Source organism: Triticum urartu, chromosome 4A (assembly GCF_056163025.1).
Source record: "Triticum urartu cultivar PI428250 chromosome 4A, HENAU_Tu73, whole genome shotgun sequence".
Classification (NCBI taxonomy): Eukaryota; Viridiplantae; Streptophyta; class Magnoliopsida; order Poales; family Poaceae; genus Triticum; species Triticum urartu.
The window spans coordinates 350,514,255-350,586,343 of NC_141876.1; the positions used below are offsets into that span (position 1 = coordinate 350,514,255).

General features: G+C 47.0%; 1 protein-coding gene across 1 annotated transcript; it reads right to left on the bottom strand.

The window, feature by feature from the left end:
- Nucleotides 1–17,907: 17,907 nt before the first annotated feature.
- LOC147975835 (protein FAR1-RELATED SEQUENCE 5-like) lies at nt 17,908–36,902 on the bottom strand. The gene is made up of 5 exons (XM_087520599.1): nt 36,807–36,902; nt 22,092–22,156; nt 19,165–19,545; nt 18,874–19,060; nt 17,908–18,129 (listed from the first exon to the last, which is right to left on the bottom strand). Exons 1-5 carry the CDS (start codon nt 36,900–36,902, stop codon nt 17,908–17,910), a joined length of 951 nt encoding a protein of 316 aa, XP_087376725.1.
- Between the last annotated feature and the right edge of the window lie 35,187 nt (nt 36,903–72,089).

Below are 72,089 nucleotides of genomic sequence, written 5' to 3' on the forward strand. Positions count from 1 at the left end.
TTTAAATTCAAACAAGCGTTGCATAGCGCATATGAACAAGTTTCCATAATACAGGATCACACGAGCAAGTTCATTCAAAAATTACATCCTTCGCACGCTCGTCCGCCACAAGACGGGCACCCTTCAGGACACCCTCATAATACATCTCAGGGTGGCGATGCTCCTTGCCCTACGGCGGCCCCTCCTTCACCAGCTTCTCGGCATCCATCTTGGCCCAGTGCACCTTCGCACGAGCAAAGGCCCAGCGTGCACCTTCCATGCAGACGGACCGCTTTATGACCTCCAGCCATGGGCAGGCATCTACAAGCCGCCTCACCAGGCCGAAGTAGCTGTTGGGAAGGGAGTCGCCAGGCCACATCCGAACTATAAGGCCCCTCATGGCCTGTTCGGCCGCCTTGTGCAGCTCGACCAGTTGCTTCAACTGGTCGCTCATAGTCATCGGGTGTTCGGTCCCAGTATACTGAGACCAGAACAACTTCTCCGTCGAGCTTCCCTCCTCGTCCTGGTAATATTTCGCAGCACCCGACACGCTGCGGGGCAAATCTGCGAATGCTCCTGGAGATCTCCAGACTCGGGTAAGTAACAAGTAATTTACTTTCACATGCTTGCTTTACATATTGAATGCCTTACCCGCCGCTATCTTCCTCATCGCCTCAATTTCCTGGAGGGCCTTTTAGGCTTCAGCCTTGGCATGCTTTGTGCTCTCGAGGGCCGCGGCAAGCTCGGACTCTCGCGTCTTCGAGTCAAGCTCCAAAGCCTCGTGCTTCTTCACGAGAGCCTAGAGCTCTTGCCGCACCTCGCCCACCCGTGCCTCTTGTTTTTCCCGCTCGGTGCGCTCCGTGGCCGCTTTGTTTTCGGCCTCGGACAGCGCTTCCTTCAGGGTCGCCACTTCGGTCATGGCCCCTGGCACATCCATGATGATCCTGTCATTTCGCAACCGCATCTTATATATATATATACATACATACATACATAAACACTATTCTGATCACGGGATCAGAATAATATTCTGATCACAACCTAAACTTCCTGAGTAACGCGCCTGAACTTCCCTCTGTACAAACCCGAACTTCGGGCTATCTTCGCAACCGTGGCTTCCCCCGCGAATTATTCCGGTCGGTAGTGTTGTGTGGGATGTGACTGTAATCCAGATACTCATACCTGCATCTAAATGCTCGTTTTTTGATTCATAATTTTGCATTTTGGCGGATTCACTCTCGGGGCAGATGAACTCGTGTCTGTTTATAAGTTTAATGCATTCAGTGGATGTTCTAGAACCTCTAACATGATGGTAATTTTGTTTAAGTACGAGTTTCATGGGAAATTTGTCTTTAATTTCAACGGATTTGATTTGAGGCTCTGTGTTCTTCGTCTGCGGGAGTGGTTCCGCCGCTTCTGTAGATTTGTTATTTTTATTTGAGTATAGAGGGCGGATTTGATTGCAGTAGTGAGATTGGACCGTTCATGCGTTGTTAATTCCATCGGGAAGGCGAATACACCGCTGAAATCGGGCGATTGGATCTCGTGTCCGCCCGTGTTGGTTCTCGGTTCTTCAATGAGAAAGCTTGGTTTGATTTATTGTTTTGATGTCAGGGCGCAATATGATATCGTTCGAGGTCACGGCCTGAGAAGGTGTAGTCACCCAAGTGATTAAATGTGAAAAGCAAATTCGATAATGCGTTTTTTTAGTGATTCTACTGTCTGTGTTACAGAGTTGGACTTCTGCACCTTTTGTGGTTGAACTTCCCTCGTTTTAATGCATGTTTTTTGGTTGATGCTGCAATACGATCTGTTCCGTTGGTGTTCTTATAAAAATTTTGTGTACGTTTTTTTGTTTTTCAGAGTACTCATATACATAAAAGTGGAGGTGGTCCATAGATACACAAATTATCCTTTTTATATTTATTCTGTCTTCGGGGCTAGTTTTTTGGATTATCCACATTCTGTGGTAGTAATTGGACTTCTATGCTATCAGTGATTGAACTTCCTAATTTCCACATTGCAAGGTGGTGCAACATCGCGCTCTATTTTTTGTTTTTTGTTTTTTTGTAATTTTCAATTTTCTAATTTGGGTTTTAGTTTGTTCCGTGGCAACTATGGGATTATTCCCAAATACGCATGCACACCTTACTTATTTTTTTGTAACACGTTTGCATACTTCAAAAAGTGGTAGAACTTCAGTTTGTGTTTAACGTGAACTTACAAGATTTTTGCTTGTGTGTAATTTGTCTTTTCTACGTGTTCATTTGATGTTTTTTCCAAACGCCGAACTTCTGTGTTTTTACAACTTGAACTTACCTTTATTTAGAAACATTTTATTAGTTAACTTACGCCTTGTGCATTTTGTTTCTTCGACACTAAACATTATTATTCCTCAGGTGCTTCTTTCTTGGTTTTTTATGTCACAACAAAATTTTTCTTGAATGCAGTTCTTTTTGACATTGATATTCCAGGACAGATTACATTCCAGAAATCAAAAACCCTTAGTAGATTTCTTCTGCAATTTGTTGTAACTAGTGTGTAAGTGTGGAGCTGGATCACAAGCACTATCTTCAGTAGGATCTGGACTTCTTTTTTATTAATGGTTGAACTTCTGGTTTTGGAGATTTGCACTCCACATTGGAAGGCGAAGGTGCATGATGCTCTATATTTTGTTTGTTTGGTTTTCTTTGTAATTTTTAATTCTCAAATCCTAGCGCGTAGCAACATGGTAGCGCGAGGCCGAGCAGGGGGGGGGGGTCGGGACCCCCCCTCCCTTCCCCCTGCGAGGCCGAGACAGGAACGAGCTGGAGTAGGCGACGACACGGCGTGCCGCGTCGTCGCATGTAGAGGCGAGTCCATCACATCCGTGACCCCACTATCTATCTTAGGGTTTTTAGGGTTTAGGGTGCGTGCGGTGGGGATGGAAACAGAATAACCGCATTGCGTCCTGTCAAATCCTAGCGCGCAGCAATGCGGTAGCGCGAGGCCGAGCAGGGGGGGAGGGGGGGAGGGACCCCCCTCCCCTCCCCCTGCGAGGCTAAGACAGGAACGAGCCGGAGCAGGCGACGACGCGGCGTGCCGCGTCGTCGCATGCGGAGGCGAGTCCGTCACATCCGTGACCCCACTATCTATCTGAGGGCTTTTAGGGTTTAGGCTACGTGCGGTGGGGGTGGAAACGGAATAACCACATTGCGTCCTGTCAAATCCTAGCGCGCAGCAATGCGGTAGCGCGAGGCCGAGCAGGGGGGAGGGGGTAGGGACCCCCTCCCCTCCCCCTGCGAGGCCGAGACAGGAACGAGCCGGAGCAGGCGACGACGCGGTGTGCCGCGTCGTCGCATGCGGAGGCGAGTCTGTCACATCTGTGACCCCACTATTTATCTTAGGGTTTTTAGGGTTTAGGGTGTGTGCGGTGGGGGTGGAAACAGAATAACCGCATTGCGTCCTGTCAAATCCTAGCGCGCAGCAATGCGGTAGCGCGGGGCCGAGAAAGGGGGAGGGGGGGTCGGGACCCCCCCTCCCCTCCCCCTGCGAGGCCGAGACAGGAACAAGCCGGAGCAGGCGACGACGCGGCGTGCCGCGTCGTCGCATGCGGAGGCGAGTCCGTCACATCCGTGACCCCACTATCTATCTTAGGGTTTTTAGGGTTTAGGGTGCGTGCGGTGGGGGTGGAAACAGAATAACCGCATTGCGTCCTGTCAAATCCTAGCGCGCAGCAATGCGGTAGCATGAGGACGAGCAGGGGGGAGGGAGGGTCGGGACCCCCCTCCCTTCCCCTGCGAGGCCAAGACAGGAACGAGCCGGAGCAGGCGAGATGGGGCCTGCCGCGTCGTCGCATGCGGAGGTGAGTCCGTCACATCCGTGACCCCACTATCTATCTTAGGGTTTTTAGGGTATAGGGTGCGTGCGGTGGGGGTGGAAACAGAATAACTGCATTGCGTCGTGTCAAATCCTAGCGCGTAAAAACATGGTAGCGCGAGGCCGAGCAGGGGGGAGGGGGGGGTCGGGACACCCCCTCCCCTCCCCCTGCGAGGCCGAGACAGGAACGAGCCGGAGCAGGCGGCGACGCGGCGTGCCGCGTCTACGCATGCGGAGGGAGTCCGTCCTATCCATGACCCCACTATCTATCTTAGGGTTTTTAGGGTTTAGGGTGAACTTCATCTGTTTTTGTAGTTGAACTTCTTCTTTTTGTTTCTTTATTGTTTATTATTCTTATTCCTTTACTTCTTTTATTAGGGTACTTGAACTTCTGTTCTTTATTTTTTGAACTTCTTTTCTCTTGTTTTTTTAGGGGCATATTTATGTATGTATGTTTCTTCCTTTAGTACTGTATTTGCCATCTATTTTTGGTTTTGAGGATATCAGTTGTGCTGTTTTGTGATCTTATCTCATTATAATAGATGCATTCAAATGGTGCATTTATTTATCTACACATGTATTTACTATTTTATCTGTTGGGGGGTAAAATTGTAAATTCAGTGGCGCTGCAAGTCCCACGATAGAGAGGCATTAAGTGAGCATCTGCCTCGCGACCACCTGTCAGAAAACTCCTATCCCCTTGTCGCTCGCTCTCCCCCCCTCTCCGTCGCTCTGCTGCCTTCCTCTCCTCCAACTCCCCCGATTTCTCCGTCCCTGTCCCCTGCCCTCGTGCTGGAGTAACCGGCGCACGCCCCCGCTCCTATTTCTCCCCCACGCCCCACTCTCTCTCACCCAGCCCGCTCTCTTATGCTCTGAAGCGAGGGTGGCAACTGCCTGCGCGGTTGCAAGGTGCGCGTGGCATCATGGGGAGTGGAAGAACCGATGCGGATTCGTGCGTGCGGGAGTCATCTGGAGAGGTACAAGTGCTGCCCCCCTCCTAATGCTTGCTTCTAGTTTCGCCAGATCTGTCGAGGCTTGCCTGTTTCTTCTGTGTGCTCTCGCGTCCTCCTCCCTCCCCCTTCTTCTGATGGTTTGGTGGTAGATTAGGTAGGGTTCTTGTGCGTGTAGTGGTTGGATTTCAATTCCTCGTGGTCAGATTTGTTTGTGAGATGCTTGTGTGTGCTATTTGTCCCTTCATACTTGTCTGGATTTCATTTCCCCTTTGTTGATTTTAGCTGTCAGATGAATGCAAGAGAGGGTGTGGTGTGATGGATGGTTGATGCTGGATCTGATGTATTTAATTGCATTAGTGCTGTGGATTTCGAAGTCTAGATTATGTCTGTGACATTGTATTTAGTTTATGGATACATTTTTTTGTTGTGCTTGCCTAGATGTGCTACTGTTCATCCTTTGTTGGTATGTTCTGGTTGTTTCATCCTAGGGTTTGATTCAATTTCTTTTTGTATTTTGTTGTATGATTTTGTACTTGCTAACTATATGCAATCAATCCCCTGTTTTTAGCAGGTTGTTCTAGTGTTTGGAGTTGCATTCATCAGGGCGGTTGTGTTGTCTTGGCTTCAAAACCTTCTCTAGGTATCTTAATGCAGTTGTATCTTGTATTTTAAATAGCATTATTCTCATATATGTCTGCCCATATCTTCACTTAGTATTCATGTTGGACTGCCATTCTTAATAGTGTGAACTTCTAGTAATGGTTATGTGTATGCCTTTTACCATTAGTTTGAGTTAGTAGAGTGTTTGCTTACTTTGTAGTTGATGATTTTGCAGGTGAAACTTTGTCACCAAGTTTTGTTGGACTTCCCAGATGTTTCATTTTTGTAGTTTATATCTTTGTTTTTTTTGTTATCATGTTGATGGCATTGATATTTAGTTTGCCTGTGAAATACTGTTTGTGGTCATGCTACATCTTTTTTATGTGCTACTTGCTTGGGTCACATAGTTGAACTTCTTGTTTTAATTATTGTTTGATTGTAATAAAATTTTGTTGAACTTCTGTTATGCACATTTTATTTTACTACTTTGTTATGTATCGTTGAACTTCTGGACATTCATGATATATGTAGTAGCCCCTCTGTTGTAGATTGTTTTTATATTTAGTTTGTAGATTTTTAGTTTTTTTGTGTGTTTACTGCTTTGTTAGGTATTGTTGAACTTCTGGGTATTGGACATTGTTGTAAAAGTAGAATTCCCATTGGTGTAGGATTACGGATTAGAACTCAGCTGCCTTTTCTACATGCATTTTTTGTAGTTGGTGATGAGTTGAATAGTTCTGAAAAAAATGCCTGCGATCAAGATGGAGCTTCAGAGGTTAATACTGATGCTCCAATATCTGATGCGGCTAAATCACCCATTATCCCTTTGACTGTGATTGCCGAGGTTGCTTCGAGCCTTGAGAATTTTTCAAGCCTTGAGGATCTTGCTTCTGCAGCTCTTGCTTCACCTAGTATGTGAAACCCTTTTTCTTTTCATTTTAAAGTTTTGAGCCATGTTTTTTTAGCTTGTTCTTGTCATTTTTTTTGTTTTTGTTCCTGACTTTTTTTATTTTTTGCTTCGATTTTTTGTGTTCTTTGCAGATGTGTCCACAAAGGAGGAAGCTGTGAACACCATCAACGATGTTTTATCTGAGTTGGGTTTATCAGAAACCCCTGCTGCTGCTGAGGAGGTGGCTCCGTCAGTCAAAGTTTGCGATTCCGTTCCAGATCCTTTGTGCTCTCTTCAGATGTCAGAGATGCAGTCGCAGTCTGTTGATGGCACTGAACCTGTCATGCAACCCGAGGATGTGCCTTTTCAGCTTCTCCTGGAGGACCAACGTAAGAGGAAGAAGCAAGAAAATTTTGACAAGAGGGCGGCCCGCCTTGAGAAAGGTTCTGATGTTCCTGGATCTGTTCATGCGGCTAAGCTCGCTGTTGAGGAAGACATGCCGTGTGGTAGTGATGGCACGGTTGTGCCTGTTAAGAAGAAAATCAAGAAGACTACTGCGAGGAAGCTAGTAGTTGGTGCAGTTACTCCTCGAAGGAGCCCACGTGTTTCAAGGCCTGCAGAAGTTGTTGAAGATGAAGGGTCAGGCCTTGGTGGTATGGCACGCCGTAGTCCTCGTGTGCTTGCTACTGCCGCGCCTACACCTTCTCTACTTGGTGCTGGTGAAGCGCAGGGTTCCACCTGCAAAGGTCAACAAGGGTGTGAAGAAGCGTTCTCGTGTTAATCCAGAGGACAAGGATGATGCTGATTTTAATGCTGATGACGAGGACGACGTCGATGATGATGCTGCCGCTAATAAGGTATGAATGTCTCATGTTTACTGTTTTTAGAGCATTTGTCGCTGTTGCTGTAGTTTTATTGTTTTTAGCACTGCCTTGGCGTACATAGCTAACCTTCTGCTCCATCTCAATATAGACGAATAAATTAGCCGACGTGCTTTGCTTTTATGGTATTACTGCCTTTGTGTACATAGTTGGACTTCTGGGTATATACATGAAGAAATTAGCTCAACTTGTTTGTATACATGTTTGATTACTGCCTTAGTGTATATGCTTGAACTTCTGCTTTTTAAATTTCCAACATTTTTGAGATCATGTTGACTAGTGTTCATACATGGTTGTACTGCCTATGTAGACATAGTTGGACTTGTGAGATACATGTTTGATTACTGCCTTGGTATACATGGTTGAACTTCTGCTTTTGTAAATTTCCAACATTTTTGAAAGCATGTTAACTTCTGATCATACATGGTTGTACTGCCTACGTAGACATAGTTGGACTTCTGAGATACATGTTTGATTACTGCCTTGGTATACATGGTTGAACTTCTGCTTTTGTAAATTTCCAACATTTTTGAAAGCATGTTAACTTCTGGTCATACATGGTTGTACTGCATATGTAGACATAGTTGGACTTCTGAGATGTGGTGCGTATGTAGGCATTAGTGGAATTTTCGATGAAGCTTGTGTGTCTCATTGTTCTGGCTTTTTCCCTTGTCAATGTATTTTTTTCAGTATCAGCTTGTGCAGCGGCCTGAGAGGAGGAAGAGAGGAGGCAAAGCGCCCGAAGAAGGTGGCGAAGGAGGAGGTGAGGCAAAACATTTTAACAAGACGGTTCGCTGCTCACTAGGAGAGGTCAAGACGTGTGCGAAAATGCTACAAGCTAGGCACAAGGCGAGGGTTATCAAGGCTGGTTTTGGTTGTGTGTTTGACTTGAAGGTTGATTCCAACATTTATCGTCCTTTGATGGGCAACATCTACACGAGGATTGACCCTTCAACCATGATTTTGGACATGGGTGAGGCGAACAAGGTTATACGTATTACAAGTGATGCTATTCACCATCTCTTTGGGTTCCCTCAAGGTTACCCCCCTAGGCCCTCGAATGATGGTTTCGATGATGCTGTTATGAGGTTGAAGGGCAAGCTTGGGTATGCTAGGAGTGAGGACATCAAGACAAAGGATTTTCGGAATATCCTCGGTGAACTTGTGAAGGATGAGACGAAGGATGATCTTGCTCTGCAGGTGTTTTACCTTATTGTTTTCATGAAGGTGGTTATCCCTGGAACGTCTACACGAGTATCCAGGGAGGCAGAAATGGCCAAGAACCTTGTGTTTGAGGACATGGCAGACATGGACTACTGCCAGTTGGTTGTTGACGATATTCGGAGTGCTGTTGTTAGGTATCAGCAAGGTAGTAACAGAGGAAAAGCTGTCATAGGTTGTGCCATCGTGCCGCTGCTTATGTATCTGGACTGCCTTATCATTGGCAAGACGCCTAATATTGACTTGAGGACCCCTCGCATCAATTTCATGGATCAGACCAAGCTTCTTGAGCTTGCTGCGGCTGATTTGGTCACGAAGGGTGATGATGACCCAGCCAACTGGGTGCTTGGGAGACTGCCTGTGAGTGTTTCTATGCATTATTCTTTCCTGTGTAGTTTAACTTGAACTTCTGGTATTGTCTTGTATATTTTTTGTCCCCATGTTCCTTCATTTGTTTTCTGACGCGTTGACTTTTGTTTTTGTATGCAGTGGAAGACACAGGCTGAGGTTGTGTTCTTTAGGGTCATTGAACGTCCTGTTCTAACTATGCCTCGTTCTGCCGGCCTAGGGAGTGGAACTTCCCCAAGATTTGAATTCTCCCGGGATGTTAATACTGGTGCCCCCCTGTAGATCCAGGAGGTTCTTCTGCTCGTGTGAGTGCTGCAGGTGGCGTTTCTTCCGAGAATTTGTTTGAAGCTGCCAATGTTTCTCTGGTTAGGATTGACAGTCTTCTTGAAACTGTTTGTGGGGAGTTGGCTCATGTTCCTTCAACTGCTGAGCGTCTTAGTCGCAATGATGGGATTCTTCCTCCCGGACACGGATTTGATGCTGAGTCTTCGAAGGGGGTCTTATCTATTGAAGCTAAATTTCTTGAAGAGCTTCGTCAGAGCACTTCCCACCTCCGGACTAGCGTTGAGCTGTTCAAGGAAATGCAGGATGCTCGTTGCAAGCCTTTTGAAGATGAGGCAAGTGTTGTTGTGAGACAGATTCAGAGGCAGGATTCTGTTTGTTCGGGTCGTGAAGGAGGCCATGTGGAGCGTACCAAAGAGGTTTGTTTATGTTGGCTTTTGATATTTCTTTGCAATAATGTTCAATGTTAGCTTTCAGTTATTACTGTTTGTAGTCATAGGCGACCGTTATTGATTTCATGTGTCGTAAACCGTTTTTTAGCACAAGTGTTCCTATGTGACCTTCTCTGCTTATATAACTTGAACTTCAACTGCTACAGCACCTGAACTTCCATGACTCGCCCTTTTTTGTTCCCTTTTGTATCTTAGAGTAGTTTGATATCTGACCTGCTATGTTTACTGTATTTGTACTTCCATTATATGTCAGTTGTGATAGCTGACCTTCACTGATTATGCAATCTGAACTTCTGCTGATTAGGTATTTTGTTTTCTACATGATTTCTTTTTGTAGGCTGTTGATGATGATGCTAGGGTTGAGGAGGATGTTTTACCTGCGCATGAAGCTGCTCCTGTGCATGAGGCTGCCCCTGTGCATGAACCTGCTCCCGCTAGTGGCCTAATACTTGATGAGGTTCATGGCAGTGAAAATAAGGTACCATTCTTCTTGTCCATTTTCTTGTTTGCCCCTAAGACGGACTTGCTGCCCCTGTGCATGAGGTTCAGTCAGCCCTTTGTAATGACTTTTTGTTTCTTTTTTGCAGCAGCAGAATGATGATGTTAGTGTTCCTCCAAAGAAGGTTGCAGACATGTCCATCTCAGGCACTGGCTGCTCCGACGGGGTGGTCCTGACTGAACCTTTTTCGTCCATTGGCGCTGAGGTTTCTGATGCTGAGCAGGGCAAGACAAATGGAGACACCATTTTGGAGAAAGATCATGTTGAGTCTGCTGTACAAACTGGTGGTAGTGCTGCTGTAAGCCTGGAGAAGTCTCCTGCAGCAGAGCCATCAGTTGATGTTGATGCTGTACAGGCACAACCAAATGTTTTTCTTGTTTCAGATTCTCCAGCTGCTCCAGCTGCTGCTGGTGTCCTTCCCGACGACGCTGCAACATCTACTAGAGACGATGATGAAGATACCGAAAGCGATAGCTATGGAGAGGAGGTTGATCATTCCAGTGCTGCCACTGGTCTAGGCAAGGATCCATGAAGAGAGCAGCATGCTTCTCTCTTCTTTCCCCATCCCCTTCCCTCTTTATTGTTTGGTTTAGTCCATGATATCCCCTGTGAACTGCCTGTGTGGTCTAAGTTGAACTTCTGGTTTTGTTGTTTGTCGTGTGGGTTGTAAAGAATGTTAAGTGAACCTGTTTTCTATGTGGGTGGAGATTTGTAATGCATGGGTTGTGATGTCTATGATGCTGTGGTTTTATCTTTTTTCTGATGTAGCAGCTGAGATGTGCTTATGTTTTGAATGTTTGTGCTTGAATGTTGGTCTTAATTGAAACTGTCGTGAATCTATGTGCTTTGATTGTTGCTGTTAATTGATATTTTCGTTTTGGTGAGCAGATAGCGACCTTGCTGTCGTCCGAAAGAAGGTTGATGACTTTTATTACAGTGTAAATTGGCTTAGGAATGATCGTTCCAAGAGGTGAGTGCAGCTACTCAATATTTACATCATCCATGTACCCCCTGTGAACTGCTTGTGGTTTCTTACCTGAACTTCCCAACTCTATGTACCTAAACTTCTTGTTTTTTTGTTTCTCTGGTGCTGAACTTCTGGCCTATTTTGTACTGCACTGCCTGTTGTGATATAGCTGACTTCTGTGCCTACTCAATATTTACATCATCCATGTACCCCCTGTGAACTACCTGTGGTTTCTTACCTGAACTTCCCAACTCTATGTACCAGAACTTCTTTTTTTTTTGCCTCTCTGGTGCTGAACTTCTGGCCTCTTTTAGCGCTCTACTTCCTGTTGTGATATAGCTGAACTTCTGTGCTAACATGTGTTATGAACTTCCTGAGTTCTTGCTGCTGAACTTGTTTTACTTTCTATTCGCTTGTTTTAGAGAAATGATTATGTTCTGAAACAAGCAGTGTGAAGCTTCTGTTCAAGAAGTCGCAATATCTTTTGGTCCTCGCGGAATGCTTACATCTAATGTGGCTGAGTGTACACTCTACTGTCTACGTGCGAAGTACCAGGGATTGGATAAACTCATCCTACCGTATTGGGTTTGTGTAAGTCAACCATACAGTGATTTCTTTTCTGTTTTGTTCCTTACCATTTTAGTTAAAACTTGTTCGTCTCATTTTTGTATTTTTACATATGTTGGTGTTGTCTGCATTATTTCAGGACAAGATTTTCAGAGGTCAATTTGATTCCCGTGTGAGGAAGTACTTCATGGCGAGTGGTCCAGATAGCATGGATGCACATGATTCGGTATGCAATATCTTGTTCTTTGCCTCTGTATTAGTTTTGTAGTGCGATCCACTATGTTAATATTTGTTTTATTTTTCTTTTGTACTGTTCTGATATTAATTCTCATTTTTTAATGATTTGTGTGTTTTATGATGCTTCAGGTTGTTTTCCCTACTTTTGACCCGCCTGAGCTTCCTGCTTCCATGGGTGGTGTCGGTCATTGGGTGTCGGTATTCCTTGACCTGAAGAATTCAAGGATCCAGCTTCTCGATTCCTACTATGGACCAAAAGGTGAATGTGCGGTACGCCTATTTCGGCGGATGACTGACAACATCAAGAGGCTTTGGAAGGATGCCAGCAACCACAGGGAGACACCCTTCAGTCCTCTTAGCATCGACAATTTCCCTCTGGATTGGATTGATGTCGCTCAGCAGCAAAACAAGTATGAGTTCGACTTTTTCTCTTTATCACATCTGTTTAACTATAGTTGTACTTAAGCTGCGACGTGTTTAATTCGTTGGCTTTCTTTTTTTGTCCTAACACTATTTCTTTTACTTCGTTTGATGGCAGTATCGACTGCGGATTCTTCATGCTTACGAATGTTAATTCGTATCATGATGGGGTTCTTGCAAATTATTCCCATGAGAATATCGGGGATATCAGGAAGACGTGGCTGTACTCAATCGCTTCTGCCAACCTGTTTGAGACAGACTTCCAAGCTCTGTTTGGCTACTACACATGTAAGTATTTTGGAACTTGTACTGCTTACCTGCACTGCATCTTTTATTCTACCTGAACTTCATATTTTTCTCTGAAACTTGGACTTCTGGTTTCGGAAGGAGAGGAGCATTTTCTTTGTACATGAACTTCATTTCTATCTTTTTTAATTTTTCTTGTGTGTTTTGTTTTGCTTAAATGGACATGAGCATTTTCTTTTCTAATTGAACTTCAGAGATGATGCCTTTCTATGGTTTTCTTAGCTGTAGTTGAATGATTTACAGTTCATCGGTTTTATCTTGAATTGTGCCTCTGGTTGTGCCTAAACTTCATTTAGTTTTTTACTGCAACTAATTTTTTAGGTCAGCTTGAGTAGTAACCATGTCATCTTTATTAGTTGGACTACACATTGTGATGTTCCTGAACTTCAGTTGTATTTAATGGTGATGTTTTCTCTTCCTTTTTTCTTTGACAGTGGAACCGTTGGAGCTGACCGATTACCACTACTCATTCCTCGGGTCACAGGAATACCAGCCTAGGGAGGAACCGATGAGTACAGCTCCGATAGGAGATGATAGACCTCGGACCCTTAGTCCTTCCAAGTTGGGGAAGCAGGCTGGTGGTATTCGTGGTACTCCAAAAACCCCTTCCTACAGAAAGGCTGATGCAGTCGAAGCAGCCGAAGTAGAAGTGATTTCGTCCGATGATGATTTTGAGAAGATTGCTTACCCGAAGAATGCTAAATGTGCTGCTGGTACTGTTGCTGGTAGAGGTGGGAAGAATGTTGTGATCACCAGGAGGAAACCGGCAGTTGAGTCTGGGAACATAACTTCCTCCAAGAGAGCATCAAGATTGCCTTTGAAGTGGCGTTCTCCTGTCGCTCCCCTGAAAAAATACAGTTACCCTTATCTATCCGAGGCCCGGAAGTTGAAACAGTATGTGTTGAGTAAAGACGGTCTGGAGAAGTATTCTGAGTGAGTTACCCTCATCTGTCGCTCCCTTGCCTTGGAGTTGTAGTGTCTGAACTTCTGTTGTTGTATTGTCTGAACTGCCATTATTGTAGTATCTAAACTTCTGTTTTATGTCTCCTCTTGCCTTTTGAGTTATAGTGTCTGAACTTCTGTTTGTTGTTGTATTTGAACTTCTAATATTTTTTTACCATCCTTTTGTATTTTGCAGGACAAGCTACTACATGTTTACCATCCCTGCGAATGTGATTGACCTCACAGGACGTGTCCTTTATACGCTTTTCGGTGAAGGGCAGCAGATGGAAGGATACATAATGGATTATCTCATAAATTTGTGGAAGGATAAGCTGGAGACCTCTGAGATATTCACTAGTGCTGACAGGGTTGTACTTAGTCCCTACTTCATACAGGTTTTAGTTCTTTGCACCCCTATCTCCTTCTTTTTGCCTTAGTTTTGTTGTAGTAGCATTTGGGAGGTGTTTTAATTGTGTTTTTGTGAATGCACAGTACTGCCTGGAGTATGATTTCTTCGGTGCAGCAGTTCCAAAGTTTGATGCAAAAAAATCTGCTGGTCTCCTCCCAATGTTTGTTCGCAAGGAAGAAGACCTTCTTAATGCAAAGCTGGTTAGGTTTTCATAACTCTTGCTTTTTTAATTTCATGTGCATCCTTTTGCTGAGTTTGTTAAGAAGTTTTTGTTCATGCCGGTTCTTCAGTACATATGCTTTTATAGTTTGTGTTCACCGGTCCTTTCATTCTTGGCAGGTTTTCTTGATTCTATTCAAGCCAATTGGCATAATGGCGCACTACAGTGTGTACGTGGTGAATAGATATTGTGGGAGCATTGACATCCTTGATTCACTTTCTTACGCTAATATGGAAACGTCACGAACGAGTTTCCACGGGGACTGCCAAAATATCGTGAGTGTTTCTTAGCCTGAACCTCCTTTCACATTCTCTTGTTTGACACGAAGTTTATTATGCCTTGTGTGGACAAAATATGTTGCTGTCTTTGTTTTGGTAATACTGCCTGAACTGACTGTCATTTAGAAGTTGAACTTCTGCTATTTTGTTTAGGTGGATCTTATGCAAGTGTCGCTTTTTTATGTACCTGAACTGTTAACATGTCTTTGACTTCATCTAATTTTGTTATTTCCGGCAGATGAAGAGATTTTGTTGGGTTGCTCGAGGAGGTGTACGACAAGGCTGCATACAAGGCAAGCAAGCAGCCTAACTGGGTGACTATTGCAAAGAGGCCGACTTTCATCGACATTCCGAAGCAGAAGAGTAATGATTGTGGTTTCTTTGCCATGAAGTTCAGCTCTTCGTATGATGGCGATGAGATTGTTGAAGATTTTGGTGATGTGGAAGTATGTTCTGTCTTTGTTCTTGTCTCATCATCCTTTGATTATTCTTGCGTGTTTTTGCTGATACGCTCCTGCTGTGGTTTTAGATATCCATTACTAAACCATCGTTTTCACCTTTCTTTGTTTGCAGGCTGCTGCAGATGACTGGAAGGCTGAGTTCATGCACACTCTGATTTTTAGCGAGAAGAATGAAGTCGTGCGTTCAGAGCTCCCTAAAGAGATCCAGTCCTTTGGCCCGTGAATTCGAAGCATTAGTTTCATTGTAGATTTGATTTCGTACAGATTTTTAGGTTTGCTAATGATTGGAACAATTCCATAAAGATTTGGTTGTAAGAATGTTTTTAGTGATTTGTGTATCTATAGGTGCAGCACTGTTACTTATGATATTGTGGACAAATGCATTTGGTGTGAAGAATGATCTTTGTGAATTTCAATGTACTGCATCGTTTTTTAGTATCCATGTGTTGAATGTTTTTGCCCCAACAGATGTACCTGAACTTCTGCCTCGGTTTTGGTTGAACTGCTTGATTTTTGTTGTTGTTTATTTTTGGGCTTCCAACATATGATCGTAGACTTGAACTTCTGCTTTGAGATGTGGCTGGGCTACTGGTTTCAGATGAAGAGGATATTTTGTGTTGTGTAATGTATTGGTAATGTTCAACCCAACCAATATGTATGCTTTTGCGTAGAATCTATATTTGTTTTTTTGTGTTTTTTCAAGTATTAATATGTAATAATCATACGTTTCTTTATCTTTGTTGCATTGTACATGAACTTCTGCACGTATCCAAGTAGAACTTCACATTTCAACGTGTTGTCTTAGGCTTGGTAACCTTAGTTTATGCGGCGAAACTTTATTTTTTAAGCATATTCTTTTCCTACATCGATTTTACATACCAGAACTTCTTCTGTAAGCTGACATGAACTTCAAAACTGTATGATTATTTGATGCTTGCTCTTTCATGCAATACAACACCAGCACATCACTTCCTGCCATAACATACAAGGACTTCTGCAGTAATATTACTTGAACTTCACGGTGTATGTTTTTCAATTTATTACTGCTTGCTCTTTCATGCAATACAACACCAACACATCACTTCCTGCCATAACATACCAGGACTTCTGCAGTAATATTACTTGAACTTCACAGCGTATGTTTTTCAATTTATTACTACTCGCTCTTTCATGCAATACAACACCAACACATCACTTCCTGCCATAACATACCAGGACTTCTGCAGTAATATTACTTGAACTTCACAGTGTATGTTACCAGGGGATGACATAATGTTCTGCACATTGACATGACACAAGTTTGCATTATGTTAATTGACCTATTCTAATTGTTCATGAGCCTCGCGCTCCTCCTAGGATTTGGTGGTAGAGGTTTTTTGCTTGACATGTACCTCTTCCTCTTCATCGTCCTCTTCATCTTCATCGTCGTCTTCCTTTTCATCGTCGCATTCCACTTCCTCTTCCTCTTCTTCGACGGTGTGTTCATCTTCGTCTTCCTCTTCATCTTCCTCTTCATCTTCCACCAATTTCTTGTTGTTGGCTCTAGGTCTTGCTTTCTGTTTCTTCTCTGGCATTTTGCTTGTCTTTTCAGCCTCTGCGTGCTTCGGGCATGTTCTTGCATTATGTGGTTCATACTCCTTGCATATGCTACAAAGTCTGCTGCTTGCTTTCTTTGGGTGTGATCCCTTCTTTTGTTCCACAACTTTGGGCTGCTGTTTTTGAGATTTGGTTTGCTTGATCTCCTCAGCATTGTTTCTTTCCAATAGTGTTGGACAGGTCAGCTTGTTGTGTCCCGCAACCTGGTTGCACACACTGCATTTCCTGTGTCCAAGTGGCACTCCGTTCTCATCGTGCACGACAACTCTTCCTGCAGGTGGTGCCTTCATTTGAGCTCTCTTGTCACTTTTCTTTGCTGTAGTAATTTTCTTCCTTCCATTTGTTTTAGAATACAACGGCAATTTCATCGTCTCTTGTTGTCGCTGCTCCATTGATTGGCCATCACCCTGCTTGCATTGGTTGGCTTCAGTGGTAGTGTTGAGCATTTCAGCTGCATAATAATGAAGGTCATCTTCAATTTCAGTGTCCTGTTCAGCCATCCTTTCGTCAGCATCCGCTTGATTTGCTGAATGTATTGCATCAAGCTCTTCCACAAGCCTCTTGAGAACATAGTAGGCTCTGTCATATTGCTGGTCACATCTCATCGCTTTCTTGTTAACCATCAAATTCAGCTGCAGCAAGATGTCTTGCTTCGATAGCCTTGAGCTTCCATCCGATGCGGTTGTGTTGTAGTCCCTTGTATCAAAGGTTGGTTGTGATCTTGCAGTCTTTGTGTACCGTTTGAGGATATACTTGTTTGGAAATTTGTCAGGCTTGATGTAGTCCAATATGTTCATGATGTGAAGGCAGAATAGACCTGCATTTTTGTGATGAATGCAGAATACATAGTTTGTGAGCCAGCAATGAGTTTCATAAATTTTTATATGATACTACTAGTCTAGCTATTTAATGATCTTGTTTTTTCGCTCACCTGTGTGTGTCCAGAGCTTGCATTCACACTCGTATATTTCCTTCTCTAGGTTAGCTACAACCTGGAATTCATGCTTTGACCAGGAAAATCTTTCTTCATCATCATGGCCAGGCTTGTTGTGGTAGTACACAAGGTACTTAGTGGGCTCTGCTATACGCTTTGCGTGAAATAGCGTGGCCTTTCTCATCCTATTCCTCATCTCAATGCACACGGCTCTCGTGTACTTCATAGACATGTCTTCCTCGTAGCCGTAAGTTGTTTTTGTCATAGGATTGGTCTGCACATGTCAAAAAGTGAGATATTAGTCGAAGCAGAGTCATGGGTTTCATTTTTTTTAAATTCAAAGTGCACATGTTGAAGGTAAAACAGAACATGATGGGGGTGTTTTGTACTTGTCATCATACCATGCTGGTCATTGTTTGCTCGTTCTCCTTCTGCATCTGAGTTTGTATGCAAGCATTGACCCACCTAGCAAACTTGTGTAGGTTCTGGGTCCCCTTGACAAACCCTTTCTTTAGCACGTGGTTCATGCTCTCGCTTCGTTGTGTGGAAGTCATTCTAGCACAGAAAATGTTCTTGTAATATGCTGAAATCCACATCTTCCAATCACTCTAGAGCTGCATCATCATCTGGTCGTTCTCCAGGTTGTATTTGTGCATGATTTTAGCCCAGGCATCTTCAAACTCCGTTGGCATCAGTGGCCAGTTTAATATAGCTGTGAACTCCTCTTTTAATGTTTTATACTTTTTGTACAGCAACGCGAGGTATTCCCTGTACTTCTTCATGATGTGCCAACGACATAGCTTGTGGACGGTGTTTCGAAATGATAGTGGCTGCATGAATTAAAAAAAATGAAACTTGATTCTTTTTTTGTACTGATGGTGAACTTATGTTGTACAAGTACTTGAACTACACATCTTGGCAGTATTGTATCTAAGAATGTCACATGTATTTTTTCTTTACAGCAGCGTTGCTGAACTTCTTTGGTATCAGTGCTTGAACTTCACAATTAGTAGTAGGACAAACTAGTAGTGTTGCAATCAAATTTTTTCTTAAAGCATTGTTGTTGAACTTCTGTGGTTGCAGTGCTTGAACTTCACGTAAATAACTATATTTTTCTGAACATGCTACATATATTTATCTTACAGATTTGTCCTTGAACTTCTATGATTCATGTATTTGAACTTCACATTCATAACTAATTTTTTTGTAAACATGTGAGAGATAATTTTGCTTTCTTGTACTGCTAGTTGGACTTCTGTGCTTACACTAGTTGAACTGCATTCTTTACATTATTTTCAGACAAAACCAATGTACCCAACCAACACAGACCCATAGACTGAAAAGATGATGAAACTTGAGGAGTTTTTTTTGAACTCACCTGTTAGAATGCAAGTTGGGTGCTTGTTGTTCATGCACCGTAGAAAGATATCGAACAGCCACTTGAATGACTTTGCATCTTCGTCTCTTATCAGGGCAACAGCAAATATCGTTGACTGCAAGTGATGGTTTGTTCCAACAAACACTCCTAGGGGCATATGAAATATGTTGGTCTTGTAAGTCGTGTCAAATGTTACGCAATCGCTGAAGTCTTGATAGGCTCCTCGGCAGCTTGCATTGGACCAGAAAATGTTTTTAATTGACTTGTCCTTGTCCACTTGGATGTCATAGAAAAACTCATCATTTATTGCCTTCATGTCTTTGAAGAATGAAACAAGTTTCAATACATCATCCAAATCATCTTTCCTTGCATTCATGGCTTTCCTGCAAATCACATGCAAACATGCATTTGTTTATTTTTTGCTAGCAAAGGGTTGTGAGCAAGGATGCCATTTTACATTGCAGTATGTGGGTGTTTGAATACTTACTGGTTTAGCAGGTCTCGTCCGGTCATGCTTAGGAAGTAGCTTCCATCTTCATTTTCAGATACCATGCACATGATTGTTGTGTGCTTGACATCATGGTACTGCAGGAGCTTTACGTACTCCAAAATAGTGGGGTCATAATTCTTGTGTGAGTGCAAAAATACCAGCATGTCATCAGTTTGCATGAGCTCGTGATTATGATTGTACTCAATGTCCACTGCCACGCATGTGCCATCCTCCTGCACCTTCACCCTCATTCTTGCATTGCAGCCCGTCCTCTGTGATGTTTTGTTTCGCTTCCTATTGGCCTCTGGAACAGAAGATGTGTGTATCCCTTGGAAGGCGCAAACAAAATACTTGTGGTTGTCATTTCCACCCGTCTTCCTGATTCCAAAACTAGCGTGTCTGGCGTATCTGTTATAAAATTCCCTTGCTTTCTCTACATCTTTGAATCACATTTTTAGTCTTGGTATTAGATAAGCCGGTAGATCTGGCGTCTGCAGAAAAAGAAAAAAATTAATCCAAACAGCACCTTAAAATGCAGTTTATGAACTTGTTATCCTGGAGGGAGCAAAAAATGTGCAGATAATACAAGATGCGTATATAAATATTTTTTGTTTCACTTACGTGCATGTATGATCGCAACTCCGGCGGTGTTGGCTCCTGTCCCTCTGGGATGGGGCATGGCGGAGTAATCATAGCAGGATGCAGCAGTGGATCACGAGGAGGAAGGAGGGCTGAAGATGGCCTCTCTCTTGTTTGCGTCATTTTTGCTTGAGGTGGTTGTGGAGGTATTGCGATCCTGGTCTTGGTTTGCTCTTTTGTTTTATGAAGCAATCCATCTACCTTATGCCCCGTAGAATTCTGACTTGTAGCAGCAGCAGCAGGATCAAACCGTGGTAGTGTGCAGATCACTCTCCTCCATGTGTGTGTTGCTGTTGGATTTGTCCTGGGATCCGGTTTAGTTGCTTCGCTTTAGCATTGATGAGGCACACTAGGATAACCTCCAGAGTTACACGCAGGACTTGAGCTAACCCCCTCCTCCATCGGCGTGCTTGGGAGTCTGCTGGTGGATACAAAGAATCCACGGGGGATTTCCGGCGTCACCCAATTAGGTGGAGGCGCAAACCTGTGCGGATAGGGCTGTGACCCAGCATCTTGGAAGTATTCGTGTGTTTCGGGTGTCATCCATTTTTGGTCTGGAGTAGGTTGGTAATGCTATTTGTGTGTTTGAGGTGTGACCCATTGAGGGGGTGGTGCAACGCGTACAGGCTTTGGATTGTGTACTTGCTGCTGGGAACTTCTAAGCTTCTTCATGCGTCTCTCGTCTTGCTGACATAAAAGAAAAAAAATGCCTATTAGCACACAAGTTATATCTGCATATACCTTTGTAACTGAACTTAGCATTATTCACAGCCTGAACTTCTCATATAAAAGTGGTGAGAGCCATCACACTATGCACTGAGCTGAGCATCTGCCGATGCCTTTGTACCTGAACTGAGCACCCTTCATAGAATGAACTTCACACCATGTTTTTTTAATTCTACAATATTTGATTACTTATATGTACCTGAACTTAGCACTCTCCACAACCTGAACTTCTTGTTTTGCAAAGGGGAAATACTGTCTACAGTTAAAAAACCTGAACCTCCATGAAGTTTCTGAATGGTTGGACTGCTAGTGCATACAAACCTGACCTTCATGTCATATCACATGCATGTTCTATTTTCCTTTTATTTTTTTGCACAGAACCAGACACATACCAACCTGAACTCTAGCACACTTACTAGTTGAACTTCACATGGCTTTTCCACATGTGAATGTGAATGCAGGAAAATTTTATAGTGGTTGTAGCCTGGACTGAGGCTCACATACTACCTGAACTTCACATGCCTGTAAGTAGGCAGGCAAATTTTACAATGCTATTTTGTAGCTTGGACTGAGGCTCATACACTACCAGAACTTCACATGGTTGTAAGGAGGCAGATTTTAAAAAGCTTTCGTAGCCTGGACTGATGCTCACACACCACCTGAACTTCACATAGCTATAAGCAAATAACAAACTGAAGGAAGGAAGAAGTTCAACCATACCCTGGCTCGAAGTTCGGCCAACCTTTTTCCAGCAGCTGATAGGCCACCTTGAGAACAATTCGTTGTGGAGGTATGAGTGGAATTCCATGGCAATCCATGTCTTGCAGAGGGCGCGAAGTTCATTTGTACGAAGCAAGAAGGTCAGAGAAGGCAAGATTGAAGAAGAAGGCAAAATCGGGAGGAAGTTCATGTGTTGTTGCCGCTGAATTTGAGGGCACGACAGATGCCGCCTCCGTGGAGGAGTTGCTCCGTTGGTCGCGCCGCTCGCCGTAGCTTGCATCGGGCCCGTCATCTGGTTTGCCAAGGCTTCGGGCGGTGGCGATGGGACGAGGATGCGGCTTCCTGAAGTCCATGGCGGCTTCGCCGCGTCCAGGTGACGCAGGATCCCTCGCGCCAATGTCCGCCGTCGCTCGCTCGCCTGCGCCGGTGGCCGGCCAGGAGCTGGAGATGGAGGGGAGGCGGCGGACCCGGCCGGCCAGGAGCTGGGGAAGGAGGGGAGGCGGCGGATCTGGCGAAGATCGGCGACCAGGAGGGGAGGATCGGCAGGAGGGGGGCTGGGGCGGCTCGGGATCGAGGGGATCAGGTGGATCCTGTCGAGGCATCTCGGATCGGGTGGGATCCTGTCGGGGCGACTCGGGTCGGGCCGGGCAGTTCAGGGAAGTTCGGGAGGGCCCTGTCGGGCCTTATATAGGGGCTGCTGTGATCCAAATAACTATTCGAATCCTGGGATTAGAATAGTGCTGCCATATATATATATATATATATATATATGGACAAGGCATTACTTACCTTTGTTCTCCTCGAGCTGCCTCTTGGCAAGGCCGAGCTCTTTCTCGGACCGCTCGAGGTTCTGCTTCAGTGCAGCGTCCTCTGTAGTTAGTGCAACAGAGGTCAGCAGCGAAGCCTGCATACACATACAGACATACTTATATTAGACTCCTGCAGATATTATTTGATCCTCTATTCGGCTTTTCTTTGTGACCACCAAACAGAGCATCAGGGGCTACTGTCTATGCGGTAATATTTTTCCTATATTTTAAATACTTACCTCAAAGCCTGTTACAAGGCTGGCACAGGCTTCAGTCAGTCCGCTCTTGGTGGACTGAACCTTCTTGATCACCGCACTCATAATAGTGCGGTGCTCTTCATCGATGGAAGCACCGCGAAGCGCTCCCAGCAGGTCATCCGGTGCCTCTGGATGGACAGAGGTCACCGGCATGGATGGCTTGCCCCTTTTGGAAGGGGGCCGCCTGCTCGAGTCCGGAACCACTGGAGGTTTCGGCGCGGTGTTTGGCTGGGGGCCGAACTTGGAGCCCCTGGGAGCCTTGCTCCCTTTGCTCCTAGAGTCCGGAAGGTCGCCTTGAGGTGCCTCCGGGACTATCTCCCCCCGGCTCGGTGCCCCTTGAGACATTGGCATTGTCCGTAGGGCAAGGGGAGGAGGCGGTTGGAAGTGTATCACTATTCATGTCCGACGAGTCCAAGGAACCGTCCGACGAGGATATGTCGATACGGGCTCGGGGCGGACTGCATAATCATACTCGACGTTAGGAGAAGCAGTGCAACAAAGGTATGCTATGAGTTACTCTGGTATCCGAATACTTACGACTTCGCCAAGGGCTTGGCCCTGAGCAGCCACTCGTCTTCACCGTCGGCGGCGATGGTGGAGCAGTCCGGGAGGAGATTCCTTCCCTTCTTGGACCCTTCGGCCTCCCCGGTTGGGGCGGCCTTCCTTTTCTTGTCTCCCCTAGCTGGAGGGGGAGAATCTTCATCTTCCTTCTCCTCGTTTTCACGGGAGGAGTGCATCTCGAAGTTATCGGACGATGTGTCCGATACCACCTGGCACCGGGAACTCTTTCGGGTTCCCGTGGCCTTCTTCTTGGTCTTCTCCGGCACCTCATAAGGAGCCGGAGTCCGCATCTCCATCAGGAGAGCGTCTGCAGGGTCTTCGGGCAGAGGGACCGGATAGTTAATTTGCTCTGATGTCTCCACCCAGTCCTGTCAAAGGCATGGGAGCTCAGACCACACAGATGGTTAAGCTATGGGAAATAAATACCCTACCAGATGTACAGAACTTACCGGATTCACAGGGCGCTTCGCGCTTAGCCCGCGGTCCTTGGTAAGAGAAGGGGGGACCTCGGCGCCCTTGAACAGCACCTTCTAGACGTCCTTATGTGTCGTGTCGAAGAGCTCGTGTAGAGTCTGGTGCTGGGCTGGGTCGAACTCCCATAAGTTGAAAGCCCGTTGTTGACACGGGAGGATCCGGTGGAAGAGAATAACCTGGACTATGTTGACAAGCTTAAGTTTCTTGTTTATCATGTTCCGGATACACTTCTAGAGTCCGTCCAGCTCCACCGATGAGCCCCAGGACAAGCCCTTCTCCTTCCAGGAAGTGAGCCACGTGGGGATTCCGGATCGAAACTCGGGGGCCGCCACCTAATTGGTGTCGCGCAGCTCGGTGATGTAGAACCACCCCGATTGCCACCCCTTTATGGTCTCCACGAAGGAGCCCTCGAGCCATGTAACGTTGGGCATTTTGCCCACCATGGCTCCGCCGCATTCCGCTTGTTGGCCGCCTACTACCTTCGGCTTGATATTGAAGGTCTTCAGCCATAGGCCGAAGTGGGGCCGGATGCGGAGGAAAGCCTCGCACACGACGATGAGCACCGAGATGTTGAGGATGAAATTCGGGGCCAGATCATGAAAGTCCAGCCCATAATAGAACATAAGGCCGCGGACGAATGGATGGAGGGGAAACCCCAGTCCGCGGACGAAGTGGGGGAGGAAAACCACCCTTTCGTCAGGTTCCGGGGTAGGGACGATCTGCCCCGTGGCTGGCAGCCGATGCGCGATATCCGCGGCTAAGTATCCGGCACCAAGTAGTTTTTTGATGTGTCCCTCCGTGACGGAGTAGGCCATCCACTTGCCTCTCGCTCCGGACATGTTTGGAGAGAGTTGAGGAGAAGGATGTGGACTCGGGCGCTGGAGCTCGAGTGCGTGAGAATGGATGACTAAGGAGGAAGAAGGCGTAGGTAGAAAAAGGTGAGACCTTATCCCTTTATAAGGGCGGACAAAACTATGCGCCCCCACCAGCCTGGTAAAACTCGCTTATCCCCCAAGCGCCGTAATTGATGGCGCGGTTGGGTTACCCATGTCCGTATTGATGGGAATCCCGCAATAAGAGGACACAATCTCTGCTTCGACAAGAAAATCACCTCGCGAAACACGCTGAGATAGGTTATGAAAAACGATTCGAATAAAGACCTGGCTGTGGTGTGATGTCACACTATAGGGTACGTCAGCAGATTAGATTTGTGTAAATATTATTCCCTCTATGGTGGTATGTGGAACTTATTTTGCAGAGCCGGACACGATCCTCGTGTTCAAGATCTTCTATGAAGTATTCGGAGGAGGAACCCGCCTTGCAATGTCAAAGACAATCTACGCGCCGGACTTATCGTCATTGAAGCCTGGTCCAGGGGCTACTGAGGGAGTCCTCGATTAGGGGGTATCCGGACAGCTGGATTATATCCTTTGGCCGGACTGTTGGACTATGAAGATACAAGATTGAAGACTTTGTCCCGTGTCCGGAGGACTCTCCTTGGCGTGGAAGGAAAGCTTGGCAATACGGATATGTAGATCTCCTTCCTTGTAACCGACTCTGTGTAACCCTAGCCCCCTCCGGTGTCTATATAAACCGGAGGGTTTAGTCCATAGAACAACATACAATCATACCATAGGCTAGCTTCTAGGGTTTAGCCTCTCTGATCTCGTGGTATATCAACTCTTGTACTACTCATATTATCAAGAATAATCAAGCAGGACGTAGGGTTTTACCTCCAACAAGAGGGCCCGAACCTGGGTAAAACATCGTGTCCCCTGCCTCCTGTTACCATCCGCCTTAGACGCACAGTTCGGGACCCCCTATCCGAGATCCGCCGGTTTTGACACCAACAAGGACGTTCGTCCGTACGTTCGTTTTAACGAACAGTTTTCGTCGTTTAGCCAGAGACAACGAACGTTCATTCGTTAGCCTGCTCGTCGTTTTTTCTTTTTCTCGGATTTTCCGCGATTATTTCTGATCGAGAGTTCTGATCCGATTTTCGTTTTAGTTTAACTTTTCGCTTGTTTATCGGAATAAGGCGATTCAAGTGCCTAGAGTTTCGTCTCGAAACCCTCTTTCCGTTTAACCAACTCAAACAAGTTTTTGCTTTTGTAAAATTTTAACTTAGATCCAGATTAGCAAACGAAGCTCGTTTCTTTCGCCGTTTGACTTCCGTCGCTTAGTTTGATTTGTTTCTTTTTGCAAACCGGAGTTCTTAAGTTGAACTTTCTGGTTAGATCTCTTATTTGAGTTTTACCTATGCATTATATGAGTACTTATTGTATGCTTGTTTGTTTTTTTGTGTTAGAGTACTCGGAGTGCGCCGCTTGCTACTTCGAATATCTAGGTTTCACGGATCATCAGCAAGGCAAGTAACACTTTGATCATACCTCTTACTACCCAGTTTTTATGCATTAGATCAATCCTCAAACATTGCATGATTAGGATCTAATTAAATTGTGGGTTTTGGGAAGTAGATGAGGTAGTACCTATTTCCTATTTTATTATCAAACCCTTGGGAGTTACTTCTATGTTTGCTTATATTGCCATGTGTCGGTGTACTAGAGTAGGGGTACCCTAGTATCCCGAACTTGTGCACGGGCAGTCGTAGCATCCCGCGGAAAGGCTTGCCGGGTGACCGCCAAGGTCCTCCGTGGTTCCTTTGGAGCCATTCACGAACAAAGTGTCCAAGCCAAGAAGACAAGACCCCGGCAAGAGGAGCTTGCCGGGAAGGCCATCCTAGGCATCCCAAGGAACTTGCCGCGGCGCACCATGCGCCCCGGCAAGGCCCGGTGAGCGACAAGCTCCCGGACACGACAAGACAACGACCGCGGCAAGCTGCTTGCCGCGGCAAGCCACCTCTCCGTGCCCGCGCTCCAGCACATCCACCAACGTGTCGCTCTGGGGCCCTTCCAGGCGTACGTGGCGGAAGGCTGTGCAGCCAGGGGCGTGCGGTGGCAAGCGGCGCTGACAAGATCGCCATCGTGGCGAACGGTGGCGTCCCTGGCGGTCCCTTTTTACACTGTTTAGGCGACACAGACGGGCATTTAAGGCCCTTGTCCCCTGCCGTCAGGGTTAGGTATGATACACTGTAGCAGGTAGCTGTGCCTACCACAGCACCTTTCCATTTTTCCCCTTTACCTCCGTTGCCACCTGTCGGTAACCCCTTGAGCATATAAAAGGAGGCCCATGTGCAACGTAGAGGGGGGTTCGAACACTCACGCTCGGTCTCGCTAGCTGCTGGTGTGTACTGTAGCACTCCGCGCTCCCGAGCTAGAAATCAATACAAACCACAAAGCAGGAGTAGGGTTTTACGCATCCGTGCGGCCCGAACCTAGGTAAATCGCTCGCGTGTATCACCTTGATTTGCTCTTTGCACGACCTCCGCCCCCGTCGAAGCGAAAGGGATCCGGTCCACCGGTCCCATAGGTGTTCGTGGATCAGTACCCCGACATCTTTGGCGGGCCAGGTAGGGGGCGTCGAAGTTGTGTGAACCAGATCCGGTGTTATCGCGAGCTAGATCTTCATCATCTTCATCAACATGCCGCCGAAGAAGAAGGTTTCAGAGGCAGCTGCTCCGTCCGCGCTGAGCCAACCACCACCGGAGCAAACGGTTGATGGGGCAGGCGCCGGTGGAAGAACGCGCATCGACGAGGGAGCTCACGGTGCTGCCAGGTCCAAGGACAGGGCTGCGCTGCCCATCGGCGGCGTAGCCGGTTCCCACAACGACCGGGCGCACTCCAAGACCTCGGCGTCCGTACATGCACGGCGCCCGTCTCAGGAGGCGCGGGACCGGCAACGTCATGGTACTCACGGTACCATGCGTTTGTTAGACCAAGATCGAGCTGGTGGATCTCGGAGCGTTCAGGACCACCATGCACGTCAACCCGCTGGCGCGAGCGAGACATGGTCGCCTGGACGGGATATTGCTCCTTCTAACGTGGTTAGAAGTCCGAGCATATCCCGCTCCTCGCACCGTTCTCCACCGCCACCCGCCACTTCAGCAGAAGCTTTGGCGCGAGCTCAGCTGCTCCTAGACTACCCTCCAGCGGCAGACAAGATCGACGACTGGAGGGCCACCATCCAGAGTCTCATCGGCTTCGCCAATGGCGACGCTCCACGGCAGCCGAGCACGTCGCAGCCGCGGCGAGCCAGCCAGGCACGAGCCGGAGACGACAAGACTGGTGGGGGTGCAACTACTGTGCACTCTCCGCCCCGAAGGCCAAGATCGCCGACTCGCCGGATCCACCTCGACAGCGACTCCACCGCGTCGTCAGACCCGCGAGCTCGTCGCGATTAGCGCCAAGTTCTTCAAGAACGACAACAAGAAGACGCTCGTACCCGCATCGAGCGCCGAAGAGAAGCGCGACGTCAATCAGACCAGCACGCTGGGCCCTCTGTTGACATGCATGCGCCAGGGGAACCAGGCGACTTGCCATACGCGGTAGGTTGCCCTGCGTTCACTCATGAGCTGCGGCAAGTCCAGTGGCCCAGCACGAAGAATTTCAAGCCAGATGTACCAGAGAAGTACGACGGCAAGACGCATCCGTCGGAGTTCCTCAGCATCTACACCATCGCGGTGTAGGCTGCCGGGGGGCGAGACGACAAGATCCTTGCCAACTACTTCCCGTTGGTGCTCAAGCCCAACATCAGGTCCTGGCTCATGCACTTGCCGGACAACTCCATATCCTCCTGGGCAGACCTATGCCATCAGTTTGTTGGCGCCTTTACAGGTGGCCACAAACCTCATGGCCAAGAGAGTGACCTTCATCTGCTCGCCCAGAAGGAAGGAGAGCCCCTGCGCAAGTACATTCAGAGGTTCAGCCGTGTACAGTATAACATCCCAGACGTCCACCCCGCCGCGGTCATCAGCGCGTTCCATCAGAACATGCGTAACCGCAGGATGCGGGAGGAGATGGCGATGTGCAGGATCAGAGACGTCAGTGAGCTGTATGCCCTGGCCGGAAAATGTGCACGTGCTGAGGAAGGGAGGAGACTCCCCGGAGAGAAGACCGGAGCGGAAGGATCTGACGGTGAGGATGCTGCCCCGGCAAAGAAAAACCGGCGGCGGAACAGGAAGAAGAAAGGCAAAGAGGTGCTAGTCGTTGAGCAGTCCGCCAACGAAGACGGCGCCAAGAAAGCCAAAGTTGGTAGCTCCAGCAAGGAGGTTGCCGCGTGCACCAACTGCCAGGCTGTGGCCGTCGCCGACAAGCAGGACGGCTCCGACAAGCAATATTGCAAGATTCACCGCACCAAGGGCCATGACCTCCAGAGCTGTAAGAAGGTCGAGCAGCTTGTCCAGTAGCAAAAGGCTGAGTACGAGCGGCGAGACAAGGAGAGGGCCCAAGGTGGCGCTGCAGAATCTGGCAAGAAACGCGCCGGCCGGGGAGGACGCCGCGGCAAGGCCAAGCAGCGGCAAGGAGACAGACCTCCCCGCGGCCGCGACAACGATGAAGACGACGAAGACATGGATGATGTTGAGACCAGTGAGCAGGAGTTTCAGAAAGCCACAGAGGTCTTGTGTGTTGACGGCGGTGCTTCCCTGCATACTTCACACCGCCAACTCAAGCAGTGGGTGCGGGAAGTCAATGCAGCGGAACCACCTATCGAATCGCGCAAACTTCTGAAATGGTCCAGCACGCCTATCATCTTTGACATTGAGGATCACCCTGATCGCACAACTGCAGTCGGGTGTTTGCCGATGTTGGTTTCACCAACTATCCGCAACCTCAAAGTCACCAAGATGCTAGTTGACGGCGGGGCCGGCTTGAACCTGATCTCCTCCGCTGTACTCCAAAAACTCCAAATCCCTGACAGCGAGCTCGAAGAGACCGACACATTCCAAGGAATCAATCCGGGAAGGAGCAAGCCGAAGGGGAAGGTCACGCTGCCAGTAACATTTGGCAGCGAGCTCAACTTCAGGACTGAGAGGGTCACATTTGACGTTGCCGATATTCCATTGCCTTACAATGGGATACTTGGCCGTCCAGCACTCGCCAAGTTCATGGCAGCCTCTCACTATGCATACAACATGCTGAAGATGCCAGGCCCGATAAGCGTCATTTCTGTCCCCGGCGACAAGAAGGATGCTCTTATCTGTGCCGACAAGATCTACCGGGAAGCGGCAGCCGTAGCAGATCGCAAGCCACTTGCCGTTGAAGCTCCCGGGGGGAAGAAGACCAAGTCCGGCAAGAGTTCTGATACCCACTTCGGCAAGCGCACCTCTTCGGAGTGCTGTGCTGCCATCGAGGACGCACCATCGAGCTCCACCGGCAAGTGTAAGAAGACGATGGCAGCTCCGCCAGAGACGAAGAAGGTGTCCGCCAAGGAGGACGGCATTGCTGGTACCTTCACCATCAGTGCCACGCTCGACCCGAAATAGGAAAGCGCGCTCGTTGCTTTCCTGCGGGCGAATGTCAACGTGTTTGCGTGGCAACCGTCTGACATCCCCGGTGTTCCCAGGAAAGTGATTGAGCACCACCTTGCCGTTTGTCCTCATGCGCGGCCCGTCAAGCAGAAAGTCAGGAAGCAGGCGGTGGAGCGCCAAGAGTTCATTGCAGAAGAGATCAAGAAGCTGGAAGCAGCAGGCCTTGTCAAAGGAGTGCTCCATCCCACGTGGTTGGCCAATCCTGTAGTCGTGCGCAAGGCAAATGGGAAATGGAGACTTTGTATCGATTTTACTGATGTTAACAAAGCTTGTCCCAAAGACCCATTTCCTTTGCCGCGCATTGACCAGATTGTTGACTCCACAGCCGGATGCGATTTGCTTTCATTTCTTGAAGCATACTCAGGATACCATCAGATCTTCATGGCAGAAGAGGATGAAGAGAAGACCGCATTTATTACTCCATGTGGCACGTACTGTTTCGTACGGATGCCTTTCAGATTAAAAAATGCTGGTTCAACATTTGCAAGAGTAGTCCATGTCGCTCTTGAGCCACAAATACACAGAAATGTGGAAGCCTACATGGATGATATAGTGGTCAAGAGCAAGGACAGAGCAACCCTGATTCAAGATTTAGACGAGACCTTTGCAAATTTGCGCAAGATCAGCCTCAAGCTCAACCCAGAGAAGTGTGTGTTTGGAGTTCCCTCCGGCAAGCTTCTCGGGTTCTTTGTGTCTCAGCAGGGAATTGAAGTCAATCCCGACAAGATCAAGGCCATTGAGCAGATTGAAGCACCAAAGCGCGTCAAGGATGTACAAAGACTTGCCGGTTGCGTGGCTGCTCTCAGCAGGTTTATCTCTAGGTCTGCTGAGCGCGCCCTGCCGTTTTTCAAATTACTGAAAAAGGCCGGTCCAATGAGATGGACTCCGGAAGTGGAGGCTGCGCTGCAAGACTTGAAGGGATACCTGTCCTCCCCTCCAATACTTGTCGCACCTAAGCCACAAGAGAAGTTGCTGCTGCACATAGTGGCAACCAATCAAGTGGTTAGTGCTGCGTTAGTAGCAGAGAGGGAGGCAGATGATGAGCTAGCAACCACGGCAAGCGCATCCAGCGACAAGCAGGGGGCTTCCCCGACAAGCTCTGGTCCCGACAAAGATGGATCTGCGCAGATGCACGAGGAGATACAAAAGAAGATGGTGTAGTGCCCAGTTTACTTTGTCAGTTCCCTTCTCCAGGGGGCTAGGTCAAGGTACTCAGGCATGCAGAAATTGCTTTTCAGCCTTCTCATGGCCTCGAGAAAGCTGCGCCATTACTTCCAAGCACATGAGATAACAGTTGTCACTCGCTTTCCGCTGAAGAGGATACTGCAGAATCCAGAAGCGACAGGCAGGATTGTTGAGTGGGCACTGGAACTGTCAAGCTTTGGCCTCCAGTTTGAGAGCACTTCAACTATCCAGAGCAGAGCATTGGCAGAATTCATAGCAGAATGGACACCAACACCGGATGAAGAAATTCCAGAGACGAGCATCCCCGTCGATGAAGCAAGTAAAGAGTGGCTGATGTACTTTGATGGTGCCTTTTCGCTGCAAGGCGCCGGCGCTGGCGTGCTGCTTGTCGCACCCACCAGAGAGCACCTCAAGTACCTAGTCCAGATGCACTTTCCCAAGGAGCAAGCAACAAACAATACCGCAGAGTATGAAGGCTTGCTTGCCAGACTCCAGATCGCGGCAGACCTTGGGATCAAGAAGCTCATTGTCAGGGGAGACTCACAGCTTGTCGTCCGCCAAGTGAACAAGAGTTATCAGAGTCCATTGATGGAACCTTACGTCGACGAAGTGAGAAAGCTAGAAGAGCACTTTGACGGCCTGCAGATGGAACATATTCCAAGAGCTCAGAACGCCATTGCTGACGGCCTGTCGAAATGCGCTGCACTTAAGTTACCTGTGGAACCAGGGATCTTTGTGCTCAAGCTGACTCAGCCGTCCGTAGCGCCATCGACTGGACAGAGCAAAAAGAGGAAGTTGGTTTCTGGTGACTACTTGCCGGCAGAGCTTCCCGAAGCCGCCGCCAAGAAGGTCCCCAAGATCAACGCCAAGAGTGCCGAGGAGCAGTCTACTCCGGCAAGCCCTAGGGTTTGTTCCGTTGAAGCAGGAGCTCCCGACAAGTTTTGCTCCAGCAAGCTTGCCGGGGAACGTCACGCTCCGGCAGAGCCGCAGGTTCTCGCCGTAGAAGCGAAAGTTCCTGCAGCAGTCCCCAAGATCAACGCCAAGAGCGCTGAGGAGCAGTCTGCTCCGGCAAGCCCTAGGGTTTGTTCCGTTGAAGAAGCAGCTCCCGACAAGTTTTGCTCCGGCAAACTTGCCGGGGAACGTCAAGCTCCGGTAGACCCGCAGGTTCTTGCCGTAGAAGCGGACGTTCCCACAGCCGCAGATTTGCCTTTAGTCCTTGTTGTCGAGCCACAAGCTCCAGCATGGGAACAGCAGATTGTCCGTTTCCTTCAGACAGGAGAACTTCCCGAAGAGCAAGAAGAAGCGGAAAGAGTAGCCCGACAGTCAAGTATGTACCAGTTTGTCGACAAGACACTGTACAGAAGAAGACTCAACGGTGTGAAATTGAAGTGTATTCCCCGGGAAGACGGACAAAAGCTGTTGGCAGAGATACATGGAGGCATATGTGGTCATCACATTGGCGCAAGAGCACTTGTCGGCAAAGCTTTCCGGCAAGGTTTCTTTTGGCCAACAGCCCTCCAGGATGCAACTGCACAAGTAACCAAGTGTGAAGCGTGCCAGTTCCATTCCAAGCAAACACACCAACCAGCTCAAACTCTCCAGACGATCCCTTTATCCTGGCCATTTTCGGTCTGGGGGCTCGACATCCTCGGCCCCTTTCCCCGAGCTGTCGAGGGCTTTGAGTACTTGTACGTTGCAATCGACAAGTTCACAAAGTGGCCGGAAGTGGAACCAGTGAGGAAGGTGACCGCTCAGTCAGCAGTCAAGTTCTTCAGGTCAATTGTTTGCCGCTTCGGGATCCCTAACAGGATAATCACCGACAACGGCACACAATTTACGAGCCGCACCTTCATGCAGTGTGTCCAAGATCTTGGCACCAAGGTCTGCTTCGCTTCTGTTGCTCACCCGAGAAGCAACGGTCAAGCGGAGAGGGAAAATGCTGAAGTGCTGCGCGGGCTCAAGACCAGAACTTTCGACAGGCTGCACAAGTGCGGAAGAAACTGGATCGAGGAGCTGCCGGTGGTTCTTTGGTCGATCAGGACGACGCCAAATCGAGCCACTGGACAGACACCTTTCGCTCTAGTCTATGGAGCAGAGGCAGTTATCCCCACGGAACTCGTATACGGGTCACCTCGAGTGCTCGCTTATGATGAGCTTGAGCAAGAGCAGCTGCGACAAGATGACGCGCTGCTCCTTGAGGAAGACCGTCTTCAGGCTGCTGTGCGAGCTGCTCGCTACCAGCAAGCTTTGCGCCGCTACCATAGCCGCAAAGTTAATGCCAGAAGTCTCGAGGAAGGCGACCTTGTTCTTCGGCGTCTTCAGTCCGCCAAGAATTCCAACAAGTTGATGCCGAAGTGGGAAGGCCCTTACCGGGTGAAACGAGTCACTAGGCCTGGCGCTGTCCGCCTGGAGACCGAAGATGGTATTTCGGTGAGCAACTCCTGGAATATTGAGCATCTTCGTAAGTTTTACCCGTAAGGCGCGGTTGTCGGAACCTGTTCCGGCAACCACCTTTTGTACAAGTCTTGCCGCTGTTGCATGTAATCCTTTGTACAAAGCCGGGCGCAGACCCCGTGCATAAGTAAAGCTCATGTGCTCCGCACATTTTGTCGATTTTATGCTTTCTATTTTTTGGCATATATGATCTGACACTTTGTGCAGCACCTACTCCACGGTAAGCAATAACGAGCCGTAAAGCTCCATATTTGTATTTGTCTCTTCTTTTCTTTCGAAAGGAAGGTTCCCCTCGCCCACAAGTTTGCCGGGGGGAAAGGAGAAGACGATGGTATGGACCAGGCGCCGTTCAAGAAAGCTTCGCCTTGCCGGGAAGCAAACAACAGAAAAGCTAAGTTGCCAAAGTTTGAGCAATCAATTTTTTTTTTAAAAATTTAGTTATCTCCCTTGAACGACCGCACTTTGTATGGAAAACCTGTGCACGGAGGAACCAACTCGTAGCTAGTTGCGCCTTTACTTTGTTTCGAGTCCGCTCAACAACTTAAGTGAGCTGCTAGCGCCCTTACTTTGCTTCGTGTCCGCTCAGCAACTTAAGTGAGCCGCTAGCGCCCTTACTTTGTTTCGAGTTCGCTCAGCAACTTAAGTGAGCTGCAACTAGTTGCGACAAGGTTTCTTGTCGGTAGCGGCACCGCCAGCAGGCTGCTGACGTTCCGCACTCAGCGCTCGCGGCTCAGGTGCCTGTGCCGGCAAGTTCCCTAAAAGCGTAGGGTAAAAAGACATACAAAGGAAGGAGTCAAGTAAAGGAAATAACGTTGCGATCATTGCCCAGAACAAAGTTATATTACAAAGATGGCTTGTCGCAGCTCTAACAGACTGTTTTCATGACATGATAAGCAGCGACAAGGAAAGAAGAAATGGGCGGCTGAATCTACGCGATCGCCTTCGACCCGCTTGATCCCGCTCACCTTGTCCACAATGGGTGCGACAAGGGCCTTGAGCTCCTCTAGGTCAGCCTCCGGCGGCAAGGTCCTGAGGATGTTGGTGAGGCGGAGGCCCGGATTGCGGAAGGCCACCTTCATCAACACCTTCTGGAGGGCTCCTGCGCAGATCTTGCGCGACTCGTCGGCCAGCTGCTTGGGGATCCTCTCCCGGAGTCGCTGGAGGGCTGTCGCCACGCCCTTGAAGAACAGGACGAGCTTGGCGCTGGGCTGGAGGTTGTCGTCGGAGGGATACCCAAGATCTTCCATCCCCAGCTGCGCCCGCTCCTTGTCGATATCTGTGGCGGCGTTCACCAGACTCTCCGTCCAGTGCGTCACAGTCTCCCTGAAGGCGTTCTGGGCGGCGGCAGCACTCTCCAGCAGCGCCTTGTCGGCCTTGATTTCCTCCTTCAAGGCCGCCTCCCGCTTCTTGGCGCTGTCCAGAGTCTTGGTCGAAGTGGTTAGCTTCAACTCAAGATCCACGTTGGAGACCTTGGCGGCGCTGAGCTCTCTGCCCTTCTCGGCGAGATAGGCTTCTAGCTGCGCCACCTTCGTCTTCAATTCCTCCTTGGCGGCCTCGGCGGCGGCGGCGGCGTCCTCTTCTTGTTTGAGGGCTTCGCCGAGTTTTCCCTTGCACACGGCAAGCTCCTCCTCGTGGGAGTCGAGGTTGACCTTCCGCTACGCCAGCTCGCCCTCCTCCGTGGCTAGCTTCACAGCGGCAAGTCGCTGCCGCTCTTCAGCTTCGGCCTTCTCAAGAAGGAAGGCCTTCTGCGCTTCAGCGAGCTGCTCCCGCTCTTCCGCCAGGGATCGGAGGGCTTCCCGGTGGAAACCCCCACGCTCCTCCGCGCGCTTCTCGATATCAGCTCCCGCCTTCGCAGCAAGCGCCTCGCGAGATTCCAGCTTGGCCTGCCGCGCGCGGTAGAGCGACATCAGTCTCCGCAGCAGCCGCTCCTCCTCAGGCTCGTTGCTGCTGCTTGGCGCGTCAACCACCGTCAAGCCAGCGGAGGCGAGCACTTCTTCGTCGAAGACCTCCCCCTCGACCGGCGCTCTGGAGCTCGATGCCCAGGGAAGATTGATGAAGACGTCGTCGCCGGCCTTCAAATAGACGCCCGGCTGGGGCTCCTTGGAGCTTGGCGCTGCGGCTTCGGCGGACGGGTCGGCGGTCGGCGTAGCGCCTGGCGCTCCTGCGGCCTCTGGGCCATCAGTACGATCGCCAGACTCCTCGCCAGTTGCTGCGACGGCAGCCTTGGCAGGCTCGGCGCCGGCGGGATCGCCAGTGCCGGCTGATTCGTCGACGGCGACCTCAGTCTCCATCTGCTCCGCAGCGGATGGATCTGACGGCCGGAAAAGGGGAGAAGAGTCAAACAAAATCCAGCAAAAACCCAGAAAGATCAAGAAAAGAAGAACCCGAGGGAAGTTTGGAAGCAAGAGGAGTACCTGCACCAGGCTCTGCAGTCGTGGTCTCCGCCGTCGGGGGGCCGCTGGTGCTGTCCCTCGCCGGAGAACCCTCCCTTGCCGGAGACTTCTCCCTTACCGGGAAGCCTTCCCTTGCGGGAGAATTCTCCCTTGTCGGGGGATTCTCCCTTGGCTCCTGGTGGGGCTGCTCGGCTCCTACACAAGTTAACAAGCAGATATTAGCAAAGACAAGTACCCAAGCGTGCCTCGCAGCAGAAAGTAAATCATACACTTACGCTGGGGGCTGCCCTGGAGGAAAGTTGCCGGGTCTGGCAAGGTTGTCTCGGGCGCGCCACCTGCTGTCGCAGTAGGCTCGTCCTCGATGACGATCACCGGGACCTTAGCTCTCTTTGCCGCTCTCTGGGCCAGAGTCCTAAAAAGGAACAAGTTCAGAAGAAAAGCAAGTGAGAAACAAGACAAACAGCAAGGATTGAAGAAATGCAAGTACAGCAAGAGAAGCTTACTCTTCTTCTTCTTCCTCGTCGGAGCTGAACGCGGAGAAGTCGAAGTTCGGCGCGCGCCCGGTGCGAGGAGGCGGAGGAGAAGCTTCCCTTGGCCGCTTGGCGGGAGCAGTGGCGACGGTCTGAGACGACCCCGCTCCGGCTGTCGGCGCGGCGTGAGTAGCGGCAGGGACTGAAGCGGTGGTCCGGCTAGACTCCGCTCCAGTTGCCGTCGCAGCATGAGGCTCTCCCGCGGCAACGGTGTTTGCCGCGGTGGAGCGTGTCACGCGGCGTGGAGACTGTTGACCCGCTTGCCGCTCCGTCACGTCACCGGCCTTGCGGAGGCGCCTTCTTGGTGGGGATGGAGGCTCTGCTTGTGGCGAGCTGCCCGAAGAGAAGGAGGAGGAGTTGATTTCCAATGAGCCGCTTGTGTCCTTGGCGGGCTCGCTCGGCTCGGCGTCACGCCCGGCAAGATCCTTCTTGCCGGCAGGCTCCCCTCGCTCGGCAGGGCTTGCCGCGTCCGCTGCATCTGCTTCCTCCACAGTGAACCTGAACTTGCCCGCGGCTGCGGCTACCGCTGCCTCCTCCAGCCTGGTGGCGATGAGCGCCATCTCCGCATCCATGGTGTCGTGAGTGAGGCCGTCCTTCTCGTCAGGGCGGATTGGCACTTCCACCAAGTCGTCGAAGAACTGCTGCACGACGTCGTCTGCAGGCTCCTGCCAAGTTGGCACAATTCCGTGCGAGTCGCACTCCGGCATCATTGCACGGAAGTGGTCGAGCGCAGAATTGTTGCACAACGGGACGACGCCCCCCGGCAACCTGAAGACCTCGGGATGCTGCGGGTCATACTTGAACAGCTCCTGCAGCATCGCGTTGAGCTCCAAGACTGTGAAGTTGTAATTGAGGCCTGGCCGCAGCCTCATGATGTCTGCCGCATTCTTGAACTCCCAAGTGGGCCTCCCCCGTTCCTGCAGGGGGGCGATGCGGCGGCGAAGGAAGTCTGCGCCAACAGCGCCAACAGTAAGCCCGGCAAGCCTGAGGCGCAGGATCCTGGTGATGGCAATCTTCAGTCTGGCGTCTTCCGGGGCCACGTCACTCCAATCGCTGCCGCGTGCTACTGGGGTTTGGCGCCGGGTGGTGAATGGCTGCGGGCTCTCCTCGTCAATCCAGCACCAATCTGCCCTCCACTCCTCCCACTTGCCGCGGAATTCTCCCTCCAGATACGTCTCCTTCTTGCCGGCCCTTGAGATCCAGGCGATTCCGCCGGATAGAGGCTCTCCTCTCTCTACTCGCGGTATGAAAAAGTGGCGGAAGAGGGCTACGTTGGGAAGGACTCCGACAAAGTTTTCGCAGAGATGTGCAAAAACTGCTATTGTCAGGACGGCATTGGGGGTGATGTCAAGGAGGTGGAATCCATAGGTATTCATGATGTCGCAGAAGAAATCAGAGAAAGGCGGGCAGAGCCCGCAGTAGAAGAACAGAGCAAAAAAGGGGTATCCATTCGGAGCCTTCTTCCAAGCGGCGGCGGGGAGTACCTTTGTGCGCGGATGCGCGCGCGTCTCCGCCGACCAGAAAAGGTAGTAGTTCTCCCTCAGCTCCTTCGCGCCAAGCTTGGGGGGGAAGACGGACCGCTCCTTCCGCAGCGCCGTGAGCCGCTGCGCCTCGGTCAACTTCACGGCCTTCCCCTTGTCGGCTTTTGGAGCCATGGCGGAAGCAGTGGAGGAAGTCGATGGCGTTGGTGGTGCTGGTGGCGATGGGGGGCGGAGCGCTACTCTCTCTCTCTCTCTCAGCTTTGGGAAGGCGAGGGAGCGGCGGAGATTTCTGAGATTGGAAACGGCAACGGGCGAGTGGGCAAACTGCCCCTGTTTCCCCTGCTTATAAAGGGGGAGGGGGCGGATGTTCCGCATTTCCGAATAAAGAAACCCCCACGACCTCTCCCACGACGCAGAATTCAACGCGTGCCGTTCGGGGAGGGCGCGGTGGATACGGAGTGAGATTCGGCGTAACCTAGGCCGCGCGTGCCCGTACCCTGTTTTGGGCCTGGCCCAACAGCGCTCGGCACCGTGTATGGCCCAGGCCCGGGGGCTCCTGTCGGTGTACTAGAGTAGGGGTACCCTAGTATCCCGAACTTGTGCACGGGCAGTCGCAGCATCCCGCGGCAAGGCTTGCCGGGTGACCGCCAAGGTCCTCCGTGGTTCCTTTGGAGCCATTCAAGAACAAAGTGTCCAAGCCAAGAAGACAAGACCCCGGCAAGAGGAGCTTGCCGGGAAGGATATCAAAAGCATCTCAAGACCCCGGCAAGAGGAGCTTGCCGGGAAGGCCATCCAAGGCATCCCAAGGAACTTGCCGCGGCGCACCATGTGCCCCGGCAAGGCCCGGTGAGCGACAAGCTCCCGGACGCGACAAGACAACGACCGCGGCAAGCTGCTTGCCGCGGCAAGCCACCTCTCCGTGCCCGTGCTCCAGCACATCCACCAACGTGTTGCTCTGGGGCCCTTCCAGGCGTACGTGGCGGAAGGCTGTGCAGCCAGGGGCGTGTGGTGGCAAGCGGCGCTGACAAGATCGCCATCGTGGCGAATGGTGGCGTCCCTGGCGGTCCCTTTTCGCACTGTTTAGGCAACACAGACGGGCATTTAAGGCCCTTGTCCCCTGCCGTCAGGGTTAGGTATGATACACTGTAGCAGGTAGCTGTGCCTACCATAGCACCTTTCCATTTTTGCCCTTTACCTCCGTTGCCACCTGTCGGTAACCCCTTGAGCATATAAAAGGAGGCCCATGTGCAACGTAGAGGGGGGTTCGAACACTCACGCTCGGTCTCGCTAGCTACTGGTGTGTACTGTAGCACTCCGCGCTCCCGAGCTAGAAATCAATACAAACCACAAAGCAGGAGGAGGGTTTTATGCATCCGTGCGGCCCGAACCTGGGTAAATCGCTCGCGTGTATCACCTCGATTTGCTCTTTGCACGACCTCCGCCCCCGCCGAACCGAAAGGGATCCGGTCCCCCGGTCCCATAGGTGTTCGTGGATCAGTACCCCGACACCATGCTATGCTAGTAGACGTGGATTGGGTGAGTGTATCCATGACAGATGTGATATTGATAATTAATGGTTTATTTAAGGTGGTAACTTTAATACACATCTGGGTGGATTGAGGCACCTGGGTATTCCAGCGATTACATGTTTTTCTTTATGGACCACCACCCAAGCTCAAAGGGATCATGAGATTATTCATGCTAGAAACTTCCGTGTGCATCCACAAGCTACTATGGGCTCTAGCATAGTTGATTAAGTCGTGTGAACTCTTATAGTGATAGACTAGCAGATGTAGGGGAAAGTAGGTGTAAGGGTCTACCCGATCGTAAGGTGCTAGCACTTCTAAAAGACTATGTCTCGGTCATCCATTTCTCAAACACCCTGTAGTGCGAGAATTCCAATGGAGGAGATCGAGTCTTGTGGGGAAAAGTGTGCAAACCTCTGCAGAGTGTATAAACTAATCATGGTTAGCCATGTCCCCGGTTATGGACATCTTGAGTATCTAGTACTTGGATTATCATGTGAATCTCATCATGTGACTTTATTTAATTTTGTTGGGTTTTAATGATGATGCTTAATTAGGATTGAGAGGGTGTCTATACTCTCAATGTTTAACAACTACCATGATAGTTAAATAAAATTTATTCCTTTGCAGTAGGGAAAAATTGGCTTTACGCAAAACTGTAACCATAGAGGTTTTCACCAGCCATATATGCATGTAGTATAGCCTATTTCTGTTCATTTCTCTCTATGTGTTACTTTGCCAGCATATTCCATGTGCTGACCCGTTTTCAGGCTGCAACGTTCATGTTGTAAACTTTTCAGACGACGAGTAAAGAGCTTTAGGTCGTGGTTCTATACTCAGTGATGTTGTCGGAGTTGGTGGACTCACTTATCTTCCAAGCCTTCCGCTGTTATCGTTATTAGATGGCCTTAAGCCATATTATTTGTAATAAGTTCTCTTTTGAGACACTCGTTGTAATAAGTGTGTGATTGCTACTCTGTTATAAATCCTTCAAGTACTGTGCGTGTCAGCATTATTGATCCAGTGATGACACTGAACCACAGAGACCGGACCATTTAAGGTCTGGTCGCTACAGAAAACTATGTTCAAATATGAATCCAATGATATAGTTTTTGTTGACATGCACTAACATTTTGTCAGCTAAATCTTCAGTCAAATTCAATGGGGGACTAAAAAACCACGACTGATATAGTACTAGTGTAGAGGGCGGCGCTGCACGGGAGTCTCACCCGGCTCATGGTGCGGCAATAAAGCTGTCATATCACAAAACCCAACCACTCCCAGTAATAAGTGGTCTGGTAAAATAAACGGACAAGCAACCATCACATCCCTCCGTGTTCTTTGCATTTCATCTCTCTGCATTTACTTTCTCTAGTTCATCTCGCACACTCGATCCCTGGCTACTACTCCTAGTATCCCTAGCTACTACTCCTAGGGCCAGTTCTCTTGGCGGCTTAAAAAATAAGCCGTATCTTCCCCAGCTTTTCCCATAAGACTAGTCACAGTGGAGAGTAACATTAAGGCGCCTCACTCATTTGTTTGGCCTTCTGAACTACTACTAGTACCTCCGTCCTGGTTTATTCGTCACCATTGTAATTTGTGCTAAATTTTGACCAAAGATTTAACTGATAAAATGTTAGTGCATGTGACATGCACAAACATTTCATTAGTTAAATTTATGGTGACATACAATATGCACGTACTTAAAAAGTGCGTACGGAGACACAAGGTTTCCAAACATTTCATTTTACATACTTAATTAAGGACGCTAATAATTCCCCGAAGTTCGAGATGTATCATTTGCATCCCAAAACTAATGAGATCGCCTTAAGAAACTAAATTATATTCCTAATAAGAGCCATGACACTCGCAGGAGCGCTTGCGGCGCGCTAGAAGTGCCCGACGCGCCGACACAACACCTCTTCCTCAGCCTCGCAAATCGCGAGGTGCTGATTGGCGGCTTGCTGGCGGGCGAGCGTGATCTCACCGGTGTGGTGATCTGGCGCCAACAGGTACTCCTCCTTGCTGGAAGCGTGCACCCGGTCCACGTACCGCCAAGCGTAGATGAGGTGCTTGGGCCCGACTGCACTCAGGGCTTTGTCACGGGCATCCTCCGCCACCCTCACGACCCTCGCACGAGCCTTCTGCCAAAGAGCCAATTGCCTGACTCTCTCGGACATGACATAGGCCTGCCAGGCAGCTTGCCCCTCAGTGCGCTTCTCTTCCTCGGCCTTCTTCTCCGCCTCTATTTTCACTACAAAAAAAAGACACATCCGTGACATTTTGGGCCGAACGATTTGTTTTGTCATGCTTATGACACTTCTATGATGATAATTGTGACAAAACTCGGTATCATCATAGATGTGGTGGGCTGCTACTTCTATGACAAAACTCGGTATCATCATAGATGGTCTTTTCGTCATGGGCAAGCCGGAGACGCAGCTGCATGACATTCTTTGGGCTGTCCATGACGGAAAAACCATGGTAGAATCTAGGGCAAGGAAAATATCGGGGAGTTCCCGGTTACGGTGGGTGGTCGGGGGCCGAGCGATGCTCGTTTCTCTCATACACGTACGCGTGTGGGTGCGAGGCGTTGGGCTCTAAGTGAACCCGAGCGATTGCACTACAGGCTACGCGTTACTGAACCCGAGCGATTGATTGATGGCTATTAACTGAACCCGATCGAGAGATTCCTTCGCCACACTACTGCTAACTGAAGCCGATCGATGTTGCCTCCGGATGAACAGTGATCGTTGTTGGGGGGGGGGTTGGGTGAATAGTTCCTGTTGGGGGTTGGATGAAGAGGACCCCGTGGTAGTAGAGGTCATTGCTGCTAGATGAACAGGACCCTGATCGAGCTGGTTGGGGGTGGATGATCAGGACCCCGTGTGAGGGCTGGTTGAACAGTCGCCGGTGGAGGGATGGATGAAGAGTAGTCGGTGGAGGGATGGATGAACAGTAGCCCATGGAGGGGTGGTTGAACAGGACCCCGTGGAGAGGGCTGGTTGAACAGTAGCCGGTGGAGGTTGGATGAACAGGAGCCCGTGGATGAACAGTCGTAGGTGGCGGCTAGAGGAAGTCGACGTTGGATGAACAATAGCCCGTGGAAGCTGGAGGAGGTCGACGGTGGAGATGAACAGTATCCCATGGAGTCCCATTTTGCGGTACGCCACACCCCTCCCGATGAACAGGACCCCTGTTTCGACCGTAGCGCTCCAACATAAGTCCGTTTCCTCTGTTTTGTAGTACGCCACACGCCTCCCGATCTACAGGACCCTGTTTGGACCGTATGAGGTCCAAGAGAAATCTGTTTCCTCCGTTTTGCGGTACGCCAGACCTCTCCCGATGAACAGGATCCCGTTTCGACCATGGCCGGTCGAACACAAGGCCATTTCCTCTGTTCTGCGGTATGCCAGGCCTCGTTTCGATCCGCTATTCCGTCCAAGCCGGTTGGCTCCCAATGAACATGACATATTCCGTTGCCTCCCAGTGAACACGACGCATTCCTTTGCCTCTCCATGAACACGAGGATGATGCACTTTCTCCATTCTGACCCATGCATGTACACGAGACCTGGCCGTACATATGCGCAAGTAGGCGTTCGAGACCCCGCCCATATGTACGTATGTGGCTGTATTTACTTTCTTGCACCCTGGCCGTTGTACATATTTGTACACGATATTAGCGGGATTGCGTGACATGCTACGTGTGCGCCTCTACTACGACACGTGGCCTTCCTTACACGGCCACGGTTCATCGATGCAGCCTCCAGACAGACCAATCGACCAGTATGTACGTACACGTTGCCGACTAGAATGACAACGCTACGTACGCTTCGATAGGGTGGGTCCTGACTGTCAGGCACTTCCTTGTGTGCGAAGATGTAGCCGGTGGTTCCCAGTAGTCAGGGGGAAACATTTTTTTCACAAAATACGGTGGCCCATCCGGTGGGTCCCTGCTGTCAGGTGGAGGAATAATTATTTTGCCCGTAATAAGGAGGCACTTCCTTGCTGCTGCCGTGGACCCAGCTGTCAGCCTCTCCATGTACAGTACTCTTCCGATGGAAGTCATTCCTTAATCATGTTGTCCATGCCGCGCTGAGAGCACCAGGGCGGTGGACGGTGGCGAGGCCTAGGAAGGGGACGACGCGGAGCCGCGGAAGACGCTGCAGTGGATTCCCACGCGGAGAGGAGTACGAGGGTTCACTGGTTTGGCTGCGGTGTGAGGCTACTGTTACCATAGAATAATAGGGAGTGTGGGTGAGTAGAGGGATGGCCTGGCCAGCGGTGGGAGTAGTACGGCGGTGAGGCCTCCGTGACATCATAGCCGGCCACGGGAGGCTGGAGCACGCAGCATGACCGGCGCTGGTTTGTGCGGCTGGACCAAGAAGACGAGAGGTTGAAGAAGCACTACGGCCGTTGGATGGACATCATACGGTCACTGAAGCTAGAATCGTTCCTATTGACTAAGTTGACAAAGCCCTCCATCCCCGTCAACTTAGTAGGCCCACAAGTCAGCCTCCCACTATGGTGGGTCCCAGCTAGCATGGGGTATTCATTTTTTGTGCATAATAAGGAGGCACTTCCTTGCGTGCGAAGATATAGCTGGTGGGTCCGACTTGTCAGTGGGGGGAACGTTTTTTTCGCGAAATACAGATGCCCTTCCGGTGGGTCCTAGCTGTCAGGTGGATGAATCATTATTTTGCGCATAATAAGGAGGCATTTTGTTGTGTGCGGCCGTGGACCCAGCTGTCAGCCTCTCCACGTACAGTCCACTTTCGATGGATGTCGTTCGTTGACCATGTTGACCACACCGCGCTGAGCACATCCAAGGTGGTGGACGATGACGAGGCCTCAGCAACAACAAGCCGGAGATGGGAAGATGCGGGAGTGGAATCGCAGACGGAGAGGTGTATGAGGGTTAACTGGTTCTGGTGCGGTGTGGTTTGGCAGTCAGTGGAGAAGAATAGGAGGTGTGGAGGGGTGGAGGGATGGCCTGGCCGGCGGTGGGGTAGCGCTTCACAGTAAAGTGTGCTAAGCAGACCTGCTAGCAGTAGGAGGCAGGAGCAGGTGGTCCCGGCGGCATTGGACTAAGAAGACGAGAGATTGAAGATGGATGCCGGTCGTTGGATGTAAATCCAACGGCTAATGATTTCAGAATCATTTGTTAACTAAGTTGACATCGACTTGTGTTGGTTCGACCTACTAGCCCACATTTCAGCCTCCAAAAATGTGGCACGTATTCAACCTATTTTTTAAGAATTTACAGTCAATTTGATCTATTTTTGTTTAGAACGCTAATGTAGAGTTCATGCTGCCCATTTATTTTTTTCTAAAAAATTACAAGCCATTTGCACTTTCTCAAAATACACGATTTTGATGGGCTGATTCTAATTATAATGTTGGGTTGGGCGCAGCAATGTTATCAAAAAATAAACTGGGGCTGAGCATTTTGTTATAAATATATTTAAATAATAAGTGATTTATTATTACATTGGTCCTTAAATCTTACCAAGCTTTTGTACACAATAACCAGGATTTTCGTTGCCAAAAAAAATCTAGGATTTTATTGTTAAGAAATTATTTTTATAAGTTAATAAGATGTGGGATATTGTTTTCTTACATATGTAAGTATCTGTTAAATATATGATGACAATAACAATAATATATAATAAAATATAAAGTAATTTAAATATATATAATATAGTCAGAAGGAAAACATAAGTTGGACCAGGCGTTCCTATTCTTATATAGAAAAATAGAACAGACCCCTGCATTTTCTTTGAAACAATACATAAATTGGGCTGCCCATGTTTCAGGAATAATAAAACCTCCGATGGGAGGTCCATAGGCCAGTTGATACATAATGGCCCTCAAGAAAATACAAACCGACATGTCGTGGGCTGCGCGTGTTAAAAAAGAAAGCCTAGACGGGGCAGCCCACAACTGAGCTGATACTTGCTGCCCCAGTGATAATAAATGATACCTGCCAGCTTCCCCGCTTCGTTGTGAATTTATCACCTTTAGTAACTACGTTGAAGCACCTAAAAAATGTAACTATGTTGACAGACCTGTTGGCCCCAACGTCAGTATAGCACTAGGAGGAAGTATTTTTTCAATGAGGCACTTGCTTGCGTACGGCCATAGACCTGGTGCGTCCCAACTGTCTGCCTCTCCACGTAGAGTCCTCTCCAGATTCCTCTCATTTGTTCAGCATGGTCACAACGGCAGACAGCAGCGCCGCGGCGAGCGCACAAAGCCGCAGGAGGAGATCGGACCACCTGAGGCAGTGCCTTATTTGTAATGAAAGTACTGAACTAGCCCAGTGGCCAAGTGACACTACACGACAACTATTCCGCCCGGGTTCGATTCCACCTAATGTTGGGAAAATATCTCCAATTTTTTTGCCTCTGCCATTATTGACATGTGGGTCCCCATTTTCATCTACGCACACCACGTCCAACACTTGCCAAAACTTCGTCCCTTGTTTTCTCTATTTTTTGCACACTCGACATTGTGTGGGCATTTTGAAAATAGCATATATTTTAAACTGTGCATCATATGAAGATGTGCTATTCATGAATGCTGATCAGCAAGATGTTAACTGGCTGGTAGTCCCATTTTCGACCATGAATAAAACTTCCAACATGATATTATCCCTGTTTGAAAAGGCCATGTTAACATAAATGCTCTGCCTCTGAAAGTTGCAGTTTCTTATCTGAAACTTAAACTTGCAGTTTCTTCTCTGAGAATCACATTGTCTGCACTTTTATACTCCTATGAAAATACTTTTTTAAGTGCTAAAAATAGATCTCTAGAATTCATAAAATACTTCATATGGTCAATACTGCAAATCTGAAATTCAAAAGACATTCATATTCCTGCAAATACTGACAACCCTAAGCTCCTCCTCACAATTCACAACAGAAAATACACAACACAAAACACAATTCACAACCTGCAAATACTGACAACCCTAAGCTCCTCCTCACAATTCACAACCTGCCCAACTATTGGGCTGGGGGGCAGTCCCTTCCTATTCCTCGGCGGCAAAAAGCCGCCCCTTGAGACGATGTGAACAGCGAGGGAGAGGACGGCAGGGAAGCATCGTCGGGCCAACTCCTTTTCTCCTCTCGTAGTTGGGTTTGGTCGACGAAGACTCCACTGGCTCGCTCTGGCATGACACTCCCACAAACGGCACCCTGTAGATGCTCAATCCTTCAATCTCTAGTGGATGCTCCATTTGGGCTTGATACTCCCACCACCGCTCCCTCATGATCAGATTCAGTGAATCTGTTTGCTCCATGGCCCAGAGGAGCAGCTCTATGTACTCCCGCATGACTGCCTTCGGGAGTATCACCGCCTTTTCGCTCTATTGCAGATATTTGGCCATGGGAGTCACCGTCACTGCTAGTTGGTCCTTATTGTCAAACCAAGATTGTATCTCCAACATCCTAGGTAGCTTCATAGGGTGGCCGTCTGCGATCCTCACGTATCGGTTGTACTCCTCCATTGATCTACTTCTCCACAACACCTTCACTAACCGTCGGTGGTTTTTAAATGGAAGAGGAGAGGAGCAGCGCTGGTTTTGGATTGGAAGAGGAGAGGAGGGGCGGTGGTTTTGAAATGGAAGAGGAGAGGAGCGGCGCTGGATTTAGATTGGAATAGGAGAGGAGCGGTGCTGGATTGAGATTGGAACAGGAGAGGAGCGGCGCTGGTCTTGGAAGTTATTTTTTGTTTTGCGTATTTTGGATCAAAGTTTGACCATGTACTGTATTTGACAAGCAAAATGTGAATGCATGTAACCAAAAATTGTATCGGTTGGTTTGTATCTGAATGTACTTTCAAATTATATATTTTTGGCAACGTACACCATATATTTTTTTTGTGAAATTCATGGTCAATTATGCCCAAGAATAAAAGGGAGACTAGTTAATGTGGGGTCACTTTCTTAATTGAATGGTAAATTGATTTTGATTTTGATCTAGTGACAACACGCCGGCCCTCTTGTCCAATCCTAAATCACTGCCGCACGCTCATCTCCCTCTTCTCCATTGCAAAACCACCTCCTCTCCATCATCTCCATTCCAAAACCACCATCTTGCCTCTCCCTCTTCTCCATTGCAATACCACCTCCTCTCCTCTCCATCATCTCCATTCCATAACCATCGTCTCGCCTCTCCCTCTTCTCCATTGCAAAACCACCCCACTCCTCTCCATCATCTCCATTCCAAAACCACCGTCTCGCCTCTCCCTCTTCTCTATTGCAAGACCACCGTACCTCTTCCCATCTTCCAAAGCTAGCATCGGACCACTCAGAAGGACATCTATGGAGAGGATGCAACAGTGAATCAGGCAGATCGCCGGCAGCGACCAGGCAAAGTTAGCCAGGTTGAAGGAGATCCTTACTTGGTTTTACAATGAGTGAGCGATTTCAAGGATGATGAGGGCCATGTGGCAATGTATGCGAAAGAGCGAGACGACGATGATGAGGACGGCGATGTACTCCTCAGCGGCAGTCACGCCGCAGTCCTTTGAGTTCATCGAGTATCTCCTCTGGGTGATGGAGTAGATAGATTCGCCCGATGCAAAACTCAGGCGGAGGTGGTGGGCGTACAGGTCGAAGGTCAAGCACCCAGAGGATAACGAATCGATCGAGTACGGTGTGTCATTCGTGAGGGTGCAGAGCCATCCGGAGCCACATGAGTATTCGTTCTCCCACCATAAGAGGAGGCTGGATGGCGCGACGTCGCTTCCCCGCCGTTCTCCATAGTTCCCTTGACGGTCGCCTCATTTCAACGGTGGCGATAGGGTTTAAGGTAAGCTTCACACTAACCTAATCTTCCATCAGCTCATGCTTACAATCAGTGTGACAGCTAATGAAAATCATGCTTACAATCAGTCTCTGAGCACTATGCCAAATCACCCTAAAATAGCTCTGGACCTTTGGGTCAAAGTTTTGACACCGTGTACAAATATAGAAAAATAGATTGGTGCTTCTTTCAGAAAGGAGTACTCCCAAGAAAACTGTCAATATAAGCTACTAGTATTTGGTTAGAGGAGTTGCTGCCGAGAAAGATCCGTCCATAGAAGGCGCCACACATCCCACTGGTGGTGGTGGATGCCAATGCGTGCATGGAGCATGGTTGGTGTCACTAATTTTTACTTGGCACACCTCGCACTCTACATATATGCCGGTTCCATTCGTACATTGTGCAGTTCAATGAAAATGCAGCTGAATAACCCTGTTTGCATAGATAATGAAAAAGCGTGATTACATTATAGTGGTACTAGTTGATGAAACATACAATAATAAATAGAAGAAAATATTGCGATAGTATCATTGTAGGCCATGCTGTGAGGGCGAGATGGGCCCTGCAATGCCTCATACGTTATGCTTCATACTGGAACTCGACCCAAGTCTCCCCGATACACCTTATGCCAGTGATGAATATCACTGTACAACGGTAGTACAAGGAGGGGCCTTGAGACATTCCAATCTCTATTTTTGTGCAGATCAACTAAAATTAAGCACCCCAGTTTGCAGAAACACTTAAACGTTAACAATGGGACTAGTTGATGAAACATATACTAACAAAGAGAAGCACTTTCTTTATCTACGTTGGAAATGACATGATAGAGAGAACACTCGCTCTATTTTAACTATATTATTACTTCATTTTTTCAATGGCACTTGGGTCGAGCAGGTGGCAAATGAGGTGTATCGTGCGTCGCAACGATGGAGGCCGGGGTGCTTAGATTGGGATGCTGAAGCTGGCTATTTCAGGCCCTATCTTCCCCCCTGATGTTTCTATGATTGCATTTGGGTTGTAATCCAAACTTGCTCGAGCTGGTGCTGCGTCCCCCTACCTGCCTAGGTTATGTGGCGAACTTGTCTCCTGCTAGTACCCAGTTCGTTCTAGTAGTAGTTGCATAATTGCCCGTTTACACTGAGATGTTCTCGGATGATGGTTCTCTATGGTTGGGTTTCTTTAATGAAATCGCAGGAAACCCCCTCTTTCGATATATAAAAAATCAGTGGCACTAGCGGTGCCAAAACATTGCCTCAAATTAATAGTGCCACTAGATTAAGGTGCAAAATAATAACATTACTGCTTTATCATGGCAGTGCCAAAACAGTAGCACAAGAGCAGAGTCAACATGTAGGATCTTTGGCAAATGATCAGACCAAAAAGGAACATACGTCACGATGGGAACCATATCCGCAGTCAACGCCATCGTAGAAGGGATGACACCTGTCACCAACATGGATGATTCAATTCATGGGACTTTTTGGTGCAGTTCACCTAAAATGAAGTAATTTCCCATGAGCTAGCAGCTTCTTCTTCATTTTTTAAGAAAAGGGCTCCAGCACCGGTTCCATTTCCATCAGAAAACAAAACCCACAGAGCTTCTTCTTCATTAGTTGCAATAAAATTGAGCAACATCAAGGTTGGTTGTGAAGCTCCTGGAATTTTCAACTATAATTTGGATATCATTTGTGTAGTTCAACTAAGATTAAGCATGAAATGTATATCTCTGTTTGCACAAAAAAGGTGGAAATGAGGATGACTAACAAGTGATGGAACATACATCAAATGAAAAGAAGCATGTTCCTTATCTGAATGGCAGTCCTACAAGGATAGTGATAACCGACAAGTTTTCGAGGGTAGAGTATTCAACCCAAATTTATAGAATCGACAAAAGGGGAGCCAAAGAATATTTGAAGGTATTAGCAGCTGAGTTGTCAATTCAACCGCACCTAGAGATTAATTATCTGCAGAAAAGTAGTATGATAGTTTTGATAATAGTAGTAGGAGTAACGGTAACGGTAACAGTGATAACAATAGTTTTGTAGCAAGTGTAACAGTGATGATAGCAGTAGTAACTTAGCAAGAACAATATAAGATATATTCGTAGGCATTAAATTAGTGAATTTTTGGATGATATTCACCATTAGACCGTTATAACCTAGGGCAATACGGCACTAGCTCTAGTTCATCGATATAACGTAGGCATGTATTCCGCAAATAGTCATACGTGCTTATGGAAATAACTTACATGACATCTTTTGTCCTACCCTCCCGTGGCAGCGGGGTCCATATTGGAAACTAAGGGATATTAAGGCCTCCTTTTAATGGAGAACCAGAACAAAGGATTGACACATAGTGAATACATGAACTCCTCAAACTATGGTCATCACCGGGAGTGGGCCCAGATATTGTCACTACGGGGATGCTAGATCATAATGTTGGGTTTCGTAGTAATTTCAAAAAATTTCCTACGCACACGCAAGATCGCGCTGATACGACGTAGAGGAAGTAGTCGTACGTCTTCACGATCCAACCGATCAAGCACCGAAACTACGGCACCTCCGAGTTCGAGCACACGTTCAGCTCGATGACGATCCCCGGACTCCGATCTAGCAAAGTGTCGGGGAAGAGTTCCGTCAGCACGACGGCGTGGTGACGATCTTGATGTACTACAGCAGCAGGGCTTCTCCTAAACTCCGCTACAGTATTATCGAGGAATATGGTGGCAGGGGGCACCGCACATGGCTAAGGAATAGATCACGTGGATCAACTTGTGTGTTTCTGGGGTGCCTCTGCCTCAGTATATAAAGGAGCCAAGGGGGAGGGGGGCGCCGGCCTAGGAGGAGGGCGCAGGAGGAGTCCTACTCCTTCCGGGAGTAGGACTCCCCCCCAATCCTAGTTGGACTAGGATTCCCCAAGGGGGAAAGAGGGAGAGGGGGGCCGGCCACCTTCTCCTAGTCCTAATAGGACTAGGGGAGGGGGAGGTGCGCAGCAACCTTGGGCTGCCCCTTTCTCCTTTCCACTAAAGCCCATTAAGGCCCATATGGCTCCCGGGGGGTTCCGGTAACCTCCCGGTACTCCGGTAAAATCCCGATTTCACCTGGAACACTTCCGATATCCAAACATAGGCTTCCAATATATCAATCTTTACGTCTCGACCATTTCGAGACTCCTCGTCATGTCCATGATCACATCCGGGACTCCGAACAACCTTCGGTACATCAAAATGCATAAACTCATAACATAACTGTCATCGTAACCTTTAGCGTGCGGACCCTACGGGTTCGAGAACAATGTAGACATGACCGAGACACGTCTCCGGTCAATAACCAATAGCGGGACCTGGATGCCCATATTGGCTCCTACATATTCTACGAAGATCTTTATCGGTCAGACCGCATAACAACATACGTTGTTCCCTTTGTCATCGGTATGTTACTTGCCCGAGATTCGATCGTCGGTATCCAATACCTATTTCAATCTCGTTACCGGCAAGTCTCTTTACTCGTTCCGTAATACATCATCTCAGAACTAACATCTTAGTTACAATGCTTGCAAGGCTTATGTGATGTGTATTACCGAGAGGGCCCCAGAGATACCTCTCCGACAATCGGAGTGACAAAACCTAATCTCGAAATACGCCAACCCAACATGTACCATTGGAGACACCTGTAGTACTCCTTTATAATCACCCAGTTACGTTGTGACGTTTGGTAGTACCCAAAGTGTTCCTCCGGTAAACGGGAGTTGCATAATCTCATAGTTATAGGAACATGTATAAGTCATGAAGAAAGCAATAGCAACATACTAAACGATCGGGTGCTAAGCTAATGGAATGGGTCATGTCAATCAGATCATTCAACTAATGATGTGACCTCGTTAATCAAATAACAACTCATTGTTCATGGTTAGGAAACATAACCATCTTTGATTAACGAGCTAGTCAAGTAGAGGCATACTAGTGACACTTTGTTTGTCTATGTATTCACACATGTATTTTGTTTCCGGTTAATACAATTCTAGCCTGAATAATAAACATTTATCATGATTATAAGGAAATAAATAATAACTTTATTATTGCCTCTAGGGCATATTTCCTTCAGTCTCCCACTTGCACTAGAGTCAATAATCTAGATTACACTGTAATGATTCTAACACCCATGGAGCCTTGGTGCTGATCATGTTTCGCTCGTGGAAGAGGCTTAGTCAACGGGTCTGCAACATTCAGATCCGTATGTATCTTGCAAATCTCTATGTCTCCCACCTGGACTAGATCCCGGATGGAATTGAAGCGTCTCTTGATGTGTTTGGTCCTTTTGTGAAATCTGGATTCCTTTGCCAAGGCAATTGCACCAGTATTGTCACAAAAGATTTTCATTGGACCCGATGCACTAGGTATGACACCTAGATCGGATATGAACTCCTTCATCCAGACTCCTTCATTTGCTGCTTCCGAAGCAGCTATGTACTCCGCTTCACATGTAGATCCTGCCACAACGCTTTGTTTAGAATTGCACCAACTGACAGCTCCACCGTTTAATGTAAACACGTATCCGGTTTGCGATTTAGAATCGTCTGGATCAGTGTCAAAGCTTGCATCAACGTAACCTTTTACGGTGAGCTCTTTGTCACCTCCATATACGAGAAACATATCCTTAGTCCTTTTCAGGTATTTCAGGATGTTCTTGGCCGCTGTCCAGTGATCCACTCCTGGATTTCTTTGGTACCTCCCTGCTAAACTTATAGCAAGGCACACATCAGGTCTGGTACACAGCATTGCATACATGATAGAGCCTATGGCTGAAGCATAGGGAACATCTTTCATTTTCTCTCTATCTTCTGCAGTGGTCGGGCATTGAGTCTGACTCAACTTCACACCTTGTAACACAGGCAAGAACCCTTTCTTTGCTTGATCCATTTTGAACTTTTTCAAAATCTTGTCAAGGTATGTGCTTTGTGAAAGTCCAATTAAGCGTCTTGATCTATCTCTATAGATCTTAATGCCTAATATGTAAGCAGCTTCACCGAGGTCTTTCATTGAAAAACTCTTATTCAAGTATCCCTTTATGCTATCCAGAAATTCTATATCATTTCCAATCAGCAATATGTCATCCACATATAATATCCGAAATGCTACAGAGCTCCCACTCACTTTCTTGTAAATACAGGCTTCTCCGAAAGTCTGTATAAAACCAAATGCTTTGATCACACTATCAAAGCGTTTATTCCAACTCCGAGAGGCTTGCACCAGTCCATAAATGGATCGCTAGAGCTTGCACACTTTGTTAGCCCCCTTTGGATCGACAAAACCTTCCGGTTGTATCATATACAACTCTTCTTCCAGAAATCCATTCAGGAATGCAGTTTTGACATCCATCTGCCAAATTTCATAATCATAAAATGCGGCAATTGCTAACATGATTCGGACAGACTTAAGCATCGCTATGGGTGAGAAGGTCTCATCGTAGTCAACCCCTTGAACTTGTTGAAAACCTTTCGCGACAAGTCGAGCTTTGTAGACAGTAACATTACCATCAGCGTCAGTCTTCTTCTTGAAGATCCATTTATTCTCAATTGCTTGCCTATCATCGGGCAAGTCAACCAAAGTCCATACTTTGTTCTCATACATGGATCCCATCTCAGATTTAATGGCTTCAAGCCACTTTGCGGAATCTGGGCTCACCATCGCCTCTTCATAGTTCGTAGGTTCATCATGATCTATTAGCATGACTTCCAGAACAGGATTACCGTACCACACTGGTGCGGATCTTACTCTAGTTGATCTACGAGGTTCAGTAGTATCTTGATCTGAAGTTTCATGATCATTATCATTAGCTTCCTCACTAACTGGTGTAGGTGTCACTGAAACAGTTTTCTGTGATGTACTACTTTCCAGTAAGGGAGCAGGTACCGTTACCTCGCCAAGTTCTACTTTCCTCCCACTCACTTCTTTCGAGAGAAACTCCTTCTCTAGAAAGGATCCATTCTTAGCAACGAATGTCTTGCCTTCGGATCTGTGATAGAAGGTGTACCCAACAGTCTCCTTTGGGTATCCTATGAAGACACATTTCTCCGATTTGGGTTCGAGCTTATCAGGTTGAAGCTTTTTCACATAAGCATCGCAACCCCAAACTTTAAGAAACGACAACTTTGGTTTCTTGCCAAACCACAGTTCATAAGGCGTCGTCTCAACGGATTTTGATGGTGCCCTATTTAACGTGAATGCGGCCGTCTCTAAAGCATAACCCCAAAATGATAGCGGTAAATCTGTAAGAGACATCATAGATCGCACCATATCTAGTAAAGTACGATTACGACGTTCGGACACACCATTACGCTGTGGTGTTCCAGGTGGCGTGAGTTGCGAAACTATTCCACAACTTTTCAAATGTACACCAAACTCGTAACTCAAATATTCTCCTCCACGATCAGATCGTAGAAACTTTATTTTCTTGTTACGATGATTTTCAACTTCACTCTGAAATTCTTTGAACTTTTCAAATGTTTCAGATTTATGTTTCATTAAGTAGATATACCCATATCTGCTTAAATCATCTGTGAAGGTGAGAAAATAACGATATCCGCCACGAGCCTCAATATTCATCGGACCACATACATCGGTATGTATGATTTCCAACAAATCTGTTGCTCTCTCCATAGTACCAGAGAACGGTGTTTTAGTCATCTTGCCCATGAGGCACGGTTCGCAAGTACCAAGTGATTCATAATCAAGTGGTTCCAAAAGTCCATCAGTATGGAGTTTCTTCATGTGCTTTACACCGATATGACCTAAACGACGGTGCCACAAATAAGTTGCACTTTCATTATCAACTCTGCATCTTTTGGCTTCAACATTATGAATATGTGTATTACTACTATCGAGATTCAATAAGAATAGACCACTCTTCAAGGGTGCATGACCATAAAAGATATTACTCATATAAATAGAACAACCATTATTCTCTGATTTAAATGAATAACCGTCTCGCATTAAACAAGATCCAGATATAATGTTCATGCTCAACGCTGGCACCAAATAACAATTATTTAGGTCTAATATTAATCCCGAAGGTAGATGTAGAGGTAGCGTGCTGACCGCGATCACATCGTCTTTGGAACCGTTTCCCACGCGCATCGTCACCTCGTCCTTTGCCAGTGCCTGCTTATTCCGTAGTCCCTGTTTCGAGTTGCAAATATTAGCAACAGAACCAGTATCAAATACCCAGGTGCTACTGCGAGCTCTAGTAAGGTACACATCAATAACATGTATATCACATATACCTTTGTTCACCTTGCCATCCTTCTTATCCGCCAAATACTTGGGGCAGTTCCGCTTCCAGTGACCAGTCTGCTTGCAGTAGAAGCACTCAGTTTCAGGCTTAGGTCCAGACTTGGTTTTCTTCTCTTGAGCAGCAACATGCTTGCCGTTCTTCTTGAAGTTCCCCTTCTTCTTCCCTTTGCCCTTTTTCTTGAAACTAGTGGTATTGTTAACCATCAACACTTGATGCTCCTTCTTGATTTCTACCTCCGCAGCTTTCAGCATTGCGAAGAGCTCGGGAATAGTCTTGTTCATCCCTTGCATATTATAGTTCATCACGAAGCTTTTGTAGCTTGGTGGCAGTGATTGGAGAATTCTGTCAATGACGCAATCATCCGGAAGATTAACTCCCAATTGAATCAAGTGATTATTATACCCAGACATTTTGAGTATATGCTCACTGACAGAACTGTTCTCCTCCATCTTGCAGCTATAGAACTTATTGGAGACTTCATATCTCTCAATCCGGGCATTTGCTTGAAATATTAACTTCAACTCCTGGAACATCTCATATGCTCCATGACGTTCAAAACGTCGTTGAAGTCCCGATTCTAAGCCGTAAAGCATGGCACACTGAACTATCGAGTAGTCATCAGCTTTGCTCTGCCAGACGTTCATAACATCTGGTGTTGCTCCAGCAGCAGGCCTGGCACCCAGCGGTGCTTCCAGGACGTAATTCTTCTGAGCAGCAATGAGGATAATCCTCAAGTTATGGACCCAGTCCGTGTAATTGCTACCATCATCTTTCAACTTTGCTTTCTCAAGGAACGCATTAAAATTCAACGGAACAACAGCACGAGCCATCTATCTACAATCAACATAAACAAGCAAGATACTATCAGGTACTAAGTTCATGATAAGTTTAAGTTCAATTAATCAAATTACTTAAGAACTCCCACTTAGATAGACATCCCTCTAATCTTCTAAGTGATTACGTGATCCAAATCAACTAAACCATAACCGATCATCACGTGAGATGGAGTAGTTTTCAATGGTGAACATCGTTATGTTGATCATATCTACTATATGATTCACGCTCGACCTTTCGGTCTCCGTGTTCCGAGGCCATATCTGCATATGCTAGGCTCGTCAAGTTTAACCTGAGTATTCTGCGTGTGCAAAACTGGCTTGCACCCGTTGGAGATGGACGTAGAGCTTATCACACCCGATCATCACGTGGTGTCTGGGCACGACGAACTTTGGCAACGGTGCATACTCAGGGAGAACACTTCTTGATAATTTAGTGAGAGATCATCTTATAATGCTACCGTCAATCAAAGCAAGATAAGATGCATAAAAAGATAAACATCACATGCAATCAATATAAGTGATATGATATGGCCATCATCATCTTGTGCTTGTGATCTCCATCTCCGAAGCACCGTCATGATCACCATCGTCACCGGGCGACACCTTGATCTCCATCGTAGCATCGTTGTCGTCTCGCCAATCGTATGCTTCCACGACTATCACTACCGTTTAGTAATAAAGTAAAGCATTACATCGCGATTGCATTGCATACAATAAAGCGACAACCATATGGCTCCTGCCAGTTGCCGATAACTCGGTTACAAAACATGATCATCTCATACAATAAAATTCAGCATCATGCCTTGACCATATCACATCACAACATGCCCTGCAAAAACAAGTTAGACGTCCTCTACTTTGTTGTTGCAAGTTTTACGTGGCTGCTACGGGCTTAAGCAAGAACCAATCTCACCTACGCATCAAAAACCACAACGATAGTTTGTCAAATAGACTCCGTTTTAACCTTCGCAAGGACCGGGCGTAGCCATACTTGGTTCAACTAAAGTTGGAGAGACAGTCGCCCGCAAGCCACCTGTGTGCAAAGCACGTCGGGGGAACCGATCTCGCGTAAGCGTACGCGTAAGGTTGGTCCGGGTCGTCTCGTCCAACAATGTCGCCGAACCAAAGTATGACATGCTGGTAGGCAGTATGACTTATATCGCCCACAACTCACTTGTGTTCTACTCGTGCATATAACATCAACATAAATAACCTAGGCTCGGATGCCACTGTTGGGTTTCGTAGTAATTTCAAAAAAATTCCTACGCACACGCAAGATCATGTGATGCATAGCAACGAGGGGGAGAGAGTTGTCTACGTACGCAACACAGACCGACTGCGGAAGCGCTGATACGACGTAGAGGAAGTAGTCGTACGTCTTCATGATCCAACCGATCAAGCACCGAAACTACGGCACCTCCGAGTTCAAGCACACGTTCAGCTTGATGACGATCCCCGGACTCCGATCCAGCAAAGTGTCGGGGAAGAGTTCCGTCAGCACGACGGCGTGGTGACAATCTTGATGTACTACAGCAGCAGGGCTTCACCTAAACTCCGCTACAGTATTATCGAGGAATATGGTGGCAGGGGGCACCGCACACGGCTAAGGAATAGATCACGTGGATCAACTTGTGTGTTTCTGGGGTGCCTCTGCCTCAGTATATAAAGGAGCCAAGGGGGAGGGGGGCGCCGGCCTAGGAGGAGGGTGCAGGAGGAGTCCTACTCCTTCCGGGAGTAGGACTCCCCCCCCCCAATCCTAGTTGGACTAGGATTCCCCGAGGGGGAAAGAGGGAGAGGGGGGCCGGCCACCTTCTCCTAGTCCTAATAGGACTAGGGGAGGGGGGAGGTGCGCAGCCACCTTGGGCTGCCCCTTTCTCCTTTCCACTAAAGCCCATTAAGGCCCATATGGCTCCCGGGGGGTTCCGGTAACCTCCCGGTACTCCGGTAAAATCCCGATTTCACCCGGAACCCTTCAGATATCCAAACATAGGCTTCCAATATATCAATATTTACGTCTCGACCATTTTGAGACTCCTCGTCATGTCCATGATCACATCCGGGACTCCGAACAACCTTCGGTACATCAAAATGCATAAACTCATAATATAACTGTCATCGTAACCTTAAGCGTGCGGACCCTACGGGTTCGAGAACAATGTAGACATGACCGAGACACGTCTCCGGTCCATAACCAATAGCGGGACCTGGATGCCCATATTGGCTCCTACATATTCTATGAAGATCTTTATCGGTCAGACCGCATAACAACATACGTTGTTCCCTTTGTCATCGGTATGTTACTAGCCCGAGATTCGATCGTCGGTATCCAATACCTAGTTCAATCTCGTTACCGACAAGTCTCTTTACTCGTTCCGTAATACATCATCTCACAACTAACATCTTAGTTACAATGCTTGCAAGGCTTATGTGATGTGTATTACCGAGAGGGCCCCAGAGATACCTCTCCGACAATCGGAGTGACAAAACCTAATCTCGAAATACGCCAACCCAACATGTACCATTGGAGACACCTGTAGTACTCCTTTATAATCACCCAGTTACGTTGTGACGTTTGGTAGTACCCAAAGTGTTCCTCCGGTAAACGGGAGTTGCATAATCTCATAGTTATAGGAACATGTATAAGTCATGAAGAAAGCAATAGCAACATACTAAACGATCGGGTGCTAAGCTAATGGAATGGGTCATGTCAATCAGATCATTCAACTAATGATGTGACCTCGTTAATCAAATAACAACTCATTGTTCATGGTTAGGAAACATAACCATCTTTGATTAACGAGCTAGTCAAGTAGAGGCATACTAGTGACACTTTGTTTGTCTATGTATTCACAAATGTATTTTTTTTCCGGTTAATACAATTCTAGCATGAATAATAAACATTTATCATGATTATAAGGAAATAAATAATAACTTTATTATTGCCTCTAGGGCATATTTCCTTCACATAAGTCATAGTAGGTGACTATAACTTGCAAGACCAGATCTAGAACATGGATATAATGGTGATAAAATAAACGGTTCAGATCTGAAATCATGGCACCCAGGCCCAAAGTGACACGCATTAAGCATGGAAAAGTCATAGCAACATCACTCAAAGAACATAGTGGATACTAGTGATCAAGGCCTAAGAAAACTAACTCGATTACATGATGGATCTCATCCAACTCCTCACCAACCAGCGAGCCTACGAAGGAATTACTCACTCCCGGTGGGGAGCATCATGGAATTGGTGATGGAGAATGGTTGGTGATGACGAAGGATAAATACCCCCCCTCTCCGAAGCCCCAAACGGACTCCAGATCTGGCCTCCCGAGGAAGAACATGAGGTGGCGGCGGCTCCGTCTCGTGGATCGCGATAATTCATTCTCCCTGATTTTTTTCCTGGCAAAATAGGATTTTATAGCGTCGGTTTCAGGTTCTGCAGGGCCACCAGGTGGGGTCAACCTACCTGGGCGTGCTAGGAGATGTTGGCGCGCCCTGGTGGGTTATGCTCACCCAGGTGCCCCCCTCTGGTGGGTCCTGGCTCTAGAAATTCTTATTATTGATATAAAAAATCCTCGCAAAGTTTCGTTCCATTTCGAGAAATTAATTTCTGCACAAAAAAACACCATGGTAGTTCTGCTGAAAACAACGTTAGTCCAGGGTTAGTTTCATTCAAATCATGGAAATTAGAGTTGAAAACAAGAGGAAAAACATTAGGAAAAGTAGATACGTTGGAGACGTATCAACTCCCCCAAGCTTAAACCTTTGCTTGTCCTCAAGCAATTCAGTTGATAAACTAAAAGTGAAAAAGAAAAACTTTTACGAACTCTTTTGCTCTTGTTTGCATAAATAAGCTCAAACAACACCCAGGTTTTCAGCCAACATTATAACTAACCATGCCGACAATAACTCTTAAAGATTATATTAACTCATATCAATGAGATAATCAGCTAGCAAGCAATAATAAGACATCTCAAACGGCAACACATTGTCAAAACAAGCATGATATAATATGAAAATAGTGGTATCTCGCTAGCCCTTCCTCAGACTGCATAACATAAATGCAGAGCACCTTCAAAGTTCAAGCAGCGACTAAACATTGTAATTCATGGTAGAAAAGATCCAATCATGATGCACCCAACATTGGCTACACACAATGCATAAGTCATGACAGCTCTGTTCTCAGGTTGTAGCGCTTGTTTTAGAAGGTGATGACACAACATAAAAGTAAATAGATAGCCCCTTCGCAGAGGGAAGCAGTGATTTGCAGAGGTTCTAGAACTCAAGCTTTTAAAACAGAGATAAATGATATTTTGAGACATGGACCCTTCTCATTTACTTGATGACTATCAGTTATCAATATCTCCCATGCTAAACAAGCTAGTGGCGGTTCCCAAGCGATGAAAAGTAAAGGTTTTGACTCCATTGTGAGTTTTTGTTTCATTATTCGAGTGACTAACTCTTTTTGTATTTTGCAGTTTGGGACTGGCATCCCTATTACCGCCCGTATCTCGTGCGATGGCGAGTGAATAAACACTCGACCTGAGAATAACCCACTTAGCATGGAAGACACCGACTACCTCCTCTCATTCCATCAACAATCCAAGCACACAAAACGGATATTTTTTAGAAGTTTTTAGAGGTGGCACATGCAAATTTACTTAGGATGCCAGGGTAATACCGCATATAGGTAGATATGGTGGACTCATCTGGAATAACTTTGGGTTCAGGGTTTTTGATGTACAAGCAGAATCTCCACTTAGTACAGGTGAAGGCTAGCAATTAGATTGAGAAGCGGCCAGCTAGAGAGCAACGATGATCATAATCATGCATTATGCGTAAGTAACATTGGACCCTAGCATGAGTAGGATATGAACACCATGAACATAAATATCATAGAGGCTATGTTGGTTTTGATTCAACTACATGCATGAATATATGCCAAGTCAAGCCACTCGAACATTCAAAGGAGGATACCATATCATCATACTACATCACAATCATTTTAACACAATGTTGATATTAAAGATAAATCATTATCCACTCCCAACTACTTATGCATGTCATGAGAAACTATAATCTCTAATTTTTATTGCAAACATGTTTAATCATAATGGGCTGAATCATGGATACTAGGTTAAACATATTTACACAAACAGAACAAGTCGAGTTCATACCAGTTTCTCTCTGGCATGGCAAGTTCATCGAATATCGTCATTATTGCCTTTGACTTGCACGACCGAACGGTGTGAAAATAATAATAGTGCAAGAGTGCCATGGACTAAGCTGGAATCTGCAAACATTTTATTCAACAGGAGAAGACAAGGTAATATGGGATCTTTATTAGATCAACAGTTATTCATATTAGAGCCACTCAATATTTTCATCGTGGTATCCTCCTTGGTACAACTCGAATAAAAGGAAAAGAAATTCAGAGAAACACACTGAAATATTTTTGGGGTTTTTGGTTTTTCTTGAACAAGCAAATAAAAGGGAAAAGCAAAAACGAGAAAAACTGTTTACACGGGAAAGCTCCCAACAAGCAAAAGAAGAACAAGGAAATCTTTTTGGATTCTCTTTTCAATACTGCAGCTAAGCATGCATGGAAAGTAAACTAGCTACAACTATTTTTTTTGGTTTTTCTAATGTTTTTCAAACACATAAGAAGAAAGAAAGAAAAATAAAAATTGAACATGGATGATACAATGAAAAAGTATGAACACCGACAAGATGAATAAGTGAGCATGCATGTAATGTCGGTGAGAACACGTACTCCCCAAGCTTAGTCTTTTGGCCTATCTTGGTCGTCAATCAGTAATCTGGATAGTAGTTGGCGTGGTAGCTCATGGAGGCTCTCGGTGCTAATGCCTTGGCCCGCCGTGCTGCCTCCACTGCTGTGTTGTGAGCTCGGGCCTCTCTCTCAATAACAAAACATCTTCCTTTGATGTGATAATCAAAAAGAGCGGGCACAGGCAAATATGTGTGCACAACACATGTTTGGTGAAACAACAGACTATAAGTGAAATTATCAACCTTTCCCTTAAGAATCTTATGATCTTTTAGGTGGCAAAATCTAAATACTGTGTGGGTAGGATAGGATGAAAGGGCAAAGGTGCAACACCCAGCCCTCGTGCAAAACGTGTGGCATATATTCCACCATAGAAATAGCCACTGTTAGTGTTGTACTGAAGTCTGCGAGCAACAATCGCTCCAAGGTTATAATTCCTTGCACCCGAGAGAGCTATGTGTATGAGGCTCAAGTCTGGAACACAAAGTGTGTAGGATCAAAAGTATATCTAGAGGGGGGTGATTAGACTACTTGACAAAACAAAAATCTAGCCTCTTCCCAATTTTAAGTCTTGGCAGATTTTAGCAACTTAGCACAAGTCAAGCAATCAACCTACACATGCAGAATGTAAAACATTGCACATCAAGGTAAAGGGAGGAGTTTGTAGGGAGCAAATGCAATGTAGAAACGGAGATTTTTTGGCATGGTTCCGATAGGTGGTGCTATCGTACATCCACATTGATGGAGAGTTCAACCCACGAAGGGTAACGGTTGCGCGAGTCCACAGAGGGCTCCACCCACGTAGGGTCCACGAAGAAGCAACCTTGTCTGTCCCACCATGGCCATCGCCCACGAAGGACTTGCCTCACTAGGGTAGATCTTCAGGAAGTAGGCGATCTCCTTGCCCGTACAAACTCCTTGGTTCAACTCCACAATCTTGACGGAGGCTCCCAAGTGACACCTAACCAATTTAGGAGACACCACCCTCCAAAAGGTAATAGACGGTGTGTTGATGATCAACTCCTTGCTCTTGTGCTTCAAATGACAGTCTCCCCAACACTCAACTCTCTCTCACGGATTTGGATTTGGTGGTAAGATTATTTGAGTGGAAAGCAACTTGGGGAAGGCTAGAGATCAAGATTCAAACGGTTTGAATGGAATATCTTGGTCTCAACACATGAGTAGGTGGTTCTCTCTCAGAAAATGAATGCTGGAAGTGTAGGCACGTTCTGATGGCTCTCTTTCTTAATGAAGGAAGGGTGGAGGGGTATATATAGCCTCCACACAAAATCTAACCGTTACATACAATTCACCAAACTCGGTGGGACCGAATCAGAAAACTCGGTCGGACCGATTCAGTTCAAAATGTGAACGTTAGGCTTTTCGGTGGGACCGGCATGTCAACTTGGTGGGACCATTTTCATTAGGGTTAGTTCTTAACGTAATCTCAGTGAGATCGATTACACAAACTCGGTGGGACCGATTTTGGTAAAAAGCTAACCAGAGAGTTGGTCAGGCAAACTCGGTGGCACCGAATCGCTCATTTCGGTGAGACTGAAACGTTACTAAAGGGAAACAGAGAGTTTGCATTGCGAACTCAGTGGGACCGATCGCTCATCTCGATTGGACCAAAATGTTACAAAGGGAAACAGAGAGTTTGCAATCCCATCTCGGTGAGACCGAGATCCCTATCGGTGAGACCGAAGTGACTAGGGTTTGTGGCAGTGGCTATGTCAAGTGAACTCGGTGGCGCCAGATAGAATATTTCGTGGGGCCGAGTTTGACTTTTTGGTTTTGGATATATGTGGATATGAGGAAGTGGTTGAGGGTTTTTGGAGCATATCACTAAGCATTTTGAGCAAGTAAGCCATTAAGCAACACCTCATCCCATTTAATAGTATTTGCTTTTCCTATGGACTCAATGTGATCTTGGATCACTAAAAGTAAAATGTGGAGTCTTGAGCTTGAGCCAATATGTGTCCTTAGCATTTTGCGGGGTCCACAGTCCTAATCCATGCCATGCCAATCATTGAACTTTCTGAAATGATCATCTTGAAATAGTATTAGTTCAATGAGCTATATGTTGCTAGTAATTACCAAAACCACCCAGGGATAGTTGCAGTTTCAGTCTCCCCCTTTTTGCTAATTGATGACAACATATAGATCAAAGCTTCGACAAATGATAATAAGATTGAAATGCATCGTCGCTTTGAGAAGTATGTGATAAGCAAGAGCCCCCCCTAAATTTGTGCACTATTTAAGATTTGATTTTAAATGCAAATGCACAACCGATTAGGATCATGGGTCACTCTTCCATGTCACATACATCTTGGTGGAGTGCTCAAAATGATATGAATTGAAACATGCACTTATCACCAAGCAGAGTGAATGATCATATAAGGATATAAAGGATAATGTCATCCTAGCAAACATTAACGTAGCATATGATCAAACACATGATCATACAAGTATCTCACACAGACATAGAGTCTCAACCAAGCACACAATGAAGTTCAACCGAAAAGCAAGAGAGACAAAGAAGCAAAACACTCTCTCTCGAAGCCTATGATCTATACATTTCTCCCCATTTGGCACCAAGTTACCAAAAAGTGCGAAAATGCATAGTGCTATGCATCTCTCGGGCTTGGTCTTCGGGAGGTGGTGTAGAGAGAACTCCAAGGACGAAGGCATGAGTAGATGATGTTGGAGCTGGTGGAGCAGGTGCTGGAGGTGGTACTGAAGTTGTTGTTGGTGCAGATGAGGTAGCTCTAGTATCTGATACTGGCAATGCAGCTAATCTCTGACTCATTGGCACACGCTGAAAAGCATCCATAGTTGCATTTCCTCTCCTCTCCTCAGCTTCCTCCTGGAGCTGCTCGACTGTAGTTAGTATCTCAGTCACCTTGAGGTCAAGATCATAGAACTTGGTCTCTACGATCCTATCCTAGATCTCTTGATTCTGTGTCAGGGTGGCCAAGCCCTTCTCAATCCTCAATGTAGCTTGAATTAGATAACCCAATTGATCTTGTTTGCTCTTCAGGAACACCTGAGATGCTTCCTCGGCAGTTGGCATCCTTGCAGCCTTTTCTGGCCTTAGCTCTCTTATCTTGTGCTTGTACTAATGAAGGTTCATTCTCATTCATTACAACTTCATTGTCTTCAAAATGTGGGTACAAGGGTAAATTCTCCTTATCCACCAAGTAAGTACTTGTGCCCATCTTTGAGTTGATGAGTGCATGAATGTGTGGAGCATACCCACAAGATCTCTTATGGTCAGCAGCTTTCTTCTTGATTGTTTCCACAATAAGACTCATGACCTTTAATTCTTGTGGTACATCAAAGACTTGCAGCAAGTTGATGGAATGTCCCCTTATCATCTTGTGATATCTAGATTTGGGTAACAGAGTATGCCTTAAAATGGTGTTCATAGTAGGCAGACCAGACAAGAAATAGTGCACGGATCCAAGCTTGTGTATCTCCAAAGCTTTATCGGGGATCTCCTTGTACGTATTTTCCATTGAGTTGTGGTCCTTTTTCTTCTTGGAATACACATCGAAATCGTCTTCATGTTCCTCTGGTTGATCAACTTGGCCCATTCATCTACAGTTGATTGGTACCTCGTACCTTCAGACATCCACACTATCCTCCCATCTGGATAGAAATGAGTAGTGGAGTAAAATTGCATGATTAGCTCATCATTCTATTTTGTGAGCTTCTGTCCAACAAACTTGTCAACTCCACAAGCTTTGAAGCTTTGATGTACACCTGCGAAGTGATCTTCATTCTCATCAATGAATTCCCAATCGACCCATCTCATATCATGGACAATTGGCTTCTTGTCAAGCAGAATGGTCTCATAGAAGTCTTGTTGTTCTTTGCTGTGGAACCTATAGTCCACTGCAGTTCTCCTTCTTATAGCATATGGATTAGACTGCCTCCAAAGTCTCAATCCTGCATCCTTTCTGATGTTCATGTCCTCAGCCACTGGATGAGCGTCATTGTGATCTGGAATCTTGGGTTTCAGTTTTCTTAGCACTTGGGCTTCATCATCTTCTTCTTCAACTTCAAGCACTGGGCCTTGTTCTTCTCTTGAGTAGGAATGTTTCTGGTGCTTCTCTTGGGCATAGAAGGCTTCTGAGCTTGAGTTGTTGCTTTGGGAGCAGTTTTGGGCTTTGATGTTGCAGCCCCTGACTTGATCGCATCTCCCATGAGCTTCTGAGACTTGGGAGATGGAGCAGCATCCTCTTCCTCTACATCTTCTTCTTGCTCTCTCATTATGGAGTATCTACCAAGCACTCTGGCAGTGGTCTTCCTGACCCTCTCCTTCCTCTTCTTTCCCTCTCCAGCAGCCTCTCCAGTTGGCTTAGAGGTTTCAGCAGTTGAGGCTCTGACCTTTAAGATTGGCACCCTCTTGGCAGGGGCCTTCTTGTGCAAACCAGGCTTTGTAGTTGTAGCAGTACCGCACTCTTTCTTCAGCACCTTCATCTTGGAGCTGACTTCCTCTTCAGTGGCCACATGGTCCTCATCTTCAAAATCTGAGGTTTCCTTCTTCCTTGACCTGGTGGCTGCCTTTAGCAAATTACTGGGAGTGCTCCTGCTGCCATCATCTAAGGTACTTGAGAGACTAGTGCTCTCACTCAATTGCACTGGCTCTTCAGATCTGTTTTGGGTGTCACTTTGGTCAGACATCTTGGCAATCACACTCACAGCAAATCCTGTGAATAGATGTAGATGAGGTAGAATGGATGAGCATCACAAAGTGCAGAGTTTTTGCAAACCGAATGAGTCAAAAACTTAGTTTTAGTTCTCCACAGAAAGCATTTCAGAGCTACCAATTTTTTAAACTTGGTGATACCGAAGCAACTTTTGGAACCTAAACTAGTGAACTCGGTCAGACCGAGTCACAGTTGGGTGGCACCGAGATTGCTAGGGTTTCACAGAGAGTCAAACTCAGTCGCACTGATTTGCAATTTTCCGTCAGATCGAAAACACATGTGCAATGGCCTAAGCCAAATCGGTGCGACCAATTTCTACAACTCGGTGGGTCCGAGATGAGTTCGGCAGATACCTAACCCTAAATTTTCGAATCAAATCCAGCCTAAAGGATGTTTTCTCTCGATAGATTGTTTTCATACGTGGAAAAGGTCATGGAGAATCAATGTGCTAGGAATCAGAGTAAGAAAATAGCACAAAGTATCGAACCCAACCCTAGTTCGGCGGGAGTTCGCTACGGCGACAACGGCAATCCCTAGATCGGTAATTGCTGACACACACAGTACTTGAAGGATTTATAACAGAGTGGCAATCACACACTTATTACATCGAATGTCTCAAAAGATATCTTATTACAATAAATATGGCTTAAGGCCATCTAAACAAGATAACAGCGGAAGACTTGGAAGATAAAGTGAGTCTATCAACTCCAACGGCATAGCTGAGTGCACGACAACGACCTAGCGCACCTTAATCTTCGCCTGAAAAGTCTGCAACATGATATGTTGCAGCCCGAAAGGGATCAACACATGGAATATGCTGGCAAGATAACACAGTAGAGCAATGAACAAGTAATGACTATCAATACATGCATATGAGGCTGGTGGAGGCTCCATGGTTATAATGTTTTTGCGAAAAGCCAATTTTTTCCTACAACAAAGGAATAAGTTTTATGTAACTATCATGGTAGTTGAAAAACATTGAGAATGGTAAATCCCCATCTCAATCCCAATTAAAAATAATTAACATCCCGACAAATTAATTTAGAGTGATGAGATCAACATGATAATTCAAGAACCAGATACTCAAGATGTCCATAACCGGGGACACGGCTAACAATGATTAGTTTGTACACTCTGTAGAGGTTTGCGCACATTTCCCCACAAGACTCGATCTCCTCCGTTGTATTTCTCGCACTGCATGGTGTTTGAGAAACGGATGACCGAGACACAGTCTTTCCGAAGAGGTCCCCTTAACCGATAGATAGGCTGGTACACCTACAATCCCGTACATCTGCTGGCCCATCATGGAAAGGTTTCCCACAACTTACGCAACTATGCCAGAGCCCATAATGGCTTGTGGTTGCACATGGAAGTTTCTTGCATGAATAATCTTATGATCCCTTTGAGCGTGGGTGGCAAACCAAAAAGGACAGCACTGGTATATCCGAGGGTTCCCGCAACCAATCCACCCAGATGTGTGTTTAAGTAGCCACCTTAAGTAAACATTTCATTAATAATCTCACATCTGTCATGGATGCACTCAAACCCAATCCATGTCTACGAGCATAGCATGGCAATATAAGCATAACGTAGAAGTAACTCCCAGGGGTTTGATAATAAAAGGGCAATAGGTTCTACCTCATCATCTACTTCCAAAAGCCCACATGTTAACAATCCTACTCATGCAATGTTTGAGGGTTGTAACTAATGCATAAAAACTAGGTAATAAAGGGGTATGATCAATGTGTTACTTGCCTTGCTGATGATCCACAAAACCTAGTGACTCGTAGTAGCACGCCACACACTCCGGGAATTCTATCGCAAACAAACAATAGCATACGTAAGCACTCAAGCAAAGATGCAAGGGGAAAACTTCAACTAAGAAGATCCAAACTAAAAGTTCAACTGAAGAGGTTCAATTTGCAAAAGTAATATATCAAAACGGAGATACGGTATTGAAACTACAGTCAAGAGAACTCTGAAAACAAATCTGCTTGAAACCAAAACTTAATTTGTCAAAACCTTGTTCAAGTTGATTAAACAGCAAGAGGGGTTTGAGACGAAGATTTTGGCGACACGGTTAAGAAACGGCGAGGGTTGAAGATCAGGGGCTAATCTGTGATAAAAATAATCAAGGATAGGTCCCCGGCAAAAAATAAAATAAAAAGAAAAGACTAACGAACGAATGTTCGCTGTCTGAACCTAACTGGTGAACAACGCTCGTTAAAATGAACGAGTGGACGAACGTCCGCTAAATAAAATAAACCAACGAAAAACCGAACCGATCAAAATAAATAAATAAACCACTCTAGGGTTTTGAAGAAAAACGGGCGGTTTTTACCTAAACAAAAAAAACGACGACAGATTCGGCGGCTCGATTCCGGCGAATGGGCGGCGTGGGGCGGCGGCTTCGGCGGCTAGGCGACAGCGGTGCGGCAGAGGGATGCGGCAGCGGCGACGGCGCTAGGCTGCAGCTAGCGGCAGCAGCGGCCCGACGGCGCGGCTCAGGCGGCGGGGCGCAGTGTGGGTCGGGTGGCGGGGCGGTGTGGGGCGGAGGGGCGGCGAGTCCGGCCTTCAAAGGCCCGAGGGGGGCTGGCGTGCGGGAGGGGGCGGCCGGCAGCGTGGCGGTGTCGGACTCCTTCGGCAGTCCGTCTCGGGGACGACGGGGACGGCGGCGCGAGAGTGGGCCGCCTGGGCTTCGGCCCAGTCGGTCCAGAACATTTTTTTAAATAGATCCCGCCAAGAAAAATCCTAAATAAATAAAAATAAAAATCTAAAAATAACGAAACAAAATTTCCCCGTCTAAATAAAATATTTAGAACTTAGTGAACATTTTCTTGGCCAAAAAATGCAATTTTGAAAAATGCATATTTTCTAATTCGAATAAAATAGCAATAAAATCCAAATAGAATAATTTATTTGATTTTAATAATTTTCGTCCAATATTTCATTCATTTTGGAGAAGTCATATTATCTCCTCTCATATATTTTTAATATGAAATATTTTCAGAGAGAAAATAATTAAAACCAAAATGGTTCACTTTTCAATATTTGAGAAAATTCAAATATGAAAACAATAAAATCCCGAACTCTCTCCATGGGTCCTTGAGTTGCTTAGGATTTTGGGATCACAAAGCCAAAATGCAAATGAAATATGATATGCATATGATGAGCTATGTATAACATTCCAAATTGGAAATTTGGGATGTTGCAAGAATTCCGTTGATGGCGACGAAAACCAGTGGCGGGAGGTTGCTGGCGGCGAGGAGATGATCTGGAGACCCGAGGCGGCAGAGCACGACATGTGCGGGATGAAGGGTTTTGGAGGAATTTCCAAAATTCAACCCGTCGGTGTGACCGAGTGGAACAACAAGGTGGCACCGAGATACAGAATCGCAAGCGGTTACTGCAACTAGGTGTGACCGAAAAGTTCAAATCGGTTGTAACGATATGGAAAACCTAGATCAAATTGGTGAACTCGGTGTGACTGAAGTGGATGATTCGGTCATATCGAAATGCACAAAGAGGTTTTGGATGTTTAAGCCTATGACGAAATGGGAACTTCGAGTGCTCCTCACGCAGAGTGGTTTGACTCTGAGTTGATCAAACTTTGTGATGTAGAATGAATAGAGTTTGAGACAAGAAGAGCATAGATAGCTAGAGGAGGTTCTTAGGCATTCTTGTCCATCCATTTGGCAAAAGGGAAAAAAGCCAAACAATCAAAGCAACAAATTGATGTCCTTGAATGAGTAAAATATGCAATCAACATGCTTATTCAATAAAATGGCAAATGAAACATGTGGCAAAGCATGCACAATCATTCTAGCATCTATCAAGCAATTGGCGATGACTAGGTCATCTATATATGAGTATATTGACTTAGGAGTCAAATGAGAACATTTGATCGTAGGTCATACTCATGGTTTAAGCACAAGTGGGGTTACCACTTTTACATAATGCATTGTTGTGTTCACATCGTTAGAGTTGCTTTAGCTCAATTGATCAGAGTAAAGCTCCCCCTAGATGTGATATCCCCCTAAGAGGGATGAACTAACCTTGGGTTTTGTCGATGATGACTTCATGTAGATATTGAAGATGTGGATGCTCAATGTTGATGTAGATCATTTGGAGCAATCCATTGGAGTGAGATGCACTTTTAATACCTACACAGGTTAGTCCCACAAGGAACAAACAAGGATATCCATAGACGTAGAGTGATGTACACACAAGATGATGTCCATGAAAGCATTTGGTTACCTTGTCCCTTGTCTTACCAACAAGAGGGTTTGTGACTCCTTGAACTAGTGCAAGATGTGGAAGTTGTTTGCACTTATTCTCGCTAAAGTGATATGAGTGAAGTATGTTGGCGGAGTCACCCTCGAGAACTTTCTAGTTCTTCTTATTCGGGATTGACATCATCTTGATGGGAATCCTTGGAGTTGTAGTCGTACTTGATGTAGTAGAACTTGATGTATTCTTGGGAACCCACTTAACCAAGGCCTTAGGAGCTTCTTTAAATGCATCAATCTCCTCTTGGAGCTTGTCCTTGCCTTTTTGCTTATGGTCTTGTGGTGGAAGATCATCTTGAGCTTGTGCTCCTTGGAAAGAAGTAGGATCATACTTCTCTTGTTGAGGAACAAACTTCGTCTTGGGGTATTGATCTTCTTCCCACTCAACTCCATTGGCATTGAACTTTCGTTAAAAACCAATACCTTGATTCCTCCAGTGCCTTGCTTGCTTGCTTACAATTTCCTCAAATTGCTTAGTTCCAACAAGACTCTTGTAGACACCTTTCTGTATAATTCCCTTCAATAGGCTATTTTCTTGCTCAAGTGTAACTTGGCTAAGAGAATCATTAATGGAATCAAGATACAACTAGAAGCGACAATATTGTATTTAACATGATTGTTGTTACTACTAGAAGAAGAATCTTTCTTACTCTTGTTGCTGGATTTAACTCGTGGCATGTAAGTAGACAAGAGTAAATGCTTGGCAATGTAACAAGAACTTTTGTTGCGAAGGTCATCATTGATTGCCTTTAAAAACCCATGCTCTTGCTCAAGGTTGAGTGATAACTTATCTCGGAGTGATTGTGGGAGTCGGAGCCTGATATCCATCCATGAACATGAGCTTGATGTCTTCATTTTGTGTAGCTCCTTCATGATTTGTCCTTCCTTTCCGAATCCTTGCTTCTCCATGATGTTCTTCGTTCATAACGGTCATGTCTACTCCTTCTCCCTCTAGGTGGTGATTCTTCTCTTCTACTTCTCCTTTTGGGTGAATCTTCTCTTCTT

Excerpts from the sequence above, each read along its gene's own strand:
- LOC147975835 (XM_087520599.1), bottom strand. The coding sequence starts at position 36,902 with ATGGCGCTCATCGCCACCAGGCTGGAGGAGGCAGCGGTAGCCGCAGCC. Across the intron at positions 19,546-22,091 it reads CTGAAGCAGAACCTCGAGCG|GAAGACGGGTGGAAATGACA; the intron begins GTCCGAGAAAGA and ends TTTTGGAATCAG. Across the intron at positions 19,061-19,164 it reads GGACGAGACCTGCTAAACCA|GAAAGCCATGAATGCAAGGA; the intron begins GTAAGTATTCAA and ends TGTGATTTGCAG.